Here is a 72089-nt window from a genome sequence, read left to right on the forward strand (position 1 = left end):
TCATAGACTCATGTGTTTGAGGACATTCAATTTCTCATCTATGTGGACCACAAGATAGCCTGTTACATATGCTCGCTTGATGTTTGTGTCCCCCATTTTAACTGAGGGATTCCTTTGTAGTGATCCTTTCAGTAATGTGTATTTTGTTTTGTTTACGGCTACCCTGAGTTTGTTGTTATGATACCTTTGTGTAATTGTTTGTAGTTGTCCACAGATGTCCTCTTCTAGCTGGGCTCTGTTGTTTGTAGTGACTACAAATAACACATCCTTTGCGTTGGAGACAATTCCGTCTGACCTGTTATCCTCATCTAGATGTTGCATGAGGTATTCGGTTGCTAAGTCGCAGAAGATGCGGCCGCAGAACGACGCTTCAGGACAGCCTTTGGAAATTCTTTTAATTACTTTCCGGCTCTCCACATGCCATTAGACTACTTGGCCTTTACAGTAGTCTAAGAAACTGTTGTACAGTGACTGTGCTACCTTCAGATGTCTTACTCTTTGAAACACTGCAGGCCACCAGATGTTATGAAATATCCCTGTAATGTCAGTCATTATTCCGAAAAAAAAGTATTTCTATGCTATTAGCTATGTGTAGGGCGTGGCTGAAGAGATCATCTATAGATTTGCCGGTACTGAAACCGAACTGGTGTTGACTCTTGCCCCTGAGAGCTCTGTGGGTTTGCAAACGCTTACGCAGTAATAATTGTTTTTGTATATAAAAACCGCCTTTCCTTGCTGCTGTACTTTATTTCTTCCAGACGCATTTCGCCTTTTTCACTTTAAGGTGGAACGCATCTGAGAGAAATAAAATACAGTGCAGCAAGGAAAGGCGTTTTTTATATACAGAGGATCGCCACGCAAAAAGCTCGCTTCCACAGCAGCTTCTTCATAATCTTCGCTAGTGTGTTTGTTAAGCGTATAGGTATGTAGGTCTTTAGAACACCTGATCTTACCATACATTCAGCTTTTTTTTAAAAAAAATAATTTAGACATAAGAGATCATAATTTATGCTGTCTACACTACTGCTCCCTAATGACGCAGTACGTACTTTCATTTCATTCAGGATATTACTCAAAGAGCGCGCTTCCATCGAACGGCAAACGTTTCTCTCTGCATCACTCGCCGAAATATAGTTACATATAAATAAACAAAAAAGTAACATTCTGATTAACATACCATTCTCTCTCATACTCTTATTTAAGCTAACTTTACTTTGTATCCATTTCAGAAATTTATTTATAACATTTCAAGACATAAAATCGGAACTCGTCTCCATACATGTCATAATGCGTTAAAACAAAGAAAGTATGCTTATAAACGTTTTATACCATTTCAGTAAAAGGCATGCCCTGACATGCTGTTAGCTGTGCTTATGACGACTTCTTGCATTCTGCTGCTCAATGAAAGTAGTTTGCTGAAACTTGTATCTAGGACAATGATTGTAAGCTACTTCCTGAATTGTGCTAAAATGAATCTAATTCTTAAGGAAATACTATTGAAATGCTTGTCATTTAGACCCTAATCTGACTTGAATTCGGCATTATCTAAATGCTCTGAACTTATTCCTTGAAAATTTTGAATTTCACCTTAATTTACTGACGGAATTATGCCCTGCATCGGAAAACAACGGATGTAGTGTATGCTCTGTCAGCCCCGCATCTCGTAGGCTCGTAAAGCGACCAACTTGGACCGTGCGCCAACAGAGAACACTTTGACATTTCTGTTAGCACCGTGCGTAGCCTTACCTGTCGCAAACGGTCGTAATTACAAGCTTGTGCACACCTGGAAGCAACCGTACCGAAAGTGTTGGCTTCGACTGAAGACACGGATAAATGTTGTATGCATACTATATCATAAGTCAAATTGGAAATAGAAATGGAGGTTCCAGTTTCTAACAGTGTAGATATCCACGTCGCCAAATATTGAAGACACACAATGCATGATCACTTGTGCCTGAATGCACAAGCCTCATAAACACCGACGTTAATTACAGTTACAAATACACTGATAAAGCACATTAAGATGAATATAAGAGGCCATAAAGATAGATTTTGGGAATCAAGAACGTCCATGTGGTCATGAAAACACGTTCAATTTTCAACTGACCGCTAAACACTTTAAGATTCAAGTGCAGGCCCCAGGTAGACCAAGTGATTGGGATTCTGGGACGATAATACCGCCATACTGTGGCTTTATTCCTGACTTAGACAACAGAAGTAATGATGATGATTAAGGGCCCTCGAAATACATTGCCGGAAAAAATGCAAGGACAAGGTCATTTTGCTGGTAAGTGATGTCAAATATATTTCATCATTGTAGGGGTATATGACAACAAATTCAGACCCAGACCAAACGAAGTACACATTTCTGCACCAATACACGGTGTAGTCCACTCTGGCGGCAACGCAGTCGTGGATTCTCTCATGCTAACGATCACAAAACTTCGGAATGGCACTGTGATAAAAATGCGGGAAAAATGAGGCGCTAATTTTTAATAATAAATGGCGCAAGGATTGACGAAAACAAATTTTTATTGACAATTTTTGATCACATTTTATGAAGATATATAGTAAAGTTAAAATATAATACCACTGAAGAAGTCAAAAGGATCTTAATTAAAATGAACGTTTTCGATCTTCTTTTCTCTTGTATCTATTCTGCGTTCTCGCATGAGCTGCACGTTAAGTAATATATGTCTGTATAAGTTGTGATAAAATTTGTATATTTTATTGAAATGTGTTCAAGAAAGTTTGAAATATTGTCTCCTTGAGCGATTTGAAAACCAATATACAAATATTAATCAGTGACGAAAGGGAAGAAAGCACACCTAAAAAGTCCGATCACCTTCCATTTCAGTAGCACCTGCCGTTAAATCATTCTTAAGAGAACGGCAGGCTTTGTCACTTTCAGGGAACACGAAAACTTCGAAGAGTAACCCTTATTGGACGCCAGTTATATACTGAGGCGACAAAAGTCACGAGACACGTCCTAATATCATATCGAGCCTCTTTTTGCCCGACGTGGTGTAGCAGTTCGACGTAGCAATGGACTCAACAAGTCTTCGGAAGTCCCCCACAGAAATATTGAGCCAAGCTGCAACTATAGACGCCCGTAACTGCGGAAATGTTACTCGTGCTGGATTTTATGCACCAACTGACCTCTCGATTATGTCCTATAAATATTTGACATGAGTCATATCGGCCGATATGGGTGACCAAATCATTCGCTCGAATTGTCCACAATGCTCTTCAAACCAAACCCGAACAACTGTGGTCTGGTGACATGCTATTGTTGTTTGGAAACATGAGGTCTATGAACGGCAGTAAATGGTGTTCAGGTAGCCGAACATAACCATTTACAGTCAGTGATTGATTGAGTTGAACCACAGGACTGAGTCCATCGCAGTGTAAACACAGCACACACCATCGTGGAGGCAGCATCAGCTTACACAGCGCCTTGTTGACCGCTTGGGTCCATGCCTTCGTGGGGTCTGCGCCACACTCGCACCTAACATTAGCTCTTGATAACTAAAATCGACAGTCATCTGACCAGACCACGGTTATCCAGCCATCTACTGTGCAACCATAATTAACAAGAAATAAATGTCATGGTAATTACTATGCCCTCAGGGGCTCAACATTCGCTGGCTGGGTAAGGGCTTGGCCACCCTGGGATTCCTGACCTGCAGATCGTTAAGCGCCGCCAGTCTACTGTCACCATAAGTTCTTCGCATGCTTCAGCTACCACTGTGTGGTGCGGAAGCGGAACGCTATGTGTCACAGGGAATGGGGATCTCGACTTGACCGCCCAGAGTGTGGAGATTGTAAGAAACTCTATAAAAGAACCCTCAATCTCAAGGTGTGTTGCGCACTGATGAGATGCATGGCTGTTGTTTGAACAGTCGTTAGCAGGCAGCCTCTAGGGAACCTGGCCCCCCTCAGTCGTGTAAAGTTTACCTAGGTACATGGGGCTCCATCTAGGTGGACTTTTATTCCCTTAGCTACTCGTGGAACCCAGATGTATCCTAAGAAATTTTCTCTTCCTCCCCCAGAGAACTTCGTTGACCGCTGAGAGGTACCAGAGCCAATCCAATAAGAGGGCTCACGTAGCCAGTTCTCCCAGCTCGGTAATTTTTCATAATTCCAGTATTTATAGTAACACAGCACATGATGCTAGTTAAAATATCTTTGAATTACTGTAAAGGAAAGAAGGGAGGTTTGAAAAAGTTTCTTCTTTTTACATTCTAAAGTGTTTAGAGCGGATAGCAAGCAAGTTACAATCTGTTAAGTAATTGCGAAATGGGACGCTGTTTGTCGAAACCTCAATTTCCCAACAAGTGGCAAACCTGCAGAAGACCCAAACCTTTGGAAAACATGCCACTGAGACTGAACTCCGTATCACTTTAAACTACAGTAAAGGTGTTGTGATGAGCGGCGGTCAGGTACACATCCCCAAAGTCCTGAAGGTTGAGTGGGCCCAAGAAGGGGCATTGTATACATGCAGATTATCATGAAAAGGGTGGAAGGCGATCTGATAAACTCTTCCACCCTCACTTTTAATAGCACAAAAGCCCTGGATCATATTGAGGCCGAACCTTCGCTGAACTGTCCAGCCGTATGTCCCGAACCCAAAGTGCTGTTTTAAATGCCAGCTCTTTGGGCACACCACTCGTGGTTGTAAGGAGAATCCACTTGTGGCTAATCAGGGAAGGTTACCCATTGAGGAGTTGAATGTTCATCTGCTCTAAAGTGTGTGAACCGCTCTGGGGCTCACCATGTCTGGAGTAAGGCTCCTATGTCTCCCTTGAATAACAGAAGATACAGGTGATCAAAACAACAAAATGGATCCCATATGGTGAAAGTGAGAGGATACACAAGGCCATGCAGCCACCCACGTTCGCTGCCTCCTTTCCTTCCGTTCTGAAACAGCCAGTCCAGCAGAACTGATGCTGCTACACAAACGGAGGTTTGCTAGTGTCAGCACTTATACCTATGTCTGTCAGTGCAGTTCGACTGCTGCTGTTATTTCGAAGCCTGTACCTGTCCCCAGAACTTCGGAAAAGGCTGTGGTTGTCAATGTTGCAGAACTCCATACTCCCACCCAAACGATTCAGACTGTTGTCACTACCACGTCCATGGTTGTGGCTCTGAAGCCTTCTCACAACAAGAAGTCAGTTGCAAGTGACGGACACAGGAAGTACGCCGTCCAACGTTGTTGATTTCATCGTCTCTGATGCATATCTTGGATCTACTTCAGAGATCGTGGATCCTGATGTCGGACTAGGACACTCATCTCGACCCAACAGCCTCATCACGTAGAGGGCTCCCCTCCTTGATGGACAGTTAGGATGAAAATGACACCCTCAGATACATGGCTCCCATCCTACAGTGGAGCATTTATGGGTTCAGCACATGCGGAAGAACTGAAATCCAAAGACAGGAACGCCTCCTGCGCTCGTATTCGCAGGAAATATGTTTCAGAGCCACTGGCACCTCTGTGCTATGTGGCTATTCCCTCCATCGAAAGGATGACCTGAGTGGGGAGAGATCTCACTGGTATGCAGTGCTGGTGGTATACAGCTTTCTGTACGCCACATTTTAACTGAATCCATTTTGTAGCAAGCCATGAGGGCCGCACCCCACTTACCATTTGACCTGCCGTCAATTTTAAGTGATGAAGAATGGAATGTGGTTCGTGTTTTAAGATTCTGGGTGAGATCTGATCTTCCCAACAGTGTCCTAGGTGGAAGGTTTTGATGTGCTTCTAGGGGGTTGCTTCATTGTTTATTTTGCTACTGGTCGTGTAGGCACAGTTCCTTGGTCCACTATTGTAGTCGTTGTGTAGTCTGAGGCATGGTTCTTCTGTTGTTTTGTGTGACAGTGTGTGTAAGAGACAGTCCCAGGATGGGTATGAATTCCATCTTTTTGATTTACGTTCCTTTGCATGCTTCTCACAACCGATAACATCACTCGTACTCTTTTAGTTGAGTACGGGCGCTGATTACCTTGCCCTTGCTGTTGGGCTCCCTACACATGCCATTACCACCAGCAGCATGGGCTCTAAGGTGCGTAACAAGAGCTACACTCCGAAGCTCAGCTTAGATGCTGAGGAACAAATCTCTTCTACAACAATCTGTAAGCATTTCATAATTTGGGGAAACGAAATATGGACCGAAACAAGTAAAAATTGTCAAAGAGATAGGGGTTGCAAAATGCATACCTTGAGAGAGGGAGGATTTAAGAATTTAAAAAATCGATTTTTCATTAATATGATCATTTTGTAGCGCAAAATTTTGATATGTAAAACATACATATTTCAGGAAACGCAAGAGATGCTACTTGGTCTTAAGGGTACCAAAGTACAGCGCCACACCTCTTTGCGCAGCATTCTTCTGTCATACGTCGCTGTATTTTGCTGTGTGGGATTCAGCCGTCTACATTTTCGCCAGGGATTGTCACACCCAAAACAAAGGACTGCCGATTTCGATGCTATAGACGTGGATTTCTTTTTTTCTGAGGTTTTGTTTATTCGGTTTTGGATGTCTTGCAGTGTCGTTTTATTAATTTCGAATCAATTTTTATCTGACTAGCGTTGTTTTCGTTTTTCGCAATTATCGCACAAGACGCCTAGAATTCATTGCTTCAACCGCAAACGACATCACCTGAGCAACAGATATACGGTAAAGTGAGCTTCAACAAATGTTACATCTCTCAGTGCCTATAAACTTACCACCACGGAGTGATTCAAGAAGGAATGAAAACGGAGCCTGTGATTCTGAGGGTTCGTGCAATATTATTGTTGATATTAATGTACTGTCACAGTCAATATTGGACAACGTTAAGTGCAAGCATTGCTTTGATTTGCAGTGTGTTTCTATGGTGTAAGATGAGAATACCAGGAAAGTCCTTGATACAGTCACAAAAGATATGATGTGAAAGTGAGGGTAGCGTATAGCATGCGCTGCATTGGTAGAGGACAAAAGGCAGCAAGAACGTTTATACTGTGATGAATCTTCCACCTCCTCCAGCAAAATCTGAGAGATATTATGGCCTACTGCTTAGTGGAATAAAGGAAATTGCAGAATCATCCGTGAAAAGTGCTCCTGAAGAATATATTGCGGATAATGAACCATGGACCTTGCCGTTGGTGGGGAGGCTTGCGTGCCTCAGCGATACAGATGGCCATACCGTAGGTGCAACCACAACGGAGGGGTATCTGTTGAGAGGCCAGACAAACACGTGGTTCCTGAAGAGGGGCAGCAGCCTTTTCAGTAGTTGCAGGGGCAACAGTCTGGATGATTGACTGATCTGGCCTTGTAACAATAACCAAAACGGCCTTGCTGTGCTGGTACTGCGAACGGCTGAAAGCAAGGGGAAACTACAGCCGTAATTTTTCCCGAGGACATGCAGCTTTACTGTATGATTAAATGATGATGGCGTCCTCTTGGGTAAAATATTCCGGAGGTAAAATAGTCCCCCATTCGGATCTCCGGGCGGGGACTACTCAAGAGGACGTCGTTATCGGGAGAAAGAAAACTGGCGTTCTACGGATCGGAGCGTGGAATGTCAGATCCCTTAATCGGGCAGGTAGGTTAGAAAATTTAAAAAGGGAAATGGATAAGTTAAAGTTAGATATAGTGGGAATTAGTGAAGTTCGGTGGCAGGAGGAACAAGACTTTTGGTCAGGTGATTACAGGGATATAAATACAAAATCAAATAGGGGTAATGCAGGAGTAGGTTTAACAATGAATAAAAAATAGGAGTGCGGGTTAGCTACTACAAACAGCATAGTGAACGCATTATTGTGGCCAAGATAGACACAAAGCCCATGCCTACTACAGTAGTACAAGTTTTGTATGCCAACTAGCTCTGCAGATGATGAAGAAATAGATGAAATGTATGACGAGATAAAAGAAATTATTCAGGTAGTGAAGGAAGACGAAAATTTAATAGTCATTGGTGACTGGAATTCGTCAGTAGGTAAAGGGAGAGAAGGAAACATAGTAGGTGAATATGGGTTGGGGGGAAGAAATGAAAGAGGAAGCCGCCTTGTAGAATTTTGCACGGAGCATAACTTAATCATAGCTAACACTTGGTTCAAGAATCATAAAAGAAGGTTGTATACCTGGAAGAATCCTGGAGATACTAAAAGGTATCAGATAGATTAAATAATGGTAAGACAGAGATTTAGGAACCAGGTTTTAAACTGTAAGACATTTCCAGGGGCAGATGTGAATTCTAACCACAATCTATTGGTTATGAACTGCAGATTGAAACTGAAGAAACTGCAAAAAGGTGGGAATCTAAGGAGATCGGACCTGGATAAACTGAAAGAACCAGAGGTTGTACAGAGTTTCAGGGAGAGCATAAGGGAACAATTGACAGGAATGGGGGGAAAAAATACAGTAGAAGAAGAATGGGTAGCTCTGAGAGATGAAGTAGTGAAGGCAGCAGACGATCAAGTAGGTAAAAAGGCGAGGGCTAATAGAAATCCGTGGGTAACAGAAGAAATATTGAATTTAATTGATGGAAGGATTAATAGCTGACTTGACTAGAAGCTGACTTGACTAGACGAAGGGATCGGTTGGTAGGACATGTTCTGAGGCATCAAGGGATCACCAATTTAGTATTGGAGGGCAGCGTGGAGGGTAAAAATCGTAGAGGGAGACCGAGAGATGAATACACTAAACAGATTCAGAAGGATGTAGGTTGCAGTAGGTACTGGGAGATGAAGAAGCTTGCACAGGATAGAGTAGCATGGAGAGCTGCATCAAACCAGTCTCAGGACTGAATACCACAACAACAACAACAACAATGATGGGAACAGGAACATAGTGGCCGCTTTTCATGGAATCTTGTAAAAGAGGGCACACTTCACACTTCGTTGAATGTGTGTGTTACAGCTACAGCTGTTGACACTGGAAATGTTCCAAATGTTGAAGTTTTGAGCAAATTTTGTCATAGTTCTGTGAAAGGGATTGCAGATCATGAATATAATATGAAGTATAAAGGTTCAAGCGGAGGTGTGGACGTGCAGGGAGTTGTGAACTTTTTACCAGATGAGTTGCCTCCCGTGGACTGCAACATGTGAAGCACCATGGCCACCGTGACAGTAAACCTTTCCTTGAGGTTCAAAAATGTGCGCCGTATGGAATTGACACTATTGTGCAGAAGTTAGGACGTGTGGGGTGTGTACAGAAAATATTTTGCACTAGACTTAGAAAGCTGAGACAAGATTCGTCAGAAAAAACTTATTTGTGGGAAGGGAATAAAAGGGAGAGAGCGACTGACTGATGTAGAAATTGACAAGCTACAGCCGTTTGATAACCTGGCAATAAGAAGCAATACAGGAGATTTGAAAAACATGAAGCAAGCAAATTGGCTGTATGCTTCCATAAAATGACCCAGACTCTATCCACAAGTTATGCCCAAAGGGAAGTGAGTCACGGTGTGGCTACCGACGGTCAGTTTCTGGCGGTGAAGAATATCATAACAAGAAGTCTCCACCAATTGTTACAATGACAGCCATCAAGCATATAGTAAGGACCTATTAAATGAAAACTTATTGAAGAAATGTCTTTATGGTGGTACCCAGAAGCCAAATGAGAGTTTTAACGAATGTGTATGGGGAAGATGGCCAAAAATCACTTTTGTGGGATGAAATGCACTTGCTATTGGTGTTTATGATGCAGTTTCATGTTTGAATGATGACATGGAAAGCAGGAAATATGTTTTAGGGGAAGTATGAACTAAGTCTAGTGTGAACCGTATGAGAGTTTTGTATGCAATAGACAGGGAAGATGTAGTGAAACCAGGTAAATCATTTTTGGAGATGACAGAGTCAAGAAGAGTGCCTATAGAACTATGAAAAGGAAGAAAAATGGTACAGAAAGTGAAAAAGAACGTGCTTATGGTGCTGTATAGTATTAAAAGAATGCCGAGGAAGACAAGAAAGTTTAATGGGCATTTTCTGCAAAACACAAACTTGTATATGTAGGTACATATAATAACCAAAGTAAAAGTCCTATACTTTCAGACTTGGTATGCTTACAAAACACCATCTTCTTAAGTCGGAACTCAAGAATTTTCATAATTTCTAAAAACCTTGTAGAAACTAAGGTAATTAACTATAAATTTTGAGTTTTTCCTAAACATGAAGTGTAAAATGTAAATGCTCATTCACTTTTTCATCAGTTAAAAAACTTCAAGAGTTTCAGCACCTAAAGTATGCCTTGTATGCTTTACAATATTATTCTGTTAGGTTTTGGAACTTCCACTTCTAAGAGCGTGAATCCTTAACCCTTCCTTGTCATGCTGAAAAGGTTTCATGAATTTAATAGTAAAAGTATTCACAATGGAAATTAAAATACCCTGTGGAGCCTCTCCTGGTCCAAGTCGGCCTGTTTGACGTCCTACCCCGCTAAAGAGCTACAAGCACATGTTTTTTAGGTAATGTGGAACAAATCTCTTCTAGCCCAAGTTCTAAGCTCTCCATGTATTGGGAGGACATAAAATGAACCAAAACAAGTAAAAGTTTTCCAGTAACCGTTGGTTCTATACGACTGAATACCTACGAGCACTTGTTCGATTCTATGGAACTAATCTCTTCAAGCACAGCCTTTGAACTCTCCATGTTTTACGGAAGCGTAGTATGGAGCAAAATATGTTAAAATTTTCTAGTAACCATGGGCCCTAAAAGGCATAACTTAAAAGATGCAAGCTTCAGTTCCGTGCAACCAACCTCTTCTACTTCAAGCTTTACCCAGAACCCAAATGAGTTTTAACGAATTTGTATGGGAAAGATGACCAAAAATCACTTTTGTGGGATGAAATGCACGTGGTATCGACCAAGACAAGTAAAATTGTGCAACAAATATGGGCTCTAAAATTCATACATTGAGAGCTATGATATCTTATTCGTCTTAGATACTATGACACAAATCCCTTGTACTACAAGCTCTCAGTGTTCCATATTTTTGGAGGCGTTAGTAAGGAAAAAACAATTAGAATTTCTCTTTTAAACGTTGGCTCTAAAGCGCACACCATAAGAGCTACGAACACTTGTTCATTCTCAGTACTGTGGAACAAATCTCTTTTACTCCAAGCTCAAATTTTTCAAAAGTTTGGGTGGACGTCGTAATGAGCCAGAACAAGTAGAGCTTATCTAGTGAACATGGGATCTGAAGTGCGTAACTAAAGAACACTCATTCATCTTCTCTAGTGTGGAACGAATCTCTTCTTCTCAAAGCTCAAAGGTTTCTATATTTTGGTAGGATGTAACGTGCGCCAAAGCAAGTAAACGTCGTCCAGGAAAAGTGCATACCTTAAGACCTCCGAGGAAGGTTGTTTGGGAGGAGGTACTACGGAGTAAAACAAGAAAAACTGACCAGAAAACATGGCCTCTAAAATGCAGACATTAAGAGCTATAGGCATTGGTTAATATTCGATACTATGGGATTAATCTCTTTTGCCGCAGGCTCTTAGGTTTCGATATTTTGGAATGACATAGGACAAACAAAAATAAGGAAAAGTTAGTTAATAAACACGAGTTCGAAAGTGTATACCTCAGATCCACGAGCGCTCGTTCGTCTTCGGTACCGCGGAACGAATCTCTTAAACGCGAGCTCTAAGCTATCCATATTTTGCAGTAGATACTGTGAATCCAAATAAGTGAAATCTGTCTAGTAAACATGGGTTCAAGTTTGCATACCTGGAAAGCCACCAGTCTTTGTTCATTGTCAATAGTGTGGAACAACCCTTTTCTACTCCAGGCTCTTGGCTGTGTATATTTTCTGAGGTAGTAGTACTGACTAAATTAACTAAAGTTCTACAGTAAACATAGGCTCTAAAACCTATACCTAAAGAAAACTATGAGCACCAGTTCATTTTCTATACTGTGAGACAAATATCTTCTACTGTAAGCTTTTACCTTTTCACATTTTGGGAGGAGATACTACGAACCAAAACAGGTAAAAGTTGTCTGTTAATCATATGTTGTAAAATACATGCCTTGGAGGTAAAAGTACTTGTTGATCTTCTATACTGTGAAATATATCTCTGCCCAATAGGCTCTTAGCTTCCATATTTTGGAAGGACGTAGTATAGCGTAAATGATTTAAAAATTGTGTAGTAAACATGGGATCTCAAAATGCTAACAGAAAAGATGGGTTCTAAAATGCGTGCCTTAAGAGCCACTAGCACTTGTTCGTCTTCGATAGTGTGGAATTAACCTCTTCTACTCCGGGCTCAAAAATTGGCAGGGGCTATAAAGTGCGCAACTTAAGAGCTATGAGCAATTGTTGATATTTCATACAACTGAAAAATTCTTGTCTAAACCAAGCTCAAAGCTTTTCATATTTTGGGAAAACGTTGCATCAAAAGAAACTGTGGTAAACATGCGCTCTAAAATACAAACGTTCATCGATATTTTAGGAGGACTTGGCATGGGCCAAACCAAGGACAAATCGTCTAATAATCAATAGCTTCAAAGTCAATAACTTAAGAGCTACAGGCACTTGTTCACCTTTCGTACTGAGAAAGAAATCTCTTCTACTCTAGGCTCAATGCTTTCCACATTTTCAGTGGACTTAGTAAAATCAAGTGTAAGTTGTCTACTATACATAGACCCTAATGTCCATAATTTAATATCTACTAGCACTTGTTTATCTTCGATACTGTGGAGAAAATTTCGTCTGCTCCACGCTCTAGGCTTTCCACATTTTGGGAGGATGTAATATGAACCAAGAAAACGAACAGTAGCCTGGTAAACGGGCTTTAAAGTGCGTAACTTAAGAACTACGAGCACTTGTTTACACTTGATACGTTTGAAAAAATCTTCTCCACACCAAGCTTTGCATATTTTGAGAGGACGCAATACACACCAAAGCAAGAAACATTCGTCCAGTAAACATGAACTCTAAGGTGTATTCCTTAAGTGCTGTTGTTTGGGAGGAGGTACTATGGGCCATAAAAATAAAAAATTGACCAGCAAACCTTAAGAGCTACAAAGACTAGTTAGTTAGATACTGCATCATAGGTTTCCATATTTTGGGATAAGGTAGAACGGACCAAAACATTAAAAACTGTCTAGTAAACATGGGTTCGAAAATGTGTACCTCAGAGGTACAAGCACTCGTTTATCTACTATACTGTGGAACAAATCTCTCCAACTGCAAGTTCATAGCTTTCAATATTTGGGAGTAGACAGTGTGGTTCAAAATAAGTAATAATTGACTAGTGCACATGGGTTATAAAATACATTCGTGAAAATGTACGAGCATTCGTTCATTGTCGATACCTTCGGACAAACTTTTTTTTTTTTTTACTTGAAACTGTCTGTATTTTCGGAGGAAAAAGAATGGACAAAAGCAACTAACGCTCGTTAGTAAACATACCTTAAGACCTATGAGCACTAATCCATCTTCTACACTGTGAGACAAACTGATAGCTCTTAGCTTTCCATATTTTGGGACGACATGCTATGGAACAAAACAAGAAAAAATCCTTATTAAACTTGTGTTCCAAAATGCATACCTGGGAGCTAAGAGCCCTTGTTCATCTTCAGTACTGTGAAATATATATTTTCGCAGCAGACTCTTTGCTTTCAATATACTGGAACGGCGTAATATGTACCAAAACAAATAATAATTGTTTAGTAAACACGACCATTATTCCCCTACCGCATGAGCTGCTAGCCTTTGTTCGTCTTACTGTAGAACAAGTTCACTGAACTGCAAGCTCTTGGTTTTCTTTATTTTCAGAGGGGTTAGTGCGGAACAAAACAAGTAAAAATTGTCTAGTTAAAATAGTATCTAAAATGCATACCATAAATGCTTCCAGCACTTGTTCATCTTCTACTCCACGCTCCATGCTTTCCACATTTTGGGAAGACCACAGTATGGACCAAAACAGGAAAAAATTCCAAGTTAAAAAAAAAAAAGTTCTTCTAGTCGTATATTATTCGTTGCGGGAGCCAGGTGTGGCAGGAAGGACACGCTGCCAACCGTTAGCCAAGTGGGTTGAGCTACGATGGTTGCTTGCACGGACAACCGCCGGTTTGTCAGCTTAAGCTGTGGAAACGAACACTTTCAAAGTTGAATCCTTTCACTATGCTGTCAGTCAGTTTCAGTAGGGGCTCGTTGGTCTAGTGCATCTGTCGTAAACATTACTGTATCAGGGGGATTAGTTTTTTGTCATCTGTCTACTTCGGTATCCTGTCCGCCAGTATCCGTTCGTATGCCTTTCCTATTACGTCTAGTAGTGATATTGGTCTATATGAACGAGGGTCAGTCCTGGGTTTGTCGGGTTTGGAGATCACGATTGTCCTGCTGGTTTTCAAATTTGTCAGTATTATTTCGTGAGCCAGTTCACAGTACCAGCGACGAATATAATTATCGTATTAAAGTTTGCACGCCCAAAACCCGTGCCGATATTCAGCACATGTAATGTGAGTATCTGCTCTACGCACTGATATGTTGTTGTATGTGGTATGTTAACCGGGGACATAGAAACGACGGACAGGCTTCGTCCCCGCCGCAGCCGCAGTGGTCCACAACCCCACAACAGGCTACAGGAGTCCACTTCACCCCCCCTGCCGCCCCACACCGAACCCAGGGTTATTGTGCGGTTCAGCCCCCAGACGAGTGTAACCCCTATGTTTGCGTGGTAGAGTAATGATGGTGTAGGTAGACGTGGAGGACTTAGGCACTGATATACGACATATCTCTGTATCTCTACTTGTTTACGCGCAGTCATCTTCTGAAATAGCACTTTTCGCTTTTCAAATACAAGACTGCAGTGAAACTTGCTTTCGCGCTCTGGCATTAGTGACTGGACATCGCTAGTGTCGCCTCGCTAAAATGCAGTCTTCACTGTGACTTCAGGAATTCTGAACATTTCAAGAACTCAGTCGATGTATTTATACAAGCTACCTAGTAGCGATTTTGCGAGTTTGGATTTAATTAAACGAATTGACATAGAATGTGCGATTCTATGAAAATGAAATCAGCGAAGACACAACACTGTCCACGGGTGCGGACCGTTGAGATGCACTGATCCTGTTGTGTACGGTAGCGAATACGCGGCGACAGCTGGAAATCCGTGCCGGACCAGAACACGGACCGGTGTTTGGTGCTCACCGTGAACCCTGGCCTGCCCACCCGAGCACGGCGCCAGGTCCATCAAAGACTGACATTTGCATGATGAATTTCCCAACTCCGTTCTCCCAATTGTGTCGTCGTCAGGCATCCAATGAAAGAGACTCTGATAGCGGTGTCCGGAAATCGTAGATTACACGAGGGTGAGTCAAATGAAAACCTTAAATTTGTAGTAACAAATCGAAATTTCGCGCCGTTATCCTGTAAGCTGGTAAGCGTGCTACAAACAGCGTGCAGAATGGCATGTAGGTGGCAGCATAGTGCAGATGCGCACATACCGTCGCAGTATCGGTATAAAGATGGCCGCCTCACTTGCGACTTGCACCAGGGAAGAACAGCGTTCTGTCATTCGATTTTTGCGTAGTGACGGTGTGAAACCAATCGAAATTCATCGACGAATGAAGGTTCAGTACGGTGATGCATGTTTGTCACAGCAGCAAGTCTACGAATGGAGTAGGAAGTTCGCAAATGGTGAGACTTCAGTGGAAGATGCTCTTCGTCCACATCAGGCACAACGAGTTGTGACTCTACAGAATAATTGCAGTAGTTGAAGCCATAGCGAAGGAAAACCGCCGAGTGACATTGAATGACATTGCAGCATGTTTACAGATTAGTCGTCGGTCAGCACACCACATTGTGCATGATGTGCTCCAGTTTCACAAAGTGTCTGCAAGATGGGTGCCACGGCAGCTGACTCCTGAAATGAGAGAACGACGTGTTGATGCTTGTGAAGAACTTCTGCGGCGTTTTGAACGAGAAGGTGATGACTTCCTTGCAGGAATCGTTACTGGAGACGAAAGCTGGGTTCGCTTCCATCAACCGGAAACGAAGAAAGCGAGCAAGGAATCGCGCCATTCCTCATCACCAAAATCAAAGAAGTTTCGAACAGAACCATCAGCAGGGAAGGTTATGCTAACTCTGTTTTGTGAGCTCATTTTGGAGCATTACATGCCTAGAGGGACCACTGTCACCAGTGCATCGTACGCACATCTCCTAAAAAATCATCTGCTGCCTGCAATCAAATCAAAGCGACGTGGATTACTGTCAGCAGGTGTCCTTTTGCAACATACAATGCAAGGCCACACACTGCCCGTACAACAGTTGCAACAATCACAGACCTGTATTTTGAGTGTCTTCCTCATCCACCATACTCACCAGACCTTGCCCCAAGTGATTTCCATATGTTTGGACCACTCAAAGACGCAATGGGAGGATAGAAGTTCCGTTCTGATGAAGAGGTACGCCACGAAGTGCATGAGTGGTTACGTGGACTACCAAAAGAATTTTTTTCTAAAGGAATTTATGCGCTTTGTAAGCGCTACAGGACTTGCATTGAGTGTGGGGGAGATTATGTTGAAAAGTGATAGAGCTTTGTACCACTCCTGCACAATAAATAATATTTTTAAAAAAATTTAACGTTTGCATTTGACTCGCCCTCTTAGCTTCTGCATCTATACTCTGCCAGCAACATTCGGCTGTATGGTGAAGGGTACTTCTTGCACCCCTGACCCTCACCCCCTTTTCTGTTTCATTCAGAAATGGCGCGTGACAAAGACTACTCTCGGCGAAGCTACGTAAGACGGCTAATTTCTCAAATTTTCTCGTCGTGGTCGATTTTCGAGACGTGTGTGAGAGGACGTGATGTGTTCCCCAACACTCCTTGTAACGTAAGCTCTTGAAACTTCAACAGTAAACCCCTCGGTGGTGCAGAACGCCTCTCTTGTAGCGTCTGCCACAGTTGTTCGTTGAGCACCTCCGTAACGCTCTTCCGCCGAGTAAACGACGAAATGACAGAAATAGCCGCTAATCGGTGTATCTTCGCCACATCTTTTCTTAATCCCCTCCAGTAACATCCACATACATGTTAACAGTATTCAGCAACCTGTTTGCAAAGTGTTTTGTAAGGCACTATCTTCCTGTATCAGTTACATTTCCTTAAGACTCCCCGAATGAATTTCAACTTGTCATCTGCTTTTCGTACTAATTGTTCTATGTGCACGCTCCACTTCAGATCGCTCCAGATGGTTACAGCTAGCTTTTTACGGCAGTTTTAGTTTCCTGTGACTTATTGCCAATAGTGTAATCGAACAGTAGTGCATGGCTCCGCATGTCTATGCGCAGCACTTTGTACTTAATTACGTTGACGGTCAATTGATAGTCCCTGTAATTCGTCGATCCTCTCCAGCTCTACTGGTTAGGGACAATTAAACGCCTATGGGTAGCACCAACACACTCAGATAGCGAACATCGGTGAACCCCTGAAGCACAGGAAAGCTAATTGGTATTGGTAGCGTCAAGACAGCCGACCAACCAGCAGCGCAGGGAAGGCGCGAACAAAATCAAGCAAAACCCTTACACAGTGCGATCGATTCATGACCAGTCGATCACTCATATAACGACCATGGCTCGTACAGGTACAGATGCTCCAGCTGTCACGGATGATTTCACTGGTGCTCAACCCAGCAGTAAACATCCTCCATAGGACTCACACTCTTTATGACGATCTAAGCTACGACTACGGTACCGAGCATTGCACGATACTGAAAGCTAATAATAGCCTTACCCTAGCATTATCTGTCGCAGACAGCAAGGAAACCGCTACTGTTCTTATTACCTGATCAGACTATCGCAGAGGTTTTTTTCCCTTGGTGGTTGCCCAGGCACATTTTTCCCTTCTGCCCTTGAAACCGCTACCCTTCGTTCGCTTTTCATCCACTATCTACCTACACGATGCGACCGTGTTGGTGTGTAATACTACACAGCCGTACTGATGACATCACGGCCTCACATTCCGTGAAGTCCTCGATTAGTAACTAACAAACACGGAGGTGACAGTAAGTCTTTTGAGATGATCATCACGTCGGTGTGGGCGTGGAGGGGCTCCATCCTAGCTCTTCCTGAGTTTCAATACACCCTTTTTAACAACCTTCCTATATAACAGCATTGTCTGCAAGAAGCCTCATGTCCCTTCTGACATTATCCACTGGATCCTTAATACGAATAGCAAATATTAACCACTAAGGTACAGTCTCCTGAGATACTCCTTAAATTATCTTTTCATTGGTTTATTCTGTTCCAGTTGGAATCGGCTTGTAACATACGTTAACTACCAGCTAGTCATACTTTCCACATCAGCTGACTCGCTGGCACGTTTCTGAAGATAACCCGGACCCACTCACTAACCGATGGCTGTGATGAAGAAAGTCTTTGCACAGTCGAGGCAGAGGGTCTAAACGGCGCCCGCCCCCAGGGTCTCGGCATTCGCTTCCTGGGTACGGGCTTGGTGGTCCCAGTGTTCCTGAGCTGAGGACGGATAAGCTCCGCCAGTCCTGAGATATCCATCCCAAAGTCCTGAGGTCATATTTGACAGCAACCTGTGCCTTGGTGGACTAATTAGTGGCGTTCAGTAAGCTGGGACAGGGGTGCGGCTTTTCGGCGGTGTTAACCTTACAGTCTTTAGAGTCGCGAGGGCGAAGACTGGACGTGTAATCGAGGAGAGCAAGAATAGGCCATGACAGGCGTTTCCGAACTCCATCAACTGCTCCACTTGTTCTAGGAAAGCACGGGAAGCCATCTGGAAAATTTGCAGTAAACACAGTCATTTACCAACAGCAGCAGTGCTGAAACGGGGGTATCATCGGATTGGTGAATAACTTTTCGGTGAATTCTTCGTTACGTGGTGCTATAGAACGCCACGCGGTTCTTGTAAAAGTAACTGTGTTCTTCTATGTGCTGTGGACTGTTTTTTGAGTTTAAATTATCTCTGAATTAATTTACTCTCCTTGTCACTGTTCTTGGCGTTCATTTAATAATTGTCTTTAATAAGCCATGTGCTCATGTACTTTATAAGCTATGCAGCAGTGAGAATTCGTATTCACTGAGAGTCGCTTGCACAGTCAGCGCTCGTTTACTCAGAACAAGATTGCTAGCAGCGGTTTTTGTATGATTGTTTCAGGTTGTAGAAGATAAGTTTATATCTTCTGAGCAGTTAATGTTCATGTTTTGCTTAGTATTTTCATTGGTTGTGTGGAAAAGTATGTAGGCTACAGTTGTGAGTCGCGTATGGCCACTGGACTTGTTTCAAAAATGTTCAAATGTGTGTGAAAGCTTATGAGACTTAACTGCTAAGGTCATCAGTCGCTAAGATTACACACTACTTAACCTAAAGTATCCTAAGGACAAACACACCTTCCCACGCCCGGGTTCCCGGGTTCGATTCCCGGCGGGGTCAGGGATTTTCTCTACCTCGTGATGGCTGGGTGTTGTGTGCTGTCCTTAGGTTAGTTAGGTTTAAGTAGTTCTAAGTTCTAGGGGACTGATGACCACAGATGTTAAGTCCCATAGTGCTCAGAGCCATTTGAACCATTTGACAAACACACACACCCATGCCCGAGGGAGGACTCGAACCTCCGCCGGGACCAGCCGCACAGTCCATGACTGCAGCGCCTGAGGACGCTCGGCTAATCCCTCGCGGCTGACGTGTTTCATCTATAAGATGCTGCATATATACATTTCATAACTGAAGTAACGGATTCAATGATAGGAAATTGAATCACAAAAATTTGTTTAAACCTTCTTTTAAGTGCACTAATTGAACGCTGCGCAAAATAACTGATCCCTGAGTTAACAAATGGTTCAAATGGCTCTGAGCACTATGCGACTTAACTTCCGAGGTCATCAGTCGCCTAGAACTTAGAACTAATTAAACCTAACTAACCTAAGGACATCACACACATCCATGCCCGAGGCAGGATTCGAACCTGCGACCGTAGCGGTCACGCGGTTCCAGACTGAAGCGCCTTTAACCGCACGGCCACACCGGCTGGCCTGAGTTAACATCTTCTTAACGTAAAGTCATGTAGCGTCAAAATAAAACTTTCGTTGGTCAGTATTCACAGAATGTAGGAGGGTATATATTTTATAAAATGTCTCAGACTTTAATAACATCAAGGGCGCCTACACTTTACAAATGATGCCTGAGTTCTGCCTGCAGGGAAGTCCGTAATCTCCCAGAAATCTGGTCCAGTCCTCGTTAAAATCGTATTTTGTTCACTGAGTGACAGTTCGCAACCGTGTGGAATGCGTTTTAAAAGTCAATGACCACAACATCAACATGAGCGCCTTTTTCTACGACGATCTGCGAGTGTTGGGCAAACAGAGCGAGCTAAGTTTCTGAAGCTGTCACGCTTACGGAACGCAGGTTGATTTTTATACAGGATATTTTCGTTCTGCAACAATGTTCATATGCGCGACCATAAAACATTTGGGTCTAGTGAAGCAGGCGATACAACTCGTAAGCTTGACCAATGACGTCATACATTACTCATAGATAGAAAAGTCTTCACTGCGAGCCATAGATAATAAAACAGTTCTGTCTTGTGGATAAGCGCTATCATTGTACATTAAAATAATTGAATGTGATTTTAAAAGAGATCGCTTCATATTGCTTAAAATATTCTTCGTGTGAATTTATTAAATTAATTGTTTTTCCTAATTCATTCGGTACTTAATTTCATTCGTAGTGATGTGAAGTAATTTGGACTATTAGTATCTTATTTTAGGATAATTATTTCATTTTCGTTTGTATGTATGAATTTATCTTTTGCGATGAATCTTGATGATTTACGAGAGGCTGTGAGCGAAGACATGTTGGCCACGATTTGTTTTTTTTGCAAATGTGTGGTCTCATTGCTGAGTATGTTCAATGTCGTAAGTGCGGCGAACATATGCGCCTCACAAGTGTATCTCGTCGCCGTATTCCTATGGCGCTGCAGCACAGAGAGGTTGAGGAGATTCATTGGAAGAGGGACGTGGTTATCTAATCTCACCTTGAGATACATTATGAAAATCACTTATTGTTGGTGTTTGAGATATCCTGTGTCGCTGTGTGTGCATGAATGTCGTATCCCCTGTTTCACTAGACCGAAACATTTTTCACTATGCTGTTCAGACTGACGTCAGTGATATAGGCCTATAATTATGCACGTCTGTCCGACGGTCTTCCTTGTGAGCGAGAATAACCTGCAAATTTTTTTTCCAGTCGTAACGTACTCTTCGTTTATGCAGTGACCTACAGGTATAATCGACAAAAGGTCTGTCTTTCAACTGAGCCAACTGACAAGCCGTCCGCTAAAGGAGCAGCTCAGACGGTACTGTTGCGGTTGCTCGGTAACGCCATCCGCCAGTTTCTCGCCTTCTTGCAAGCCGGGCACACGTCGAAGCAAACCGATTCTTCTAGCCTATCGAGTAGTAGCAGCAGCAGCAGCAGCAACAACAGCGGTAGCAGCAGCAACAACAACAGCAGCAGCAGCAGCAATAGAAAAGGGAGATGGAGTGGCTTCTAGGACTCCTGCTCAGCTTCCTGGTTCCCTTCCCGTGGGTAAAGTATCGCGGAGAGACGTGTTCAGTTGCGCTGCCATTTACGCAGCAACAATTTAAGCATGAAGCTGTCTGCATTTTTGTACAAAATCAATGAATTAGCATACGACAGAACTTTGAGTAGTTTTCGTCAGATATTTTACAACTGTGGACAGACAAATTGTGCATTCACTGCAGTTTTCCATATGGCTGCTGTTTGGGATTGCCTCACACGAATTTCGTCGTACTTTTTGATGCTTGTTTGGTGTTATATTTTCTTTGGTCAGATTTACGTATAATTCTAAAACAATGGTCAAATCTTCGTTCTTTGTTATTACACGGCAGTAAGTAGCTGCCGATCATGGATTGCATAACCGTTTTTCATAAATCACGCAGAGGTGTATTTTAGGATGCAGTTTTGATTGACAATATTAAGAAATTGTTAATTGGTGTTCAGTTTTGTGAAATATTGGTTCTTCACGTAACTAGTAAAGATATGAAAGTCTTAATTATAATGGAGCTTTGAGACTAACACATAATTTTCGATACCATGAAGTGCACTTTTAGGCTAGATTCATCTGCATTTGTATTTAGAGTTAAAAAGTGATAAATACTGTATTCGTTTACTCATTCACATTAACGTACACATCGGGAGTCAAAAGGTTACGCACATGTTAAAGGAACTGACAGAGGAGTAAAAATATAAGAACTGTGCTGTAGGGACTTCACCGCTGACCAGTACCCGTCTACACTGTTAGTGCAGGCGCCTGTGGATAATGATCTAAATTCTTTGTTGTGGTTTACTACAAGATGTTGATAACCCCTAAATCCTTATTTGAAGAAAACCCATCTGATATAACAACAGAACCCACTGCAACATGATCTTCAATTAAGCTAGACGAAACTTCCTTACTTCTACACTCCTGGAAATTGAAATAAGAACACCGTGAATTCATTGTCCCAGGAAGGGGAAACGTTATTGACACATTCCTGGGGTCAGATACATCACATGATCACACTGACAGAACCACAGGCACATAGACACAGGCAACAGAGCATGCACAATGTCGGCACTAGTACAGTGTACATCCACCTTTCGCAGCAATGCAGGCTGCTATTCTCCCATGGAGACGATCCTAGAGATGCTGGTTGTAGTCCTGTGGAACGGCTTGCCATGCCATTTCCACCTGGCGCCTCAGTTGGACCAGCGTTCGTGCTGGACGTGCAGAACGCGTGAGACGACGCTTCATCCAGTCCCAAACATGCTCAATGGGGGACAGATCCGGAGATCTTGCTGGCCAGGGTAGTTGACTTACACCTTCTAGAGCACGTTGGGTGGCACGGGATACATGCGGACGTGCATTGTCCTGTTGGAACAGCAAGTTCCCTTGCCGGTCTAGGAATGGTAGAACGATGGGTTCGATGACGGTTTGGATGTACCGTGCACTATTCAGTGACCCCTCGACGATCACCAGTGGTGTACGGCCAGTGTAGGAGATCGCTCCCCACACCATGATGCCGGGTGTTGACCCTGTGTGCCTCGGTCGTATGCAGTCCTGATTGTGGCGCTCACCTGCACGGCGCCAAACACGCATACGACCATCATTGGCACCAAGGCAGAAGCGACTCTCATCGCTGAAGACGACACGTCTCCATTCGTCCCTCCATTCACGCCTGTCGCGACACCACTGGAGGCGGGCTGCACGATGTTGGGGCGTGAGCGGAAGACGGCCTAACGGTGTGCGGGACCGTAGCCCAGCTTCATGGAGACGGTTGCGAATGGTCCTCGCCGATACCCCAGGAGCAACAGTGTCCCTAATTTCCTGGGAAGTGGCGGTGCGGTCCCCTATGGCACTGCGTAGGATCCTACGGTCTTGGCGTGCATCCGTGCGTTGCTGCGGTCCGGTCCCAGGTCGACGGGCACGTGCACCTTCCGCCGACCACTGGCGACAACATCGATGTACTGTGGAGACCTCACGCCCCACGTGTTGAGCAATTCGGCGGTACGTCCACCCGGCCTCCCGCATGCCCACTATACCCCCTCGCTCAAAGTCCGTCAACTGCACATACGGTTCACGTCCACGCTGTCACGGCATGCTACCAGTGTTAAAGACTGCGATGGAGCTCCGTATGCCACGGCAAACTGGCTGACACTGACGGCGGCGGTGCACAAATGCTGCGCAGCTAGCGCCATTCGACGGCCAACACCGCGGTTCCTGGTGTGTCCGCTGTGCCGTGCGTGTGATCATTGCTTGTACAGCCCTCTTGCAGTGTCCGGAGCAAGTATGGTGGGTCTGACACACCGGTGTCAATGTGTTCTTTTTTCCATTTCCAGGAGTGTATTTGGTACTAGTCTGAACACAACATCGTCACAATGCTGACCTGAAACTACTGCCCCCCACACCCATAATCCCACCGGAGGTTCCCCCCTGTTGTACTTTCTTTTCCCAAAATGCGACTCGTCAGTTTCGACCATAGCACCCGCCCCCCCCCCCCCCTCCAACGGCTCCCTATATTTCATATATTCCCCACAAACTTCCCTACAAAACGAGTACCAGTCCACTACCGTACGTTTACTCACACGACATTCATGCACACAGAGCCACACAGGATATCTTAAACACCAACAGTAAGTGATTTTCATTATGTGTCTCAGGGCGAGCTTAGATTTCTCGAACCACGTTCCCCTCCTAAAAGATCTCCACAACCGGTCTCCGCTGCACCTCCATACAAATAAGTCGTGAGCACGGCGACTTGATACACTGGTGAGGCGCATATGTTCGCCGCACTCACGACATCGGTCGTATTCAGCAATAAGACCACACATTTTGCAAAAAACAAATTGTGGTCAACATGTCTTCATCCATAGCTTGTCTTAAATCGTCAAGATTCATTGCAACAGACAAATCCATTCCTATAAACCAAAATAAAGACACTAAAAATTGTTCTACAATAACAAACTAATACTCCAAATTACCTCAATATCATTAGGAATAAAATTAAGTAACGTTTGATTAAGAAACAACCAATTAATTTAATTAAATTACACGATGAATAATTTAAGGAATACCAAGCGATCGCTTTTAGATTCACATTCAATTATTTTAATGTACAATGATAGCGCTTATCCGGACCACAGAACTCTTTTTATTATCTATGCCTCGAAGTGAAGACATTAGTATCTATGACTAATGTATGACATCATTGGTCAAAGCCGACGGGTTGTATCCCCTGCTTCATTAGACCCCTTGCAGCGCCGGCTGCAGTGGTCTAGTGGTTCTAGGCGCTCAGTCCGGAACCGCGCGACTGCTACGGTCGCAGGTTCGAATCCTGCCTCGGGCATGGATGTGTGTGATGTCCTTAGGTTGGTTAGGTTTAAGTAGTTCTAAGTTCTAGGGGACTGATGACCACAGATGTTAAGTCCCATAGTGCTCAGAGCCATTTGAACCCCTTGCAGCGCCTCGGCAGGTTCGTGCGACGCATGATGTACTTGGTAACACGCGCCAGCATTTTATGCGACGATGGTATGCGTCAGTGAATGTGGTGGTCACCATTTTGAACAACTCCTGTAATGAACGACATTGTTGAGAACAGCCAATATTATCCTTGCTGAAATTAAGGTGCCTGTGCTTTGAGTGTCCTCGTTGTTGGCCGGCCGGAGTGGCCGAGTGGTTCTAAGCGCTACAGTCTGTAACCACGCGACCAATGCGGTCGCAGGTTCGAATCTTGCCTCGGGCATGGATGTGTGTGTTGTCCGTAGGTTAGTTAGGTCTAACAAGGGAACCTCCCCATCGCACCCCCCTCAGATGTAGTTATAAGTTGGCGCAGTGGATAGGCCTTGAAAAACTGAACAGATCAATCGAGAAAACGGGAAGAAGTTGCGTGAAACTATGCAAAAAATTAGCAAAAAATGCAAAGTAAGTAGTCCATGTGCAAGACAGGCAACATCAAGGATACTCTGAGCTGTCGAGTGCCGTGGTCCCGTGGTTAGCGCGAGCAGCTGCGGACCGAGAGGTCCTTGGTTCAAGTCCTCCCACAAATGAAAAGTTTAATTTTTTTTTATTTTCGTTCATTGACGTCTCTGTTCACTGTAATAAGTTCACTGTCTGTGTTTTGCGACCGCACCGCAAAACCGTGCGATTCGTAGACGAAAGGACGTGCCTCTCCAATGGGAACCGAAAACATTTGATCGCTAGGTCATAGGTCAACCCATTCCTCCACAGGAAAACACGTCTGATATATTCTACACGACACCGGTGACGGCATGTGCGGCAGATGACAGAAATATGTTGTCGACCCACCTAACTTGCACACTTGGCGAATGGGTAAAAAGATTCTTCTACCTTGCCCGATTTAGGTTTTCTTGTGGATGTGATAATCACTCCCAAAAAAGTGATGAAAACATAAGAGTTTGTCACATAAACTGCAACAAATAAATGCAACAGTTTCACAGTCGCACAGTTTTCCCTGTTCTCTGTCAAAACATATGTTTTTAACGTTTTCAAATTTTTCCGTTTAGGTGTAGCTTCCCCAAACTACGGCACAGTTACCTCGCATCGGACGGACGGACGGACAGATAATAATTGTCTGAAAATAAAAAATTGAACTTTTCACTCAAGAGAACAGCTGAACCAAGGACCTCTCGTTCCACAGCCACTCACGCTAACCACGGAACCACGGCGCTTCTCAGCTCCTACTATCCTTGATGTAACCTATCATGCACATGGACTACTCAGTTTGTATTTTTTTCTTATTTTTTCATTGTTCCACACAACTTCTTACTGTTTTCTCGATTGATCTGTGTTCAGTTTTTCAAGGCCTATTCACTGTGCCAACTTATAACTAAATCTGAGGAGGGGGGGGGGGGGGGGAGCGATGGAGACGTTCCCTTGTAAGTAGCTCTAAGTTCTAGGGGACTGATGACCTTAGAAGTTAAGTCCCATAGTGCTCAGAGCCATTTGAACCATTTGAATTTGTCCTCGTTGTTTCTGGCATTTTTAAGCTTTCACTGACTCACGATTGCTTCCAAAATCATAATTTCCTATTCTAAACGTGTATCTCCATTCCTCTATGTTTGTTCAACACTTAGGATCACCATGTATGTGAAGTTTTGCGCAAGGACCACAGTACAGTCTTCGATCATCATCAGCTACTAATCTTTAGGCATGAAGCGCGGATTTTCAGTGGAGGCAAAGCACTTGGTTGAGTCGAAACTGACACACTTACTACTGTATTACCTTCAGGACGGTTTTCTAGTGCCAAAGTCGAGAGTATAATTTGCATAAAGATAGTATTGCAAACAGAATTCAAGGATAAGTTTCAGCATCTGTGATTGCACGATGATCTTTCGAGAAGGGTCCATGCAGGGTTTAGGGCACGAAGTGCAAGTGGAATGTCACCTAGTCAGGCAACATGGTTACTGCGGTGGCAGCCTGAGGGAGGATTGAGCACGCAGTTACCCAACGGTGGGAAGGCCACCCGGGTATTTTGTTCAAAATATTCTGCTTCAAGCCGCTGTACTTTTCCTTACAGGGACAAACCGAGCGTCTTGCCGTGCAGGGTAGCTGCGCGGTCTGGAGCGCTTTGCCACGGTCTGCGCGGCTCCCCCTGTCAAAGGTTCGAGTCCTCCCTCGGGCATGGCTGTGTGTGTCCTTAGCGGAAGATAGTTTAAGTAGTGTGTAAGACTAGGGACCGATGATCTCAGCAGTTTGCTCTCTTAGAAACTTACCACAAATTTCCAATTTTCCAATTGTCTGCTTTGTGCTGTCCGGTCGGACAATCTCCAGGCCAGTTTACTAACGTAACTTAAGTTAGGGCTGCATTCCTAGTCCCTCAGCCCGCTAGTTCTTACGTTCCCTCCGACGATGTCTTTGTTGCCGTCTGTCAGCAGGTGGTGTCACTTTGGCATAACCACTGGTCCTCCCTTCATGGCAACAAGCTCCGGGTTACTAAGCCTCTCCTAGCGCCTTGGACGACCTCCTCTTGGACTTCTCGCTGCGAGGATATCATTTTAACTAGGTTGCGAATTGGGTACTGTCATACTGGCTGCCGGCCGCGGTGGTCTAGCGGCTCTGGCGCTGCAGTCCGGAACCGCGGGACTGCTACGGTCGCAGGTTCGAATCCTGCCTCGGGCATGGATGTGTGTGATGTCCTTAGGTTAGTTAGGTTTACGTAGTTCTAAGTTCTAGGGGACTGATGACCACAGAAGTTAAGTCCCATAGAGCTCAGAGCCATTTGAACCATTCATACTGGCCATCGCCATTTGTTATGTTGTGCTCCCCCGCCACTTCGTGCCCATTGTGCTCAACTTTTGACTGTCCGCCATTTCCTGACGGAATGCCCTTTTTCTAACCGCTTACGTTCCCATTTGTCGTCTGAGTTATCGGCCGTTTTAGCGAACGATGAGCGGGCTGTCGATAGCGTTTTACTTTTTATCCGTTGTAGCAATACGGCCAAGGCCATTTCATTTTTATTTCTGGACTTCCGTTTCTCTATGGCGTATTTTATAGACCTTTCTCCACGTCCCTATTTTTAGCTGCCTTCTCTTCCGTCGATTGGGATTGACTTGTACCCGTTTTTAACTCCTCTCTTTGTCTTCGTGTTCTACAGTTTTGACATGGGCGCGTATGACCTTAGTTGTTTTTGCGCCCTAAAACAAACCAAACAATAATAAATAGGTTTTAGATCGTAAGCTTAACCCTTATATAAACTGATATAAACTACAGTTCCAGTCTCTATGAACTGTCGCCGCATCTAAGAAAGACCAGAGCGATTCACATTAAGCCGTGGGGCCACTTCAGTTTGAGACTGCCATGCCTCCCATCTTTCTATGGCCTTCCACAGCAGAGAGTCTGGTAGGCATCTTGTCTATGCCACACTGGACCATCTGTGACTGGGTACGCAGCGATTGTGGATGTGGTGCTACCCGGCAAACACTACCTCGTTTCATAGGTGCCATGACATTATTGTTGGCATGGTTTCCCATTGACCGGAATGCCATATTCCGTGCAGAGCACGATCGTACGGACACCTGGTTGACAATTTGTGTGATTATATCGTGAATTAGACACAGGACGGGGAGAAAGAAGTTTGTTGCTTTAATTTTGGACACCAGAGTACTTCAGGCATGCATGAAATGTATGGTTCAGCAGGATGCCCAAAAGGCATGCTAATCTGCAGTGGAGAATTATGCGGAGGCCCTCATCCTAACAGGAAGAAATTTAACCGTTTGGCCTGAAACGCAGTAGAAACTGAATCACCCAAACCACTAAGAGCTGGTTAGGAGCCTCAACGAAGAATCATTTGCTCGACAGAATTTAAGGAGATGGTATTGGATCAAGTGGGAGAAGAATGAGCTTACCTGTGAAATGCAAGCTCCGAAGTACAGGGCTATTCGTAAGTACTTCCAGGATTTCAGAAGGCAGCTGCGCAAGACCTGCTAGATATTCCGTAAATAGACACGTACCAGTGCACAGAGCGGTCACATTACAGTTATTCGATATGGGAACCACTTCTGAAGCGGGAAACCTCAGCACAGTCTGATGTCGAGAAGGCACAACGGCAGTTGGCCGCTTTTGAAATACGCGGGCACAAAATTAATTCACTGTGACGTGCCCGCATGTTGTGACATGCCTGCACTCTACTAGTGAGCTCTGGAACAACGTCATACTGCGTTCTACGAATCGAGACTTGGCGAAATGTTATGTTCATTGATGTGTGTCTGTTTGCTGTATGTATTTCAGTTTTCACGCAGTCATCTTACGAAATCCGTATTTGTTGGAATAGAAACGACACTTCTGTGATAAACAAGATGTGCAAGATTGGAGCTATATAATTTTTAACTTAGTGTTGCGTTCTGTAGATGATTGTGATGCAATGTGTTATGACCAGACAAAACTACAGCAGTCTGTACACTGCACCTGAATGTCGACAAACTTGACGACAACTTCACGATAACTGAGAAGCAATCTTGTCGTGCGTGGGGTCAGTGGTTTGAGCATACTGATCGCGGCTGAAATAATCATAAAGTACAACTGGTTCAAATGGCTCTGAGCACTATGGGACTTAACATCTGAGGTCATCAGTCCTCTAGAACTTAGAGCTACTTAATCCTAACTAACCTAAGGACATCACACACATCCATGCCCGAGGCAGGATTCGAGCCTGCGACCGTAGCAGCCACGTGGTTCCGGACTGAAGCGCCTAGAACCGCTCGGGGCCGGCCATGAAGTACAAAAAGAAAGTTCAAGCAGAGACTTTTTCGTTTGTCCGCCGTCAGGAAATCCAAAGGAAGTAATACGCTGATGCTGTTCGACCTCTGTAATTTAGATTGCAGATTTACTGCACGGTAAAAAACTATGCCGTAAAAATGATTAGATTATGCTAACGCATGCGTGTGATGTCTCTAATGGACACAATAGCCACAGGGAGTGGGTTACAATCCTTATAGTTGTTGTCTTCAGTCTGCTGCAGCTCTTCACTTTAGTCTATGCTGTGGAAGCTTTTTCATATCTGCAGAACTACCAGAACGTACATCAGTTCGAACCTGTTTACTGCGTTTGTGCCTGGGTCTCCCTATACTGTCCCCTCTTCCCTCCGCCCCCCCCCCCCCCCACATACACACATACCATTTACCCCATATTACCATCTCGACGATTCCATGGCGCCTCAGATGTGGGCAATTAAACTGTTACTTCTTTTAATCAAGTTGTGCCGCAACCTTTTAATTTCTTCCCCGTTTCGATTCAATACAACTCAGTACCTTTTAGTTAGTTATTCGATCTACCCATCTCATCTCCAGCATTCCTCTGTAGAACCGCTTTTCAAAAGCTTTTTACTGTACTCTCGTGAACTGTTTACGTTCGCGTTTCACGGCACTACAACCTTTCACTCCATACAAATAATTTCAGAAAGGCCTTTCTTTCAAGTTTATATTCGATGTTAAGAAATTCATCTCTTTTTCGCAAAAGTTCTCTTGTTATTGCAAGTATTGACTTTATATTCCTTCTGTCTCAGCTATCGTAACCTATATTTCTGCCACATAAAAAAAAGAAAAAACTCTACGACTTCTTTTAGTGTCTCTTTTCCTTGTCTAACTACCCCAACATCGCCCAGTTTCATTAGATTACGTGTCATTACCATTGTTTTATTTTTGTTGTTTAACCAATATCAAGAGTACTTTCTACATCGCCAAAATATCTATGTAGGGTGAACATTAATAAAACCGACGGTGACGAATTCCTTACTGGAAATAGGGGCCGGGCGGAGTAGCCGAGCGGTTCTAGGCGCTACAGTTCGGAACCACGCGACCGCTACGGTCGCAGGTTCGAATCCTGCCTCTGGCATGGATGTGTGTGATGTCCTTAGGTTAGTTAGGTTTAAATAGTTCTAAGTTCTGGGGCACTGATGACCTCAGAAGTTAAGGCCCATAGTGCTCAGAGCTATTTGAAATAGGGGAATAAATGTCCTATGAACATGTATCTGGAATGCTTTGCCGCAGTAGCAGAAAGCGCTAAGGAATGAAAGTTCCTCTGACCACGTGCCGTGTGTCCCTTGTTTGTTACACACTGTGTGATTGACATAGCGTACTGTGAGCAGCAAACAGTCTGGTATTCATGTCGGGAACAAGCCGAGTTGGTGTTTATGTACGGACAAGCAGATGGAAACTGCTGAGAGGCAGCACAGCTATACAAAAACAACAAAAACAAGTGCCCTCACAGACCAACCATATCACACAACATTTCAAGACCTCATTGGGCGTTTGTGTTATCATGGATTCTTTCAGAGAGACGAAAGAACACGGAGGCGGCGACCTGAGCGTACACCAGGTTTGAAGAACCGGGTTCTACAGGATATGGGGACGAATCCTACTACAAGCCCCAGGCAAGTGGCCAGCCAACATGGGTGTAAGCCGAAGTACGGCTACGTGAATTCTGCATGAAAACCACTATTATCCTTGACATCCGCAACGATTGCAAGGATTATCAGCAGCTGATTTTGTCCACTGATTTTGCACCAGAGCATCACAATTATGGGATTTCTGTCATGTCCTCTCCACTGACGAAGCAACCTTTACTGGAACTGGCATCATCAGTCTGCATAATCTGTGGGCTACAGACAATCCTCAGCGAATGGTTGAGGCGTTTCATGAGCACCGGTTCTTCATCAACCACATGCTTGGACTGGTTATTATTCCACAACGCCCCGACGGAAGAACATATCTCGACATTCTGTGTAATATCTGTATGGGTTGTATGAGAGTGTCCCTTTGGCAATAGGACAGGTTATGTGGTTGCTGCACGACGGATCACACCCCACTTCCACATTATACGCTACTGGCCATTAAAATTGCTACACCACAAAGATGACCTGCTACAGACACGAAATTTAACCGACAGGAAGAAGATGCTGTGATATGCAAATCATTAGCTTTTCAGATCATTCACACAAGGATGGCGCCGGTGGCGACACCTACAACGTGCTGACATGAGGAAAGTTACCAACCGATTTCTCATACGCAAACAGCAGTTGACCGGCGTTGCCTGGTGAAACGTTGTTGTGATGCCTCGTGTAAGGAGCAGAAATGCGTACCATCACGTTTCCGACTTCCATAAAGTTCGGATTGTAGCCTATCGCGATTGCGGTTTATCGTATCGCGAGATTGCTGCTCGCGTTGGTCGAGATCCAATGACTGTTGCCAGAACACGGAATCGGTGGATTCAGGAGGGTAATACGGAACGCCGTGCTGGATCCCAACGGCCTCGTACCACTAGCAGTCGAGATGACAGCCATCTTATCCGCATGGCTGTAACGGATCGTGCAGACACGTCTCGATCCCTAAGTCAACAGATGGGGACGTTTGCAAGACAGCAACCATCTGCACGAACAGTTCGACGCCGTTTGCGGCAGCATGGACTATCAGCTCGGAGACCATGGCTGCGGTTACCCTTGACTCTGCATCACAGACAGGAGCACCTGCGATGGTGTACTCAACGATGAACCTGGGTGCACGAATGGCAAAACGTCATTTTTTTTCGGATGAATCCAGTTTCTGTTTACAGCGTCATGATGGTCGCATCCGTGTTTGGTGACATCGCGGTGAACGCACATTGGAAACGTGTATTCGTCATCGCCATACTGGCGTATCACCCGGCGTGATGGTATAGGGTGCGATTCGTTACACGTCTCGGTCACCTCTTGTTCGCACTGACGGCACTTTGAACGGTGGACTTTACATTTCAGATGTGTTACTACCCATGGTTCTATCCTTCATTCGATCCCTGCGAAACCCTCCATTTCAGCAGGATAATGCACGACCACATTTTGCAGGTCCTGTACGGGCCTTTCTGGATACAGAAAATGTTCGACTGCTGCCCTGGCCAGCACATTCTCCAGATCTCTCACCAATTGAAAACGTCTGGTCAATGGTGGCCGAGCAACAGGCTCGTCACAATACGCCAGTCACTACTCTTTGGTGAACTGTGGTATCGTGTTGAAGCTGCATGGACAGCTGTACCTGTACACGCCATCCAAGCTCTGTTTGACTCAATGCCCATGAGTATCAGGGCCGTTATTACGGCCAGAGGTGGTTGTTCTGGGTACTGATTTCTCAGAATCTATGCACCCAAATTGAGTGAAAATGTAATCACATGTCAGTTATAGTATAATATGTTTGACCAATGAATACCCGTTTATCATCTGCATTTCTTCTTGGTGTAGCAATTTAAATGGCCAGTAGTGTAGTTCGCCGACATCTCAACGTCATCTTCCATGAACGTTTGCTGTGATGAGGAGTCCCTGTAGCGTGGCCTTCTAGACCACTGGACTTAAACCCTTTTGATTTTTACCTCTGGGAACATCCCAAATGCGTTATGTGTGGTGAAGCAGTTCCTCACGTGCAGACCCTTCAACAGCACGTTGAAGACGCCTGTGACGCTATTCGTAGAGATGGTGAGAGAGTCAGGAAAGTGTGAAAGAGTGGAGCAATCCACGATGCGACGTGTAAACGCGTGCACCGCATCCACGGAGGCCGCTTTGGATCTGATGTGACGTGGGTGCGAGGCTGGACGATTTGTTGTCGTTGCGTGCACACAATCCACTTCAGCGTATATGTTCGTAGGACCAGTTTTCCTCCATTTCCGGTCAATAATCCGTTGCTGCAATTTCTCGGTTTTATTGCTGTTCACCCTGTATAAATATCCCGCAACCACTCTGCAGCGCTTGGTTCATTAGCTCTTGCCGTTTCTGAAGGACTCACAATGTCGTCTCCAAACGTCAAAGTTTTTATTTCTACTCCATGAACATAAATCCCCTTTCCAAATGTTTTCTTCTGCTCTTTCACAGCTTGTTCAAGGCACAGTTTGAAATAGACTAGGGATATTCTACAACCGTGTTACACTCCCTTCTTCACTACTGCTTCCTCCTTGCGTACTTCGACTCTTCTGTTTCTGTATACATTGTGTTACAACCTTTCGCTCCCTGTGCTTAATTCACGCAACGAGCGCAACGAGTTTTCATCATGGGGGAGAGCAGTAGAGTAGTTCCAGACATAAAAGAGTCTAACAGCTTCTTGCGTTATGTTCGAAACCTCTCAGTCTCTCGGAGGGAACAAGGCTTGGAGTTTAACGTCACGCCAACAGCGAGGTCATTGGAGCACAAGCTCGATTTGCGAAACGATGGGGAACGAAATCAGCCATCCTCTTATCAAACGAACCGTGTCGGAATTTTCCTGGAGAGATTTAGGGACATTAACGCAAATCTGAAGCTTTCTATATTCCGCATAGTTGTAAAGGAGTGTGGCTATAGAATAAGTTAAATATTTATTTGACACTACAAGAGTGAATTCATAGTCACAGAATATAAAATTTTCCTTTAAGAAGGGGTTACATACCGGTTTCAAGTAACTACGTCGTCATTTTCAAATGTAAAACATTAGTTGGAGAATATATAATGGGAACTGTGACCATACATCTGACAACAATTTCGGAAAATAATGAGTCAAGGCAACCGAGGCAATAGTGGCACATCAAGACACTACAAGTTACGCTCTTGCTTGCCCAATGGTTCATTCCATGTTCTAATGAAGAATAGATAAAAACTATGCCGCAGTAAAAATTGCCAAGAACTCTTGGAATGTATCCTGATGTGACACAACAATCATATGGCCAGTATAAATTCACAAGTCTTAAACTCAAATGGTTCAAATGGCTCTAAGCACTATGGGACTTAACATCCGAGGTCATCAGTCCCGTAGACTTAGAACTACTCAAACCTAACTAACCTAAGCGCATCACACACATCCATGCCCGAGTCAGGATTCGAACCTGCGACCGTAGCAGCAGCGCGGTTCCGGACTGAAGCGCCTAGAACCGCTCGGTCACAGGGGCCGGCAAAATCGAACTCAAATGTGTATATTTAATCATTATTATGGTGCAACATTCCATGAGATAAACACATATAACAATTTCACCGAAATGTATCAACGCATAATTTTAATATGTTCCGAAAAAAGAACCTCAAAACACTCTGTACACTCATGCAGGACTGACACACTACTAACTTGCTGATATAACAATGCTAAGACGAAATGGCTGCAGGAAAAATGTGTAGACATCGAAAAAGATATGATTGTCGGAAGAACAGACTCAGCATACAGGAAAGTCAAAACAACAGATAGGTGGAAAGAATACACTGAAAGCCTCTATGAGGGTGAAGATTTGTCTGATGTGGTAGAAGAAGAAACAGGAGTCGATTTAGAACAGATAGGGGATCCAGTATTAGACTCGGAATTTAAAAGAGCTTTGGAGGACTTACGGTCAAATAAGGCAGAAGGGATAGATAACATTCCATCAGAATTTCTAAAATCAATAGGGGAAGTGGCAAAAAAAACGAATATTCACGTTGGTGTGTAGAATATATGAGTCTGGCAATATACCATCTGACTTTCGGAAAAGCATCATCCACACAATTCCGAAGACGGCAAGAGCTGACAAGAGCGAGAATTATCGCACAATCAGCTTAACAGCTCGTGGATCGAAGCTGCTTACAAGAATAATATACAGAAGAACGGAAAAGAAAATTGAGAATGCGCTAGGTGACGATCAGTTTGGCTTTAGGAAAAGTAAAGGGACGAGAGAGGCAATTCTGACGTTACGGCTAATAATGGAAGCAAGGCTAAAGAAAAATCAAGACACTTTCACAGGATTTGTCGCCCTGGAAAAAGCGTTCGACAATATAAAATGGTGCAAGCTGTTCGAGATTCTGAAAAAAGTAGGGGTAAGCTATAGGGAGAGACGGGTCATATACAATATGTACAACAACCAAGAGGGAATAATAAGAGTGGACGATCAAGAACGAAGTGCTCGTATTAGGAAGGGTGTAAGACACGGCTGTAGCCTTTCGCCCCTACTCTTCAATCTGTACTTCGAGGAAGCAATGATGGAAATAAAAGAAAGGTTCAGGAGTGGAATTAAAATGTAAGGTGAAAGGAAATCAATGATACGATTCGCTGATGACATTGCTATCCTGAGTGAAAGTGAAGAAGAAGTAAATGATCTGCTGAACGAATGAACAGTCTAATGAGTACACAGTATGATTTGAGAGTAAATCGGAGAAAGACGAAGGTAATAGAAGTAGTAGAAATGAGAACAGCGAGAAACTTAACATCAGGATTGATGGTCACGAAGTCAACGAAGTTAAGGAATTCTGCTACCTAGGCAGTAAAATAACCAATGACGGACGGAGCAAGGAGGACATCAAAAGCAGACTCGCTTTGGCAAAAAAGGCATTTCTGGCCAAGAGAAGTCTACTAATATCAAATATCGGCCTTAATTTGAGGAAGAAATTTCTGAGGATGTACGTCTGGAGTACAGCATTGTATGGTAGTGAAACATGGACTGTGGGAAAACCGGAACAGAAGAGAATCGAAGCATTTGAGATGTGGTGCTATAGACGAATGTTCAAAATTAGGTGGACTGATAAGGTAAGGAATGAGTAGGTTCTACGCAGAATCGGAGAGGAAAAACAAATGGTTCTGAGCACTATGTGACTTAACATCTGTGGTCATCAGTCACCTAGAACTCAGAACTACTTAAACCTAACTAATCTAAGGACATCACACACATCCATGCCCGAGGCAGGATTCGAACCCGTGACCGTAGCAGTCGCGCGGTTCCGGACTGAGCGCCTAGAACCGCATGGCCACCGCGGCCGGCATCGGAGAGGAAAGGAATATGTGGAAAACACTGATAAGGAGAAGGGACAGGATGATAGGACATCTGCTAAGACATGAGGTAATGACTTCCATGGTACTAGAGGGAGCTGTAGAGGGCAAAAACTGTAGAGGAAGACAGAGATTGGAATACGTCAAGCAAATAATTGAGGATGTAGGTTGCAAATGCTACTCTGAGATGAAGAGGTTAGCACAGGTAAGGAATTCGTGGCGGGCCGCATCATACCAGTCAGTAGACAGATGACCAAAAAAAAAAAAAATAACGTTGCTCCACTTGCCTGGTAACCCATTCTGTCACTAGAGTACATGAATGTAGTATGCCGGCCGCGGTGGCTGAGTGGTTCTAGGCGCTTCAGTCCGGAACCACGCTGCCACTACGGGCGCAGGTTCGAATCCTGGCTGCCTCGGGCATGGATGTGTGTGATGTTCTTAAGTTGGTTACGTTCAAGTAGTTCTAAGTCTAGGGGACTGATGATCTCAGATGTTAAGTCCCATAGTGCTCAGAGTCATTTGAGCCAAAATACCATTTTGGACGTAGTATATAAACGCAAGAAACAAAACAGGATCTACTTAATTTTAAATAAAAGGTGCTAGATGCCGCCAGTGTCAAGTTTTAACGAAACTAGTCTCTAGTTAAAATATAAACAGAAACCAAACACTGGTATACAAACCAAAAGACTGGTATACATTGTTTACAGCTTTAACATTAGATAGCAAAGCGTAGTCGATAATGTGTGATAACAAAGAAACGAAGATTCGTGTCAATGCAGCATTATAACAAACAAAATGTTGTTGTACACACATCAGAAAATGCCAATCCGATGCTTACCATTAAGATGTCATTTGTTACAGTCTTTCACACAGACAATTACAAAAACAAATTAAAATCCCGTGATTCTTCAGTTTCTCCCGGTGTGTTTGTTGCTCGAACAGTCCACGGGTATACAGCCGGTTCATAGTGTTCAACGGGCACAATATTTCGGCGATCTTATCGATAAGATCGCCGAAATATTGTGCCCGTTGAACACTATGAACCGGCTGTATACCCGTGGACTGTTCGAGCAAATTAAAATCCTGTTTACTACATGTAATAACCGGCCAACGGCCTTTCCGCCGTGGATACACCGGTTCCCGAGAAATCAACGATGTTAAGCGCTGTTAGGCGTGGCCAGCACTTGGATGGGTGACCATCCAGCTGCCATGTGCTGTTACCATTTTTCGACGTGCACTCAGCCTCGTGTTGCAAATTGAGGAGCTACTCGACCGAATAGTAGCGGCTTCGGTCAAGAATAGCAACATAACGACGGGAGAGCGGTGTGTTGACCCCACGCCCCTCCTAACCGCATCCTCCTCTGAGGATGACACGGCGGTCGGATGGTCCCGGTAGGTCACTCGTGGCCTGAAGACGGAGTTCTTTAGATATAATTACTATGTATCGCATTAAAACAGTACATATAACAAGCATAAAGGGCTGGATATGTTATGTATTTGAAGGGGGAGAGGGGAGAATGGAGTAAGAATGTAAGGGAAAGGGGCGGTGAGTGATCTGTACTTATTGTATGGAAAGGGAGCGGGGGCGGGAGGTGAAGGTTTCTCGGTTGGATTAAAAGGAAAATTTTACGTGCTGTGACTATGACTTCACTATTGTAGTGTCAATTAAACATTTAAATCTTAGGCTGGTTGGGCGGACGTGGTCTTAAGCCGTCACTCTCCCGAATGCACGTCCGGTGGCTAACCAACGTAACCACTGGGCCACCTCGCTGCGTGTTTGTCTCGGCGTAACAGTATAGTATAACATAACACACGTCACAACGATCCCTAAAGCGTACGGGTTAGCTCAACTCGACAGTTTCAGAGGTGTTACAGAAAAGCAATAGGCTAAGTTCTGGACAGAGGAAGAGAAAGGAACACATTCCCTACTACAGCATTCCAGTATATATGGCGGACACCTGTGGAAATGTGACAAAGTTATTGAGTTGTAACCAATTACTACGCGTACTTCATGAAGCTGGATGAGATAATTGTTCGGTTCCCATCCATTTCTCCGTTGTTACGATTATCTTGCAAACTTACGGTGTGATGCCAAGCTTCTGTGCCTCTTTTGGATCGGACCTGCCCGTAGATTCATAATTTTCGTCTCTGCTATTCCTGAAATGGTTTCTGCAATTGAATTCCTACGAAAATATCACACTGCTTGTTTGGTGCGCCTTACATAAGTTACTCTTTTCCTTTATAAACAGCACAAATAAACGAATGAAGGCATGAATATGAATCGTTAAAGTAAACTGTGCGATACAAGTGTTTTCGTAAGGCACATATGTGAATCTCACTGACAGTTTCTCGATGTCAAATGAATGTTGCAGAGCGAAGACCCGCTCTATTTCATCCTCTCTATTGTGAGACACCTGGGAGCTCCAGCAGGACTTCTACAGATTGCCGCCTTTGGCATGGTGAGTAGCCAAACATTCTGTAAAAGATAGTCCAGTCACCCACCCTGCAGTTAACTGTTTTTTTAACCTGACCGGACAAAGCACTAGTCAACTCTCCCCCCCCCCCCCCCCCCGCCCCCACCATCACACACATCGCGTCCAGACGAAGATCCAAACTGCGCTGCTGTTCCGAAGAGTCCAGCAAATTTTCTGTGGAATGAAGTCAGGGTGAGTTGTTGGCACATTCCAGGTGCGATAGCGTGTCTGAGTGTTCATCGAAACCAGGAAGGGGAGCGAACACACCTCTGAATGGGGCTGTTGTCGTCCTGGAAGACGGGAGTGGGCACACTACTGTCGCTGCGAACATACACAAGAAAGGGCAGCACTTGGCCACCGATAATACTTACTTAAACATAACGGTTTATTTCCACACACATCACGGTTTATTGGACCCACCTCCAAGCATAGCAGAACCACCTCTGTCTTGAACTGCACCCCACACAATCTGCCCGTCAAAGACGTCATTGGTCCATCGGAGCATTCGGCGAATGCCATCATTTGGAATGAAGTAAAATTTTGACCTTTCAAGTACCCCACACGCCTCTAGTCAATTGTTGCACAGTTAATGTGTTTTTTGGCCGACTGAAGCTCGCAGCTGTATGTGCTGCTGTGAGAAATGGCCTCTTGTGACGTGCGTTCTCCAAACGCCCAGTCCAAGAGGATGCCTTCGCGAGACTCGCTCGGAAGATAGTTGAGATGGAGCTGCAGTCACCGTTAGCAACAATTCCTTCTGGTTTAAAGCCAACTGTCACTGACACGGAGTTCTACTCGCCTCCGATCTATATGCCTTGACTTCTTTTCACCATCTCTCTTCTATAATAGCGTTGCATGGATCCGAGTGGTACGCCGTACCATGTAGACACGTCGAACAGTCGGCGTACATGCAGAGTCGCGCTGGGCAACGTCATTCACTGTGTGGTGATGGGCACGTACAGAGGAGACAGCTCCTTTTGCCACTACGTCACGTATGCAAGTGCGCCCATAATACTGCACTGAGTCCACAAAACGGAACAGCACACGCATAACCGTCCAGTGGACTGCCGTACTTGAGCGTCTGAGGGTGACGGGCCGCCTGCTCCCAGTTCTACAGACACGACGCAGTGATGGCTAGTGCTTTGTCCGGTGGGCTCACTTTCCACCTTCCATGAGTGCTACTTACCTCTGTCGTTTCTCTGTGTCCATTTTAAATTTATTCCTTATGCTGCACATCTTTCCTGATCTACTTCTCCTTCATTTTAACATTCTCAGTTTCCTTTATACCACTCACACCTCCTGTAGAAACTTAATTGCTCCTTTTCTATCCAGTTACATATTTTTCTGGTGCCATTATTTTTCTCTGGTATGACTAGCAGAAACTGTTGCTTTGTTCACTGTTTTATTCATTATTCTCTTTTTCATTTATGCCTTACAAATAACGCAATGAATACGTGTGTTTTTAAGCAAATACTGTGCTGTAGAGAAACGTTATTAGGAACACAGCTAAATGTGCGACTACTAGCAGTGTACGTAGCAGTGCACGAATCGATGAACACTTGCAGATGAGATACACAGGGTGTGACGAGTGTAAATGGAGATGTTCTTATGTGGTACCTTAATATGTACAGACAACTCTGCATCGAACAGTCTTCCCACAAACACGTCAGAAACTTCACTATCTCGTGTTTTCTTGACGGTCGTACTGCACCACTGGATTATGGATGTCATTATAGACTAACCGTTTCCGGTATACCGGTCCGCATTTCAACACCTGGCGCGCAGCCCAGGGGAAAATAAATATTAATGACGTGCTCTTGCCACATGTACTTGGAGCTACTCCCTGTCTTTCTGAGCCTTGTCCTGCAGTTACGCAGGGTCGGCTGTGGTTAATCGGATGTGGCATGTTAAGATCGAGGGGTTTGCCGGAAGCCCTTCCTGTAGCCACCCCGTACCTCCTGGAAAGGAATTAGTGTACCCCTGCTGTCTACATCTAGTGTAAGCTGTGGAATAGCGCGAATGTGTTACAAATGTCTGCGAGTCGTGGAACTGAGGCGGAATGTGGGGACCAGCCCAGCATTCACCTAGCAGAATGTGGAAGACAGCCTAAAAACCGCAGCCACGCTGGCCAGCACACCAGTCCTTCGTCGTTAATCCGCTGCGAGGATTCGATCCGTCGAAGCGCGCCTACCCGAGTCCAGGAAGGAGCGCGATAGCGCTCTCAGGTGCCCTGGCGGGTAAGTATGTGGAGCTACTAACCAACCTAAAAACATACTAATTGTGATGGCTTTAATTATCAGACTAATGAAGTAAAAAAATGGTTCAAGTGGCTCTGAGCACTAATGAAGTAAATACTTTTGTTATTTTTCAGTACACAGTCGTCAGTCACTAACAGAAATACGTGCGCTGATAGCTACTAGACCCTGTATAAACGATCCGGAGGCCATCTGTCTCCGCTGTCGTGGTTACAGCGAGTGATTTATCCGAGCTGCAGACGGGAGTGGTCGTCACCTGCCAATGCGAGGAGGTTAGGCGGCCAGCCGGATGGGCGTTGTGATATCTGGTCCCAGAGTGAACTGACAGCGGTTCAGTGCGAGGCGGCAGGTGGAGCCCGCTGTCTAGCTTGCTGGAGTGGTTCAGCGGCTACTGTGGGGCAGCACCTCAGCCACGTCTCCTGCATCGCCCCGTATTCACCACTTCTATCACGCCATTCGATTGTGCATACAGTGGCCGGCAGAGTAGGTGCAGGAGCCTACTTTCGATGCAAGATTCTCTCAGACATCAGATGAAAATTGTGTACCTTCGTCAGTAGCAATAACTTGAGGGAATACTCTGATAACAGAAACCTAGTGGAACACTTACACTTGTTAGAATGGAGAAGTACGAGGATTGTCCAGAAAGTAATGCACCGTACTTTTTTTCTCGACTGAGAACAATGCTACGAATGCGAAACGTTACGTATGTTTTATTTGAAGTCTGCTGAGTGAGCGCGCCAAGTTTCCGTCACTTCCTACAGATAGCGTAGTTGCTGGATAGTTTCAAAATGGCGTCTGTAGGTGATGTTTTCGTTACAAGCAACGTACCGTTATTGACATATGGAAGGATTTCGATACGACATGGCGACATCACAACCTCTCTACGCTTCACGGTTGGGGTCTTCGGGGTCTGCTCCTGATTATGATACAAAATTTTCTGCCGCTTCGTTCCTTCCACGTGCAAGATGCGGCCTCTCATAGTTCATCCCGAGTTCAGGAGAATCGGGTACCGCAAGGATCTGTCTGGCTCTTTTTGATTTCAATTAATGGGCGCGCTGCGGCGGTGGGAACGTCTGTCTCAGCTTCTTTGTCTGCTCACGACTTCTGCCTACGCTATAGCTCCACTGGCATTGCAGCTGCTGAACGTCAGCTGCAGGGCGCTATCCGCAAGGCGCAGTCTTGGGCTGTAGGGCATGGCTTCCAGTTTTCGGCTGCCAAGACCTGCGTTATGCATTTCTGCCGGCGACGCTCTGTTCACCCTGAGCCACGGCTTTATCTTGAAGGAGAACCTCTTGCTGTGATGGAGACACATCGGTTTTTGGGATTGGGTTTTGATACCCAGTTCACCTGGCTGCCTCATTTTCGGCAGCTTAAACAAACGTGCTGGCGGCATCTTAACGCTCTTCGTTGCTTGAGTCACACCAGCTGGGGTGCCGACCTGTGTACCCTTCTATGGCTGTACCAGGCGTTAATTCAGTCCCGTCTGGACTATGGGAGCCGGGTTACGGTTCGGCATCCAGTTCCGCATTTCGGTTGCTGGGCCCCATCCTTCACAGCGGGATCCGACTCGCTACTGGAGCTTTCCGGACAAGCCCTGTCAACAGCATACTTGTGGAGGCAGGTGTCCCTCCATTGCGGTACCGACGCCAACGATTACTGGCCTCTTGTGCTACACACGTTTCTTGACCAGGCATCCCAATTATCGTCTCCTGTTCATCATTTGGTCGTCCATCTTCCGGAACGGCCGCCCCGGAGAGGGTGTATATCGCGGTTCGCGTTAGAACTCTTCTCTCTGGGCTCGAGGTTTTCCCTCTTCCACCTCTGTTCCGGGCCCCTCTGCGTATACCCCCGTGGTGCGTGCCCAGCCCATGCCTTCGGCTCGATTTGGCGCAGGCCCCGAACGACTCAGTCCCTCCTGAGGCCCTCCGCCGCCGCTTTCTTTCAATCCTTGCCGTGTTTCAAGGCTCTGGCGTTGTCTATACTGGCGGTTCGATGGTTGCTGGTTGTGTCGGTTATGCTCTTACTCTAGCGGATCATTATGAACAACACTCATTGCCGGCTGGCTGCAGTGTTTTCACTGCCGAGCTGGTCGCCATCTCTCGCGCCCTAGAGTATATCTGCTCCTGCTCAAGTGAGTCCTTCGTTATCTGTAGTGGCCCCCTGAGCGGTTTACGAGCTATCGACCAGTTTCCCTCGCTCTCGTCTGGTGATGGCTATCCAGGAGTCCTTCCATACTCTTGGCCGTTGCGGCCGTTCTGTGGTGTTTGTGTGGACCCCAGGTCCTGTAGGCACCCCGGAAAATGAACGTGATGACACGCTGGCCAAACAGGCTGTCGGTGCACCAGCCTTGGAGATTGGCCTTTTGAAGAGTGACCTCAGGTCAGTTTTGCGGCAGCAGGTACTTCTCACCCGGGGCGAAGAATGGCGCGCCCTTCCTTCACCCAACAAACTTCGGGCTGTCAAGGAGGCTACCGGTGCGTGGCGCTCCTCCTTGCGGGTCTCTACCAAGGACTCTGCCGGCTGCGCATTGCCCACACATGGATGACGCACAGCTATTTGTTGCGCCGCGAGGACCCATCTTTATGTCGCTGCGGGTCAGCTTTGACGGTGGTCCACACCTTGTTGGACTGCCCGCTTTTAACTCCGCTCAGGCAGACGTTTGCACTGCCTGATACGCTTCCTGCACTTTTATCAGATGACGTTGCGATGGCAGATTTAGTTTTGAGTCTTATTCGTGCAGGGTGTTTTCATCTCTTGATATAAGTATTTGTCCTTTTTTTGCGTTGAGTGTGGCCTTTGGCCTACGATTTTAGACTGGGGTTTTTAGCGCTTTTCTTGGTGGTTGGCTTTTCCTTTTATGTTTCCATGGTCGGCCAGCCACTGTCACACTCTGTGTGATTTTAATTCCTTTTGTCTGGTCTCTGTCTGTGTCTTTCTTGCCCTATGTCGTCTCTTGTCATCTCCATTGTTTCTTTTTATTCCTTGTGGGTGTTTCAAGTTCACGGAAAAAGGGACCGATGGCCCTAGTAGTCTGGTCCCTTCAATCCCACAAACCAACCAACCAATCATTATCGAATTTCTCACTACAGAGAAAGAAACCGTGGGGAATATCCGCAAACGATTGTGCAAAGTCTGTGTAGCACCCGCCGTTGATATAAGCACAGTTAGTCGCTGGCCACGGAGGGTGGGGTCGTCAGAAGACGGTTTGGCGGAGCTGCACGATTGGTAGCGTTCGGAGAGATCATCCACGGCTGTCGCACCTGACATGTTGTAGCGAGCTGATGCTGTCGTTTGTGAGGACAGACGCATTACGACTCGGCAGTTGGCGCTACATCTGTCAATGAGCAAAGGAAGTGTGGATGCAGTTACCCTCACTCTTAGATATTCAGAAGTGTGTGCTACAGTACATGAGTCCCGCTGTGTCTAACGGTGAATCACAGTTCGCACAGAAAATACATTTGTCTTGATTTGTTACAACCTTTCGAAGCTAAGGGGCAGGTCTTCTTGTCCCAGATTGTGACAGGTGATGAAACCTCGGCTCACCATTTTGAGCGAGAAACAGAACGACAGTCGATGGAATGGCGCCATTTCCACTGCCAACACAAGGAAAAATTCAAAGCAACTGCTTCCGTCGATAAGGTCATAATCACAACATTCTGGGAATCTGAAGGTGTTATTCTCATTGATGTGATGGCGAGAGACGGTACCATTAATTCAGAAGTATATGTCAACACATTAACAAAACTCAATACGCGACTTCGGCGCCACAGCAATCCAGGAGATGTTTCGCTGCAACACGATAATGCTCGGCCCCAAGCAAGTCTGTCTGCTGAGTACATCGCAAAACAGGGTTGGACAGTGTTATCCCATTCGCCCTACAGCCGTCACCTAGCCCCCTCGGACTTGCACTTCTTTGGCCCGTTCAAGGGCGCCATTCGTGGAAAATATTTTGAGGACGATGAGGAGGTTATTTACCCAGCGAAGCACTGACTCCGCCACCAGGAGAAGAATTGGTGCCGACGGGGCAAAACGCCCTTGTTTCGCGCTGGAAAAAGACCACAGAACGGGTTGGAGATTACGTGTAAAAACAGGGTGTATAGATAAAACACGATTCTTTCGTGTGTGTGATTCTCATTATGTTCATTAAAGAATTGTTGAGGAAAGAATATGCAGTGCATTACTTTCTGAGCAACCCTCATAGACGTTTTCAACTTGTCCGACGAAGAGGCAGTAAAGAAACTGTAAGAAACATTCAGAAAAAACAATTAACAATGGCTCTTTTTTCCCCAGCCGTAAATATATTTAGGAAGCCATCCTTTTAGGTACTTCCAGATTTGATGTTTCTGCTACGCGTGTGTAAAGTATCGAGTAACTTAGTCACATGGCAAAGTTGTAGAGAAGCTACAAGTTGGCGACTGCGTAAGACTCTCGCTACAAACAATGCGACGTTACTAAACTCCTTATTGCGGAGAACATACCACCGCGAACGTCCAGAAAAGTCTGTGTGCAATGTGTGGCGATAAAGTAGTCGATAGGTGTAATGCTGCGCGATGGGTGGAGAGAGTGAAAGCGTCACGAAGTGCAGAAACTCATCTCAGCGACCGGCCACGTTCAGATACGCTCAGGAGTGGCAGTGAAACATTACAACTGCACATGATGTTGTGTGTAGTGGTTATACAGCGATGGACCCCATGAAACGTATGGAGTGACTGATGACTTCTTAAAATATCTTAGTAATGGGTCTTATCTATCGCTTGCGCTATTCTACTTGACTATGATAAAATAAGATATTACAGATAATTTGACGGAGTATGAACTGCTGTTGGTCACATGATGCTCAAATGGACCTGCGATATTCTTTTTCAGTGAACCGAGAACAGAATTTCATTGATAGAGCCTCTTGCTGTAGCAAAATAGGCTCTGGCTTCTGTTTATTGTTCACGATCCCTAATCCTCGCGGAGAATCTGTCATGCTGTTATCTAGGATCTTAAAGTAAGAACAGTGACATAGCGGTGTTGGCTATTTGCTGTGTCATTGTCCAGCACCGAAAGTCGATGATGTAGGCAGTGGTATCTGAGGTTGTCGATTAGCACTTCACAAGGCATGTGAATAGCCCCCTTAGCTCCATGAAGTCTGTTTAAGGACGTGCGCTCTGTAGTTTAGGACACATGCATGTGAATTAACGCCATGAATGGAAGTATAATACTACGAGAATATATGGCTAGAGAAGGTCCTTGATATGGAGACAAAGAGCATTCTGAGCATGAATGTTCACGTTGGATGCCGTTTGGAGAAAAGAGCAGCATATTCAGGCCAATATGAGGATTCCTGTGGTTGTAACCGTGGAGACGCTTTTTCAGAAGCTGAGAGTGAAGATCAGCGGTGCTGAGCGCGATCACCAACTACCTTAGTAGTCTGCTGCGTCATGAGCCGGGGTAGGCCTTTATTATTGCAACGTGTGGCATTCCTTACTTGCCCCTCCGAAAAATTTCGAATGATAACGTTATTGTTGTTGTTGTCTTCAGTCCTGAGACTGGTTTGATGCAGCTCTCCATGCTACTCTATCCTGTGTAAGCTTCTTCATCTCCAAGTACGCACTGCAACCTACATCCTTCTGAATCTGCTTAGTGTATTCATCTCTTGGTCTCCCTCCACGATTTTTACCCTCCGCGCTGCCCTCCAATACTAAATTGTTGATCCCTTGATGCCTCAGAACATGTCCTACCAACCGGTCCCTACTTCTTGTCAAGTTGTGCCACAAACTCTTCTTCTCCCCAGTTCTATTCAATACCTCCTCATTAGTAATATGATCTACCCATCTAATCTTCAGCATTCTTCTGTAGCACCACATTTCGAAAGCTTCTATTCTCTTCTTGTCCAAACTATTTATCGTCCATGTTTCACTTCCATACATGGCTACACTCCACACAAATACTTTCAGAAACGACTTCAAAAAATGGTTCAAATGGCTCTGAGCACTATGAGACTTAACATATGTGGTCATCAGTCCCCTAGAACTAAGGACTACTTAAACCTAACTAACCTAAGGACATCACACACATCCATGCCCGAGGCAGGATTCGAACCTGCGACCGTAGCAGTCGCGCTCAGAAACGACTTCCTGACACTTAAATCTATACTCGATGTTAACAAATTTCTCTTCTTCAGAAACGCTTTTTTTGCCATTGCCAGTTTACATTTTATATCCTCTCTACTTCGACCATCATCAGTTATTTTGCTCCCCAAATGACAACGTAGCGAGAAATATTTCGTGTGCAGACGAGTCACGAAAATGTATTACCTCTTTGGGAAGCTCATTGGAAGTAACTCCCAGTGACGGTGAAATTCTCGTTCAGCAGTGACACCGTAGCACTTCATCGAATAAAAGGATGACAAAAGTTTACACACGTGATTCAAAAATGATGCTATTGTCTCCGCAAAAAGGAAAATCTTTGGTGTCCGGCCCAAAACTCAGAAAAATTGCTGTAAACGCGCCTCTGCACCTGGAAAGCTATGAAATGTTACAGTTGTTCAAACGGGTCCTAATGTCTGTACGACTCTTCTTTACCCCTGTTGAAGAAGGGCTGAAGCTGAAAGGCAAATTGAGGACGTAGTGCTGACATTGTTTCTATGCGCAGCCGCTACGACTGCCGGCATTCGCGTTAAAGAGGCGCCACTCGCTGCTGATGCTGCTGTTACATTCGTAGCTGCCGCTGACGGTGTTCCTTTAGCTATTCACGAAATTGTAAAAATGAGCATTTGATTCATAATGCATTTCATAATTCTGCTGTAGAGGTTGTTTGACGCTACACAAATGCTTTCACGAGCCGCCACAACAAAGTAGCCCATTTTGGCCGAAAGTGGGCAGTTGTGCGGGTGCCTGCGAAGAGTTTTCTGTTGGGACAGTACTAGCAGAGCGGTCAGAGTAACGGTTTCACATGATTCTATTTTAATGTGGTGGCGACAGTAATATTACGGAAAGTGCTTACCCTCAACCATTTGAAATCACCTGCAACATTTTACGAAGCCCTGGTGCTGCAATCTTGGATATCTACGCTCACAAGATAAGCATAAATTTATCCACACGAGTTGCGTTTCTTTGTGAGTCTACAGGGGACCCACCATTTACAATGAAACATCGTCTGGTCCAAAGCCCATTATTCAGCAGTCTGTCTGGAGAGCAACGTACAAGCCCTCTGCGAAGAAGAACGTCCGCGGGACTTTCAGCCCGTCGAACGTGCGTGTTTTTTGGTTGGGCGCCAACTTGTTCGTCACGGCATTCCAGCACTGCTGATCTTTTGTGTATTCGCATATAAACAGGGTACTAGATGGATTCTCCACGAGCATATACACACCTACTTCGAGTCATGCCTTACAGCGACCTATGTTACTCGCTAGAGCATAACGCCATACTGATATGCCAGACTCACAATTCATGTTAATTTTTATCAACACACGCGTCTGCTTCTTGTCATGTAGCTAGTCGGTGGTCTGAAGTCCACTTCGGTAACATTAATCATGCCTGGTGCTCAATTTTCGCCATTGTTGGTACGAAATAAGTACCATAGACTAGTCACGTAACACTCAGTTTCAAGGATATCAATTTTCACTGTAGCTATTGCAGAAGAGAGAGAGAGAGAGAGAGAGAGAGAGAGAGAGGTGTTACAGGAAACCAATATCCACTGTACGTGTGCTACAGGGAAAGTCTGACGTTCTGTACGCTCTTTGCAGATTGCAGTTTTGGGCGGGTCATCGGAGGAGCCAGGAGCAGCAGAGGGCGGCGCAGCTGCGGGTCGCGAGCAGCGCCAGAGGCAAGGTGAGGGTCTCCGCAAGTCGCTGATTGGCTGTGAAAAAAAATGCTGCAACTGAGATTAAGTGTGGTCGCCATTTAATGCACTACTGAATATGTGTGGCGTGTTAAAATTTTGATTCGGACTGGCTTACGTGAGTCCACACACAAACATCTGGCAAGGCAAGCCTGACAGTGACTGACGAAAGTGAAAGTGTTTATACATCTCGCTACAGGCCAAAATTTCACTTACTTCGCTCTTTCGGTCCCTACAGAAAATACACGATAGATGCAAAAGAGATGTCCCTCTTATACGGGGTGAAGCACGAAATGTGTTACGATTTTGTTTTTGAATATAAACTTTATTGTCAATACAATCTGAAAGGAACATATACTACAATGAAGAGCCGTTCATGGAGATTTGTTCTAACTAAGCACATGCTCAATATGTCCACCATTTCGTTTCCAAACTTTCTTCAAACGAACACCGAAGTTAGTGATTACCCTACGGCACATGTCTTGCGTAATTTCACTGCAAGCTTGAAGAGTAAGTCTTCTGAGATCCATTAAATCACGTGGACGTTTCGGGAAAATTTTTCCCTTTAGGTACCCCCAAAGAAAAAAGTCACATGGATTGAGGTCTGGACTACTTGGGGGCCAATTTTGTCCGTCACTGAAGCGACCCGGAAACCTACATGAAATGATCCGCATGTCGAAATGCTCGTGCAAAAACTCCAACACAGTGTTTGCAGTATGTGGCATTGCTCCATCTTGCATGAAGCACTGCGTGTTGATGGGCAAGGCAGTGGCAAGAAGCTGTGGAATGAAGCTATTGCGAAGCATGCTCAAATAACGTTCGCTGTTCACAGTTTCTTCAAAGAAAAGGGGTCCAATAAGTCCGTGACTGGAAATTGCTGCCCACGCTGTAATCCTCGGAGCATAATGTTGTCGTTCATGAAGCACTTGTGGGTTTTCAGTGGCCCAAAAGTGTACATTTTGTTTGTTAACCACACCGTCTAAATGAAAATGCGCCTCGTCTGAAAACCAAACGTTGAGAGTTTCGTCCCTATACTCCGCCCACTGAGCAAACTACTGCTTGTGTTCTTCAGTGAGCTTCTGTGCACAGGTCATCTTGTATGGGTACGCATGGAGGTCACTTTCAAGAATGCGTTGAACGGAGCGTCTGGATATTCCCAGTTGCACTAGCTGCCTTTCTTCACTATTTCCCGGGACTTCTCTGTACAGCAACTCGTACCGCTTCAATATTCTTCGGCGGCGAGCAAACAGGCTTAGGCCGAGGTCGCTTCGCTTCCAATACTGTTCCTTCCTGTACAAGTTTACCGCACAACCTGTGGATGGTCTTCTTGCAAGTGACCCATCGTGCTGTCGAAAACACTACATCTACATCTACATCTACATTGATACTCCGCAAGCCACCCAACGGTGTGTGGCGGAGGGCACTTTACGTGCCACTGTCATTACCTCCCTTTCCTGTTCCAGTCGCGTATGGTTCGCGGGAAAAACGACTGTCTGAAAGCCTCCGTGCGTGCTCTAATCTCTCTAATTTTACATTCGTGATCTCCTCGGGAGGTATAAGTAGGGGGAAGCAATATATTCGATACCTCATCCAGAAACGCACCCTTTCGAAACCTGGCGAGCAAGCTACACCGCGATGCAGAGCGCCTCTCTTGCAGAGTCTGCCACTAGAGTTTATTAAACATCTCCGTAACGCTATCACGGTTACCAAATAACCCTGTGACGAAACGCGCCGCTCTTCTTTGGATCTTCTCTATCTCCTCCGTCAGACCGATCTGGTACGGATCCTACACTGATGAGCAATACTCAAGTATAGGTCGAACGAGTGTTTTGTAAGCCACCTCCTTTGTTGATGGACTACATTTTCTAAGGACTCTCCCAATGAATCTCAACCTGGTACGCGCCTTACCAACAATTAATTCTATATGATCATTCCACTTCAAATCGTTCCGTACGCATACTCCCAGATATTTTACAGAAGTAACTGCTACCAGTGTTTGTTCCGCTATCATATAATCATACAATAAAGGATCCTTCTTTCTATGTATTCGCAATACATTACATTTGTCTATGTTAAGGGTCAGTTGCCACTCCCTGCACCAAGTGCCTATCCGCTGCAGATCTTCCTGCATTTCGCTACAATTTTCTAATGCTGCAACTACTCTGTATACTACAGCATCATCCGCGAAAAGCCGCATGGAACTTCCGACACTATCTACTAAGTCATTTACATATATTGTGAAAAGCAATGGTCCCATAACACTCCCCTGTGGCACGCCAGAGGTTACTTTAACGTCTGTAGACGTCTCCCCATTGATAACAACATGCTGTGTTCTGTTTGCTAAAAACTCTTCAATCCAGCCACACAGCTGGTCTGATATTCCGTAGGCTCTTACTTTGTTTATCAGGCGACAGTGCGGAACTGTATCGAACGCCTTCCGGAAGTCAAGAAAAATAGCATCTACCTGGGAGCCTGTATCTAATATTTTCTGGGTCTCATGAACAAATAAGGCGAGTTGGGTCTCACACGATCGCTGTTTCCGGAATCCATGTTGATTCCTACATAGTAGATTCTGGGTTTCCAGAAATGACATGATACGCGAGCAAAAAACATGTTCTAAAATTCTACAAGAGATCGACGTAAGAGATATAGGTCTATAGTTTTGCGCATCTGCTCGACGATCCTTCTTGAAGACTGAGACTATTTGCGCTCTTTTCCAATCGTTTGGAACCCTCCGTTCCTCTAGAGACTTGGGGTACACGGCTGTTAGAAGGGGGGCAAGTTCTTTCGCGTACTCTGTGTAGAATCGAATTGGTATCCCGTCAGGTCCAGTGGACTTTCCTCTATTGAGTGATTCCAGTTGCTTTTCTATTCCTTGGACACTTATTTCGATGTCAGCCATTTTTTCGTTTGTGCGAGGATTTAGAGAAGGAACTGCAGTGCGGTCTTCCTCTGTGAAACAGCTTTGGAAAAAGGTGTTTAGTATTTCAGCTTTACGCGAGTCATCCTCTGTTTCAATGCCATCATCATCCCGTAGTGTCTGGATATGCTGTTTCGAGCCACTTACTGATTTAACGTAAGACCAGAACTTCCTAGGATTTTCTGTCAAGTCGGTACATAGAATTTTACTTTCGAATTCAATGAACGCTTCACGCGTAGCCCTCCTTACGCTAACTTTGAAATCGTTTAGCTTCTGTTTGTCTGAGAGGTTTTGGCTGCGTTTAAACTTGGAGTGGAACTCTCTTTGCTTTCGCAGTAGTTTCCTAACTTTGTTGTTGTACCACGGTGGGTTTTTCCCGTCCCTCAAAGTTTTACTCGGCACGTACCTGTCTAAAACGGATTTTACGATTGCCTTGAACTTTTTCCATAAACACTCAACATTGTCAGTGTCGGAACAGAAATTTTCGTTTTGATCTGTTAGGTAGTCTGAAATCTGCCTTCTATTACTCTTGCTAAACAGATAAACCTTCCTCCCTTTTTTTATTTTCCTATTAACTTCCATATTCAGGGATGCTGCAACGGCCTTATGATCACTGATTCCCTGTTCTGTACATACAGAGTCGAAAAGTTCGGGTCTGTTTGTTATCAGTAGGTCCAAGATGTTATTTCCACGAGTCGGTTCTCTGTTTAATTGCTCGAGGTAATTTTCGGATAGTGCACTCAGTATAATGTCACTCGATGCTCTGTCCCTACCACCCGTCCTAAACATCTGAGTGTCCCAGTCTATATCTGGTAAATTGAAATCTCCACCTAAGACTATAACATGCTGAGAAAATTTATGTGAAATGTATTCCAAATTTTCTCTCAGTTGTTCTGCCACTAATGCTGCTGAGTCGGGAGGTCGGTAAAAGGAGCCAATTATTAACCTAGTTCGGTTGTTTAGTGTAACCTCCACCCATAATAATTCACAGGAACTATCCACTTCTACTTCACTACAGGATAAACTACTACTAACAGCGACGAACACTCCACCACCGGTTGCATGCAATCTATCCTTTCTAAACACCGTCTGTACCTTTGTAAAAATTTCGGCAGAATTTATCTCTGGCTTAAGCCAGCTTTCTGTACCTATAACGATTTCAGCTTCGGTGCTTTCTATCAGCGCTTGAAGTTCCGGTACTTTACCAACGCAGCTTCGACAGTTGACAATTACAATACCGATTGCTGCTTGGTCCCCGCATGTCCTGACTTTGCCCCGCACCCGCTGAGGCTGTTGCCCTTTCTGTACTTGCCCAAGGCCATCTAACCTAAAAAACCGCCCAGCCCACGCCACACAACCCCTGCTACCCGTGTAGCCGCTTGTTGCGTGTAGTGGACTCCTGATCTATCCAGCGGAACCCGAAACCCCACCACCCTATGGCGCAAGTCGAGGAATCTGCAGCCCACACGGTCGCAGAACCGTCTCAGCCTCTGATTCAGACCCTCAACTCGGCTCTGTACCAAAGGTCCACAGTCAGTCCTGTCGACGATGCTGCAGATGGTGAGCTCTGCTTTCATCCCGCTAGCGAGACTGGCAGTCTTCACCAAATCAGATAGCCGCCGGAAGCCAGAGAGGATTTCCTCCTATCCATAGCGACACACATCATTGGTGCCGACATGAGCGACCACCTGCAGATGGGTGCACCCTGTACCCTTCATGGCATCCAGAAGGACCCTTTCCACATCTGGAATGACTCCCCCCGGTATGCACACGGAGTGCACATTGGTTTTCTTCCCCTCTCTTGCTGCCATTTCCCTAAGGGGCCCCATTACGCGCCTGACGTTGGAGCTCCCAACTACCAGTAAGCCCACCCTCTGCAACTGCCCGGATCTTGCAGACTGAGGGGCAACCTCTGGAACAGGACAAGCAGCCGTGTCAGGCCGAAGATCAGTATCAGCCTGAGACAGAGCCTGAAACCGGTTCGTCAGACAAACTGGAGAGGCTTTCCGTTCAGCCTTCCGGAATGTCTTCGCCCCCTCCCACACCTTGAAACGACCTCCCACTCTACCACAGGTGAGGGATCAGCCTCAATGTGGGCAGTATCCCGGGCAGCCACAGTCGTAGTCCGATCGGGGGATGCGTGGGACGAGCTGGCCGTCCCCGACAAACCCCCATCCGGACCCCCACAGTGATGCCCATTGGCAACAGCCTCAAGCTGTGTGACCGAAGCCAACACTGCCTGTAGCTGGGAGCGAAGGGATGCCAACTCAGCCTGCATCCGAACACAGCAGTTGCAGTCCCTATCCATGCTAAAAACTGTTTTGCAAAGAACATCTTAACTAATTTACAGAGAGCGCAAACAAATCGACAAAATTTAAACGGTTATTAAAATACAAGATTGCCTAGTAAATGCAGTAATGCTGCTACTTGCGCACTGCTGACACTGCTCGGCGGCGGAAGGAGACTAAGCGAAATTACACTATTCAGGTACTAAAACGCGATGCTAAACTCTCAAATACTATAATACGCCCGAAATTTATGAATTAAACAATGCAAGTACCAAAAACACGCAAAGAAATTAAGAATTAAACTATGTAACAAATGAGTGAGCTAGGAGTATACGACTTGCTGCTCAGCTGCTTATCCAACGGCGGCAGGGAGCACACTGACTGTGACCAACCGACACTGGCCGTTCAAAACAAAAACAGTAGACAAACGACTACGCGAATTTACACTATTCAGGTACTAAAACGCGATGCTACAACTCTCAAATACTATAATAGGCCCGAAATTTATGAATTAAACAATGCAAGTTCCAAAAACACGCAAAGAAATTAAGAATTAAACTATGTAACAAATGAGTGAGCTAGGAGTATACGACTTGCTGCTCAGCTGCTTATCCAACGGCGGCAGGGAGCACACTGACTGTGACCAACCGACACTGGCCGATCAAAACAAAAACAGTAGACAAACGACTACGCGAATTTACACTATTCAGGTACTAAAACGCGATGCTACAACTCTCAAATACTATAATAGGCCCGAAATTTATGAATTAAACAATGCAAGTACCAAAAACACGCAAAGAAATTAAGAATTAAACTATGTAACAAATGAGTGAGCTAGGAGTATACGACTTGCTGCTCAGCTGCTTATCCAACGGCGGCAGGGAGCACACTGACTGTGACCAACCGACACTGGCCGATCAAAACAAAAACAGTAGACAAACGACTACGCGAATTTACACTATTCAGGTACTAAAACGCGATGCTACAACTCTCAAATACTATAATAGGCCCGAAATTTATGAATTAAACAATGCAAGTACCAAAAACACGCAAAGAAATTAAGAATTAAACTATGTAACAAATGAGTGAGCTAGGAGTATACGACTTGCTGCTCAGCTGCTTATCCAACGGCGGCAGGGAGCACACAACAAGGCTTTTCATTTCATGAAACAGTAACACAATTACCGATCGTTGCTGTGTCGCCAGTCTTCCATTGTCAGCCATTGCTCCTTACTAATCTTCTAGCGGCAGTATCGTGAATTACACGTCATTTCGTGACTCATTTGTTTTTCCAAGCTCTGCTGGTACTGCTGTAGAGATCCCAGCGGGATATCTAATGTGCATAGTAAATTTTGGAAGAAACAATTGGTAGCACATTTCGTGCTCCACCCTGTAGTAGCTCTCGAAATTTGATCGACAGCATTTCGTGAGGAGAATTACACTGAGGTGACGAAAGTCGTGGATTGCCTCCTAAAATCGTGTCGGACCTCCTCCTGCCCGGCGTAGAGCAGCAACTCGACGTGGCGTGGACTCAGCTAGTCGTTGGAAGTCCCCTGCAGAAACATTGAGCCATGCCGTTTGGCCGGCCGGTGTGGCCTAGCGGTTCTAGGCGCTTTAGTCCGGAACCGAGCGACCGCTACGGTCGCAGGTTCCAATTCTGCCTCGGGCATGGATGTGTGTGATGTCCTTAGGTTAGTTAGGTTTCAGTAGTTCTAAGTTCTACGGGACTGCTGTCCTCAGATGTTGAGAACCCATAGTGCTCAGAGCCATTTGAACCATTTTGTACCATGCCGTTTTTGTAGCCACCCATAACTGCGAAAGCGTTGCCGGTGCAGGATTTTGTGGACAAACTGGTCTCTCAATTATATTCTATAAATGGTCGACGGGTTTATATCGGGCGATCTGGGTGGCCACATCATTCACTCCAACTGTCAGCAATGTTCTTCAAACCAATCGCGAACAGTTGTGGCCCGCTGACATGTCTGGGAACATGAAGCCCGTGCGTGGCTGCAGAAATTCTTCGAGTAGCTGCAAATTACAATCTCTAGTTCAATGGTCGGTTTAGTTGGACCAGAGAAGCCAGTCCATTGAAACACAGCCCGCACCAGTAGCGAGCCACCGCTATCTTGCACAGTGCTTCGCTGACAACTTGCCTCCTTGGCTTCGTGGATTCTGCAACAGACTAAAAAACCTACCGTCACCTTTTACCGACTGAAATCTGGACTCATCTGACTAGCCCACGGTTTTTCAGTCGTCTGGAGTCCAAACTAGGCCAGGAGAGCTTCTGTGGGCAATGACTACATCTACATCTACATCTGCATCCATACTCCGCAAGCCACCTTACGGTGTGTGGCGGAGGGTACCTTGAGTACCTCTATCGGTTCTCCCTTCTATTCCAGTCTCGTATTGTTTGTGGAAAGAAAGATTGTCGGTATGCCTCTTTGTGGGCTCTAATCTCTCTTACTTTATCCTCATGGTCACTTCGCGAGATATACGTAGGAGGGAGCAATATACTGCTTGACTCCTCGGTGAAGGTATGTTCTCGAAGCTTCAACAAAAGCCCGTACCGAGCTACTGAGCGTCTCTCTTGCAGAGTCTTCCACTGGAGTTTATCTATCATCTCCGTAACGCCTTCGCGATTACTAAATGATCCTGTAACGAAGCGCGCTGCTCTCCGTTGGATCTTCTCTATCTCTTCTATAAACCCTATCTGGTACGGATCTCACACCGGCGAGCAGTATTCAAGCAGTGGGCGAACAAGCGTACTGTAACCTACTTCCTTTGCTTTCGAATTGCATTTCCTTAGGATTCTTCCAATGAATTTCAGTCTGGCATCTGCTTTACCGACGATCAACTTTATATGATCATTCCATTTTAAATCACTACTAATGCCTACTCCCAGATAATTTATGGAATTAACTGCTTCTAGTTGCTGACCTGTTATATTGTAGCTAAACGATATAGGATCTTTATTTATATGTATTCGCAGCACATTACACTTGTCTACATTGAGATTCAATTGCCATTCCCTGCACCATGCGTCAAATCATTGCAGATCCTCCTGCATTTCAGTACAATTTTCCATTGTTACAACCTCTCGATATCACACGCAAAAAGCCTCTGTGAACTTCCAATGTTATCCACAAGGTCATTTATATATACTCTGAATAGCAACGGTCCTACGACACTCCCCTATGGCTACCTGAAATCACTCTTACTTCGGAAGACTTCTCTCCATTGACAATTGCATACTACGTTCTGTTATCTACGAACTCTTCAATCCAACCACACAATTGGTCTGATAGTCCATATACTCCTACTTTGTTCATTAAACGGCTGTGGGGAACTGTATCGAACGCCTCGTGGAAGTCAAGAAACACGGCATCTACCTGGGAACCCGTGTCTATGGCCCTCTGAGCCTCATGGACGAATAGCGCGAGCTGGGTTTCACACGATCGTCTTTTTCGAAAACCATGCTTATTCCTACAGAGTAGATTTCTAGTTTCCGGAAAAGTCATTATACTCGAACATAATACGCGTTCCAAAATTCTACAACTGATCGACGTTAGAGATATAGCTCTGTAGTTCTGCACATCTGTTCGACGTCCCTTCTTGAAAACGTGGTTGACCTGTGCCCTTTTCCAATCTTTTGGATCACTATTCTCTTCTAGAGACCTACGGTACGCCGCTGCAAAAAAAAAAAGGGGGGGGGGGGGCAAGTTCCTTAGCGTACTCTGTGTAAAATCAAACTGATATCCCATCAGGTCCAGCGCCCTTTCCTCTTTTGAGCGATTTTAATTGTTTCTCTATCCCTCTGTCATCTATTTCGATATCTGCCATTTTGTCATCTGCGCGACAATCTAGAGAAAAGCAGTCACGTTACTCGTCTGCTGCCGTAGCCCATTAACACCAAATTTCGCCACATTGCCCTAAGGATTACGTTCGTCGTACGTCCCACATTACTTCTGCGGCTAATTCACGCAGTGTCGCTTCTGTGTTAGCACTGACAATTCTACGCAAACGCCGCTGCTCTCGATGTTTAAGAGAAGGCCGTCGGCCACTGCATTGTCCGTGGTCAGAGGACATGCCGGAAATTTGCTACTCTCGGCACGCTCTTAACACTGTGGACCTCGGAATGTTGAATTCCATAACGATTTACAATATGGAATATCCCGTGCGTCTAGCTCCATCTACTCGTCTTGTGGGCATAATCACGTTAGAAACCTTTTCACATGAATCACCTGAGTAGAAATAACAGTTGCGCCGATGCACTACCCTTTTACACCTTGTGAATTCGCCGTCAAATGGGTCGTTTTTTTAATGTCGGAAACATAGAAATTATATATTCCATGACAAAGCAGCTGAGTTATGGCAGTTTAGCACAGAGGTGAGCGACGTCAGTTGCATTAGGAGATGCTGGTCTGAGTTGCTTGAGACTGTATTGGACAGGGTTATCTATCTAGTCGAACATGTTTTGATTTTCCGTGAACTTCACCACAGTTGATCAGATGAGACTGTATTGAGTAGTTTTGCTTTTAGACTTGTTGTTTCTGTCCACCTTTGGGTCAGAGGTTTCCACACGTTTACAGTGGGCACTCCCTCCAATTTTGGCTGATTTATTGCGCATAGTCTTCATTTTCTCTGAGGAAGCTATTTCCCGAATTCAGGCATCCGGTCTTACCAGTTTTAACGAACCGCTGTACGATCCAGGCCGACCATGGATTTATAGCGTGTGGATCAGCCATAAAACCGTCTGTTTTTTTTTTTAAAAAAAAAAGAATGTGCTGTCCATCACTGACATAAGTATGCTGTCCACCGGAGCACTTGAGAGCAGCACCGCGTTCATGCTGTATACGAGACTGGTAAGCCGCGACTACACGTCAGGTGGAAGCTCTCCACAGTACGAGAGGAATACAAATTGAATTGGTTTCATCTGCAAACCACTCCCTTGCTTGCCCGTCTTTCGAACGACTCCTCAGAATCCGTCGGTAAACAATGAGGCATTTTCGAATACATGCATAGCATTCCATTTTATAAGGGGCAGTCAAATGAAAACGAAATGGATGGAAAAATGTAAGTAAACTGTTCACTATTCCAAAATTAGTTGCCGTAACTGTTAGTACATTTATCCAAAAAAAATGTTCAAATGTGTGTGAATTCCTAAGGGACAAAACTGCATACGTCATCGGTACCTAGACTTACACGCTACTTAAACTAACGTATACTAAGAACAACACACGCACCCATGCCCGAGGGAGGACTCAAACCTCCGGCGGGAGGGGCCGCGCAATCGGTGACATGGCACCTCAAACCGCGCGGCCACTCCGCGCGACGTACATTTATCCCTTTGTGAGGCAAGACGATCAGTACCTTTGTGAAAAAATGTCTGCGGTTGCTGCGGAAACACGATTACATCCCGACTTGTATCTCTTCGTCCGAAGAAAATCGACGACCATGAATGTCTTTCTTCAGGGCGTCCAGACTATGGAAACCGCACGGGGGACACATTGGGACTCTGAGGAGGATGTGTAAGGGCTTCCCAGCGGAAACTTCTGCAGCGATTTCGACACTACCTTGGCATAATGTGAGCGGGCATTGTCCTGCAACCGAAGGATGCCGTCCGTCTGCATTCCCACGCGTTTGGACTTGATGGCGCACTTCAATTTTTCCATTGTCGACGTACCGCCGTGCCTTAACTGCGGCGCCGTATTCCAAAATGTCAAGGAGCGGCGGCTGATGGACGGCATCATTCAGTTGCGGGTTGATGCCCGCCCGCATGTTACCAAGGTGGTTCCGAGACCGCTGCGGAAGTTTCGCTGGGAAGCCCTTACACATCCTCCATACAGTCCCGATCTCTCCACATGCAATTTCCATATTGTGGACGCCCTGAAGGAAGACGTTCGTGACCGTCAATTTTCTTCAGACGGTGAGGTGCACGCCCGGATACAATCATGGTTCTGTAGGCATCCTCAAACATTTTTCCACGAACGCATTGGCAGTCTTGTCTCACAATGCAGTAAATTAAAAGTTATGGCGGTTACTTTTAAAATAACAAACAGTTTACTTAATTTTCTTCCAACCGTCTCCTTTTCCCTTTACTACTGTAGAAATGTGTGTGCAGATACTGACGTTTTACGCCAAGGTTGGAGTAAAAAACATTCTTGCAGGAACGGGACCAACGACAACTGAAGAGATTTGTTCAGTGTGACAGAAGAGCAACCCTTCTGCATATTGCTCCAGATTTCAATGCTGGGCCATCAACAAGTGTCAGCGTGCGAACCATTCAACGAAACATCATCGATATGGGCTTTCGGAGCCGATGGCCCACTCATGTACTACTGATGACAGCACGACACAAAGCTTTACGTCTCGCCTGGGCCGGTGAATCGAGTGTTGGTGACTGGAAACATGTTGCCTCGTCGGACGAGTCTCCTTTAAAAAAAATGGCTCTGAGAACTATGGGACTTAACATCTGAGGTCATCAGTCCCCTGGAACTTAGAACTACTTAAACCTAACTAACCTAAGGACAACACACACATCCATGCCCGAGGCAGGATTCGAACCTGCTACCGTTGCGGACGCGTGGTTTCAGACTGAAGAGCCTAGAACCGCTTGGCCACACCGGCCGGCAGTCTCCTTTCAAATTTTATAGAGCGGATGGACGTGTACGGGTATGGAGACAACCTCACGAATCCATGGATCCTGCATGTCAGCAGGAGACTGTTTAAACTGGTGGAGGTTCTGTAATGGTGTGGGGCGTGTGCAGTTGGAGTGATATAGGACCCCTGATACGTCTAGATACGACTCTGAGAGGTGAGGCGTACGTAAGCATCCTGTCTGACCACCTGCATCCATTCATGTCCATTGTGCATTTCAGGTGGACAATGCGACACCCCACACGTCCAGAATTTCTATGGCCACCAAACTCCCCAGACATGAATATTATTGAGCATATCAATAATGCCTTGCAATGTGCTGTTGAGCCGAGATCTCCATCCTCTCGTCCTATTACGGACTTATGGACAGTGCTGAAGGATCCGCGGTGTCAATTCCCTCTAGCACTACTTCAGACATTAGTCGAGTCGTTGCCACGTCGTATTGCGTCACTTCTTCGTGCTACACGATATTAGGGATGTGTACCAGTTTCTTTGGGTCTTCAGTGTGTATATTGCAGTCAACAACTACAGTCAGAAATACTAGTTTACTCAGAGTTGACGTGTGTCCACCTACAACGCCAAGAGATGTACTGACGAAGGTAATAAAGCTGAAATAAGCTTATATACAAAAATATCAAGTAGCAGACCAGGAACCTTGGAACTAAGGTGAGCTCCAGCAATCACTTACCTATTACTAGCAGTAATAGGCAGCGCAGATGGCTGACTAATGGGATAAGGATATCATATAGAACAAAGTGGGAATTATATGAAAATGTTACAAGTACTCACAATCAAGCTGCAGTAATCCATTGCAAACAATATTGTAAGGTGCTTAAAAATGTTATTAGGAAGGCAAAAAGTATGTGGTATGCAAAAAGAATAGCTAATTCATAGCATAAAATTAATACCATATGGTCAATTGTGAAGGAAGTGTCTGGTCAACAACACAAGGTAGACTATATAAAGTCAGTTCGTAGTAAAAATATTTCTGGTTTGGTTGGTCGGTTTGGGGATGGAGACCAGACAGCGAAGTCATCGGTCTCATCGGATGAGGGAAGGACTGGGAAGGAAGTCGGCCGTGCCCTTTGAAAGGAACCATCCCGGCATTTGCCTGGAGCGATTGAGGGAAATCACGGAAAACCTAAATCAGGATGGCTGGACGCGGGATTGAACCGTCGTCCTCCCGAATGCGAGTCCAGTGTCTAACCACTGCGCCACCTCGCTCAAAAATATTTCTGTTACTGATAAATCAGATATATGTACACTATATAACAATCATTTCTGAGTATTGCTGGTGAATTAAATAAAAATTTAGTTTCTACAGGAAATCATATAACTTTCTTGGCAAATGCCTTTCCGAAACTGCTGTCTGAAATACTCCTCTGTGATATAGACACAGGGGAGATTGAGTCAATAACTAAATCACTGAAGACTAAAGACTCTCATGGATGTGATGGAGTGTCTAGCAGAATATTAAAGTACCGTGCTGCACAAGTTAGCCCTGTATTTAGCCATATTTGTAATTTTTCCTCTAGGATTTGTCAGTTTCCTGAACGATTAAAGTACTGAGTAGTAAAGCCGCTTTATAAAAAGGGAGAAAGGGATAATGTAGACTATTTTAGACCTATTTCTAGCCCATCAGTGCTTTTCTAAAGTCACTGAAAAAGATTTGTGTGTAAGGATAATTGATCATTTTATATCCCACGAGTTGCTATCAAATGCACAGTTCGGCCTTAGAAGTCGTTTAACAACTGAAACTGCTATATTCTCTTTTCTCTGTGAGGTACTGGATGGGTTAAACAAAAGGTTTCGAACGCTAGGCATATTTTTTCATTTAACTAAGGCATTTGATTCTGCTGATCACAAAATATTGCTCCAGAAGTTGGACCATTACGGAATACTGGAGCAGATCACAATTGGTTCACTTCTTACTCTAGCAAGAGACAGCAAAAGGTCATTATCCACAATGTTGAGAATGGCTGTGATGTGGGTTCTGAGTGGGGTACAGTCAAGTGGGGGCTGCCCCAGGGATCAGTGTTGGGGCCACTCCTGTTCCTTATTTATATAAATGATATGCCCTCTTGTATTAGGGGTAACTCTAAAATATTTCTGTTTGCTGATGGCACTAGCTTGATGGTACAGGATGTTGTGTGCAACATTGGCTCGGTTTCAAATAGTGCAGTTCATGTCCTATGTTCATGGCTTGTTGACAACAAACTAACGTTAAATCACAGTAAGACTCAAGTTTTTACAGTTTCTACCACACCATTCAACGAAACCTGAAGTTTTAATTTTATAGAATGGGCATACGGTTAGTGAAACTGAACAGTTCAAATTTCTAGGTATTTAGATAGTAAACTGTCGTGGAAAACCCACGTTCGAGATCTTGTTCAAAGACTTAATTCTGCCATTTTTACTATTCGAACGGTATGTGAAGTGAGTGATCGTTCGACACGAAAATTAGCCTACTTTGCTTATTCCGTGCGCTTATGCCAAATGGTATTATATTTTGAGGTAACTCTTCCCATTCTAAAAGGATATTTTTGGCTCAGAAACGAGCGGTTCGGGCAATAAGTGCTGTAAGTTCACAAATATCTTGTCGACCTCTGTTCGCGAGTCTGGGTATTTTGACACTGGCCTCTCAGTACATTTATATCCCTTACTGTCATTTATTGTTAGCAATATTAGCTCATTCCCAAGAATACTGACGGACTGCACACAGATATTAGGTGGCAACCACCAGAAGTTTTTGCTGCTTACTGTTACGTACGATTTTAGTTGGTATTCCATCACTGACATAGAACTGAACTAGCCCATCTTCTTCTTTTTCATTACAAGTGTCCAACAAAATATTAATTTGGCACAGCTTATTAAAATATTTTGGGCTATTATACCATGCTCCAACGAACCACTCTTGAATGGTGTTGATATGTACAGAGAAGTTGTAATGATGGAAAGAGGATCCACGCCTGGGAAAGAGATTGGCAATTAGACCCTCATCGTAAAGAAATGTAGCGTATTGCGCAGGAATAGGCATCATTTCATGATTATACGATTGTAGAACAATCACTGGAAACAGTCCCATCCAATAAATATCTAGTAATATGCGTACAGATCGATTCAAAGTGGAACGACCACCTGAAACTAATGGCATTTAAGCCAGCTTCGAAGGATATTCTCCTAGTGTTGTCCACCCAGAAAGGACGTAACTTGCAAAACCCTCGTTCGACCAATATTTGAACATTGATCGTCAGTCTGGAATTCGTACCTGTTAGGAATGATAGACGACATCGAGAAGATCCAAAGAAGAACAGCACAGTTCGTTACGGGTTCATCCGCACGAGTACGTCACAGGGATGCTCAGTCAAATCCACTGGCAATCGCTACAAGATTGGCGTTCTACTTCACGATGCGGCTGACTCTCAGATTTCCGCTAGCATACGTTCCTAGTAGAATGTACCAGTACGTCTCAGGAAATTACTATGAACACAAAGTGACAGACATTCGCACTTACATTTACCAGCAATACCTGTTCCCGTGGGACACTCACGACTGGTACATGACACGGGAGGACGGACAGTGATATACAAGTTACCTACGCCACACACCGTAAAGTTGCGTGAGGAAAACTGATGTAGTAATAGATGAAGAAGATGTTCTCCACGTGTGGGGACCAATAGTTGGGTTTCTACCAGAAATTCATCCAATCACGCCATAAAAGGCTGGAATATTTTAAAAACTGTGGTAGTTCCGGCTGTGAAAGCTTACATTTTACATTTTTATTTGAGTCTCTTCACTTGAGGAGTCTGCCGAGTTGTTGTGTAGTGGGAAATGTTATTGTCATAAACAGTCGGGTTTGGAAGCGTGTGAGTGGAATTCGGTACGTGGGAACAGAACTTTACCTCACCGGCTGTAATTACTGTCTTTGCAGTGAGCCACTGGTACGTGACAACGTCGCTGGACATCTTGAATCTGGTTACCCACGGGCTTCTGGCTGCCGCAGTCTTCTGGGTGAGTACTCCATTCTTCAGGCTACGAAGATTAACGGTGACACGTACTTACCCCTCGACTGAATCAGAGTAACTAGGTAAATACAGGATTATTTACGAATACTTCTGTGGCTTCAGAAGATGACTGAATGAAAACTACAAGACGTGCGGAAAATTGTCACACATCAGTGCATAGGGAATCTCACGAAGATTCGATTTGCACTGCGGCAAGTTGCAGTAGGGGGTAGGCATCTCAGAACATGTAGACAAATCGTTCACTCCCTACTGTCGCATCGCATTACTTCACGGTTGCAGATAGGCAACCCACTGAACTCTTTTACAAAGCTGGCTGCTGCCAACGCGCCATCCCACATAACAGCAGGAGAATCAGTGACATCTGAATGTATTACACACATGTAGTGTCTTGGTCTTATAACTGTAGTCTGGTTGCTGCACAAATAACATATAATCATTCCTACCTATATTTTATCAACACTAACTCCAGAATTTCAAGACTTCAGTCATCACTGTCAAAAGATTTCTCTAAATGTACTAGTACTATCGCTATAAACGTGTTTAGTGTAACTGTAAGGTGTCAGGCAAATCCAACACGTTCCATGAAAACCCTGACATGATAGCAAATCCGGCAATATGTCACATAGCTCCGAATAAATCCTGACATTAAATTAACCAAAGTTATACGATCAACATGGAATACCACCGACTAACACAAGAACGTCTAAATGCATGTCATACCTTCCCTCCGTGAAACAGACGCAGTTCCGAGGGGAGAAACGAGAACAGAAGCCGAGAGCAGAGCTGTGTAGCCTAGAAGGCCCTACGATAAGAGCAGGACAATGGGACACCCACAACACCGGCTGACCACCAAGAGGTCCATTCCCCAGCCCATGTTAAAAGATAGAGCCCTCCAGAAGAACAGTATAGATCTAATGATAACACTAAAAGGGCCACACCAGCTGCAAGCTTTAGCGTGAGACTATATGCGTCTCTGTTACGTAGCAAACATTAAAAACATTGCCCACCATGAAAAGTATAACGTTTCTCATTGGATAGACAGAATTTTTGTAGGAGGAGCTTAACGCTAACAGTGAGACGCTGATTGGTCAGCTGAAAACACAGCCAGATACCTTTTTCTTAAACCAACTTCAGTAAACAGTAGTAAGGATAAGTTCGAGAGAGGTGCTACCGAGACGGCGAGGTGTGTGGAGCTGCGCCACCAGCTGCCCCTCCACCGACGACGTAATGAACGCACGCGATGCCGCATAAGAGTGCATAAGGCTTCACTCAGAACTGCAGAAGTCTCATCTGTTACATCCCCATTTTACGTAATACTAGTGTCGATCATCTATTAAACTTCATGGTATTCACATTTGCTACTTGAAGTTAAAATCTGAAACGCGATGATTTTTCTGTTATATAAGTATTGAGAAGCCACATCAGCCATTGTAATTTATGACAAGTTAAATAAGTAATTAAAGATAATTTTGGGTCACTATAGACAGTTTTCGATAGTTTTCTCTTTTATGAAACTTAATTTAAACCTAGATTATAGATGTGATATGGCATAGGTCATCCTTCGATCCATTATAGAACTTGGAAACCTATGCAGGGAATATTAGTTCACATTTTGGTTGAACGCAGTTGGTTGTTATCATCCTGTATTAAAATATTTCCTTTTCTCAATATTGTAATTAATAATCAATGTTTTGTGAGTAGAATAAAAATTCCAATGGTAAATTTAACTGCTTTTTCGACGTTATTTTACCAGCTAATTAAAAATAGGAAAGCCTTGAACCCCTTCCACTAAATTTAGTTAGTATTAAGATTCTTTTACAGGGAGTGCAGTGGAGCTGACGCTGAAATCATTAAGCATTTGATTATGTCATCGCTTGTCTCACTGAACTCTTCTGAACTCTTCATGTCATGTGTGGTCTGGCGTCTCCTTACCAGCAACAGGTCTCAGTTTCGAACTAGTCAATTCCCTAAAAAACACGCTCAGAGCGTCGTTGCGCGAAGGTGGTAGGGAGACACGACATAGAACAGACACCACGCAGAATCTTAGATAACTTATCTCCTAGTCGGGGGATCAATACTGCCTCGTGAGTCCCCCTATATCTTTGGAAGCCAATCAGATTTTCCCGCTTGTCGGCATCTACTGGTTTCTCCTTTCTTCTACAAGTAATTCGTGTTAGTATTTTGCGAATATGACTTAAACTGATAGTTTCTTAATATTCATATCTTTCACATCAGCCTTCTTTCGAAATGGAATTATTATTTTCCTCTTGAAATCTGAGGGTGTTTCGTGTGTCTCACGCGTCTTGTGCACCACCTAGAATAGTTTCATCATGTCTGGCTCTCCCAAGGATATCAGTACTCCTGGGGCACTGTCGGCTACTACTGGCGCCTTGTTTGTTCTTAGGTGATTCAGTACTCTGTCAGATACTACTCGCTACATCATATCTTCTACGTTATCTTCATTTAATTCCTCATCCCATTCTATAATATTGCCCTGTATTAAATTTCTCTTGCATGGCCCCTCTGTATATTCCTTCCATCTTTGAACTTTGTCTTCTTGATACATGTACAACTGTTTCTCTTTTCTTTGAAGGTCTGTTTGAACATTCATATAGGAGGTATCTATCTTCCTCCTAGTCATGGAAACTTATACGGCATAGCAATTGTCCTCTAGCTTTACCTCTTAAACCATTTTGCACTTCCTGTAAATCGCATTTTTAGACGTCGGCATTCCTTGTACCTGCTTCATCTGTTGCATTTTTATATGTTATGATTTGGTGAGTTAAATTTAGTACATCCTGTAGTACCCATGGATTTTTACTGGGCTTGGACTTTTCTCTTATACGATTCTCTGCTGCTTTCGCTATTCTGTCTCTCAGCGGTACCCATTCGCCTTCTATTGTTTTCCTTTGCCCTATTTCAGTAAATCGTTTCGTAGTGCTCCCTTTGAAACTCTCAACAGTCTCTGTTTTCTGAACTTATCCGGATGCCATCTCTTTAATTTCCTGTCTTTCTACAGTTTATCCCGTTTCAATCTGTAGTTCATAATGAGTAAATTATGACCAAGGTCAGCGTCTGCCACTGTAACAGATATTGCAGGTTAAAATTTGGTTTCGAAATAGCCGAAGTATAGACGATATAAAATGTAGAGTGACAATGGCAAGATAAGTTTTCTACAAAGGAGAAATTTGCTATCATAGAATATAAATTTAACTGTTAGGAAATCTTTCGTGGTGGTGTTAGACGGGGGTGTGGCTCTGTACGGAAGTGAAAGTGGATGATAAATAACATAGACAAGAAGAGCATAGAAGCTTTTGAAATGTGGTGATACAAAAGATTGTTGATACTAAAATAATTTGATAGATGTCATGTAACCAAATCTTTAAATTGAAGCAACGAAAAAGGAATCATCAAGTATAGTATAGTGCTTGGCTTGAGTTCAGATATTCTTATATAACAAAGCGAATAACTGAAGTGAGTAACTTTGAACGTACCCCTGATAGGTGATTACTATAAGAACAAAATAAAGTATAATCAAAGTATCGAAAATATCACAATATAAATTAATAACAAAGCTCACAACTAACAGAGCGATTTTGTAAATTGGAAATTTTTAGTCCGTTCCTATGGGACCAAACTGCTGAGTCATCAGTCCCTAGGCTTACACACTACTTAAACTAACGTCAACCTAAGGACAACACACATACACATGCCCGAGGGAGGACTCGAACCTCCGACGGTGGGAGCCGAGCGAACCGTGGCAAGGCGCCCCAGACGGCTCGACTACCCCGCGTGGCAGTTTTTATATTTACGGCAGAAAAGTGCATCGACAGTTTTGACAGCAGAAAAGGATTAACGGAAGAGTAATAAAATTTCTGGAGACGTTTTGCTAAACTGAATAGCGATTTCATAACGAATATTGCGCTATATACGGTAAGTAAAGTTCACAAGCGACGCGTCGTAAGAGTTTTAACTTACGGCACATGTGCATAGCATTTTGATAATTCAACTACTTAAAAGCATAGTGATGGCCAGTGAACAATGAAGAGGGGTGTGTAGGAAATTATGAGTAAAAATGTCAGTGCGAAAAAAAAGAAAATGGATCTCTGAAAAGACTGAAGTAAAAACTGTACTGAATATCAAACGGAGATGGGTGAGGCACGTAGCCTAGTGAATGGATGGTAGACTTTCCAAGAAAGATTTTCGTGGTGGGAAGAGGTGGAGAAGACTTTCCAACGGACATTGGGCACGTGACGCAGGAGAACTTGCGATGACAACGCGTGAACGTCTAGGAGGCCAACCGATGTCAGGTACGCGATTAATATTATGATGATGATGTGAGATGTTGGTGAGCTGCTTTTCAGAATGGCAAGACGCTGCAGTTCCTTTCCGCGGGTGACCTACACACATGAGAGGCTCCCCATAAGATCATAGAGATTGGAAAGTACCGAGATCGCGCAAGAGATAACGTCTTATTAAGTGAAAATTACTACAGGTGGCCTAATGAAGCATGAAAGTATTGGTACCACACCTCACATGGACATATTAATCAAGGGATTCATCCAAGAAAAGAAACGAATCGTCACTGTACCAAGAGACATCTAAAATGATTTACCCACTGAATCAAGAATGGAAACATTTAGCAAGTAGACGAGGGATTGCAAGTACAACCTATAGCTTCGGCAAAGGTGGTTTCGTAAGTAAAATAATGGTGCAAAACTGTGTCACGAATACGCCAATGATCGCAGGAGAGGTTAGTGATTTAAAGAGAGATACTGGAAAAACTTAATGGAACACCACCACACTTGTATAAGTGCGTAATTGGTGCAAACGGCTGACTGTGAAAATTTGACCTGCAAAATGAAGCCCAGATGCAAATTACTTGACTTCGCACTCGCCTCCAGTCAGTGGCTGCGAGGATGTCATATGCCTACCACTCTTAAGCTGTGCGAGGGGTGAAGGCAAGTCCAGCTCGGCCTCTGTACTCTGCTCTAAGATGGAGACATCACTCTGTGCGACTCTCTCCAACGAGCTGGAGCAAGTATCTAACAAAATTGCCTAGAAACAAGAATTTTCTAGAATGCGTTCCTGAAGCAAGTAACTTCACTATCTGGTACTTAGCTGCTGCTGCCAGCAATGGAATCTCGCTGGCTGACCTTGCAAATTCTGACCAATGATAATTTAATAAACAAGTTAAACAATTTCCTGCTCTTACGGGTTTTGTCATGCTTCACTAAAGGCGTGTATTTTTCGTATGGTACAGGGAAGAAGGCAGACAATCCCTCCACTACAAAACCGATTTTCAGACATTACCATCCAAAAGTATGGCCTAATAATGAAGTGACTACTACAGTGTTGGAAGTATCTAACCAAAATTGAATCGTTTTATTCTGTGAAAGTATCAGTGATGAGATTGTTCTAAATTAATTATTCAGCAAACCTGCATCTGACTGCGTCTGTGAAATTGTTTCTTGCACACCTCCATTTTGCCAGAAATGCAACATGTATTTGACTCAGCAATTAAGTTTAAGAGAATAATGCCGTTTGTGCAATGGCATTAAGATGGTACTGGAAAATTAACTTTTGGCCCTGATGTTTACTTGGTTCTTTCATTGGTGAGTAACTTTAGTTTATTACTCATTTTCATATTCATTACAAGCAAAGGATGTGGATTATGATACAGGCTGTTAGATTTAGACACAATGTTGATCTCAATATATAAATTGTTAAAATTTTCAGTCATACACAAAACCTACCATTTCAAACATTTTCGTAGCACGAATCACTCTTACAAAAAATTTTACAAAACGCTTACTGCGTCCAACCTTGGACATACAAATCCTAACTCGGAACATTATCTAACAAAAACCAACTTGAAATGATTATATATCTTCTCTCATTTACGTGGTAAAGTTTGGTGAGGGGCAGCGACCTACCTTAACGCTGTCACCACACGTTTGCTTCCTCCGGACACCTCTCTGCGACACTCCAGGTTTTTTTACTGTGCGCGCCCAGCTCTCTTAACCATCAAAGATCTCCTACTCAAAGATATTATACTCGTTCCACTTTTCGGTTGGCAACTACCGACTATTATCTGGAGCTACCCTGATCAGACCTTAGCACATACCTTTCAGTGTGAGCCAACCAGAGAACCCCTTATTAGAATTCGAACAAACATTCCAGCAGGCCTCCCTTGGGGTTAACGGCTGTTCTCAGGGTTCGTGGACTCGTGTGTTCTCCTGTCTTTATCTTAACAAAAAAGGATTTCTTGTGCTTCTCGTAGAATGTAGCTTCACGACACGCCGCTCTGCCTCCTCGGCACTGCTGCTTGTCGCTGGAATGGCAGACCGCCGTATTCAGTTCTGTACCTGTGCGGAGAATGGCTTTCAGCAGAAAAACAGCTTCCATTCCTCTAAGTGAACTCCCTTTTGCGAGCCTGTTAAAGGCCCAAGGCTGCTATAATAGCAAGACTCCCTCACCATATAAAGGAGAAATGGATTAGAGAAATAAGCAGAAAAGAAATCATTGGCATTGCTGAATATAGCTTGGAGTTTACATTCAGCGTTAGTAATTTCACTTGACTGACTATTGGAATTCGCATATTAAATTGTAAAACAGGCCTCCAAACAATCCTGTCGAAGGAACATCCGCAACTTGCATTATACCAGTGGTTGGAGACACCGTTGCAGTTGTAAGGTTCTTTTATTTAGAACACGACCGGTTTTGAGGTCTTATACTACCATCATCGGGTGTTATAGTTCGTTACTGTGACCCCGAGCTCCGCGGCGGACGAGCACAAGACGTGGTGTATTACCAGCGAGCGCATGGCGCGCAGACTCCGTGATGTACTCGTCCACCGCTGCCCTCGGGGTCACAGCACCTGACCGCGGGCGTATAAAAGCCCGAAACCGGTC

The sequence above is a fragment of the Schistocerca piceifrons genome, chromosome 8, assembly GCF_021461385.2.
Source record: "Schistocerca piceifrons isolate TAMUIC-IGC-003096 chromosome 8, iqSchPice1.1, whole genome shotgun sequence".
NCBI lineage: Eukaryota > Metazoa > Arthropoda > Insecta > Orthoptera > Acrididae > Schistocerca > Schistocerca piceifrons.